The 72,089-nt window shown below is 40.0% G+C and overlaps 3 protein-coding genes across 3 annotated transcripts; 1 reads left to right on the top strand and 2 right to left on the bottom strand.

The window, feature by feature from the left end:
- Positions 1–7,648: 7,648 nt before the first annotated feature.
- On the top strand, positions 7,649–8,152 carry LOC121242208. The gene has a single exon (XM_041140101.1). The coding sequence runs from the start codon at positions 7,649–7,651 to the stop codon at positions 8,150–8,152; it is 504 nt and encodes a 167-aa protein (XP_040996035.1).
- Positions 8,153–18,816: 10,664 nt separating this feature from the next.
- LOC121242768 (cytochrome P450 CYP82D47-like) lies at positions 18,817–21,380 on the bottom strand. Its single transcript, XM_041140720.1, is given in 3 exon segments — positions 18,817–19,477; positions 19,479–19,666; positions 20,397–21,380. Coding segments are annotated over 3 exon segments (1,587 nt in total). The 5' UTR covers positions 21,360–21,380; the 3' UTR covers positions 18,817–19,041.
- Positions 21,381–33,613: 12,233 nt separating this feature from the next.
- Positions 33,614–38,159, bottom strand: LOC121242207 (cytochrome P450 CYP82D47-like). The gene is made up of 2 exons (XM_041140100.1): positions 37,200–38,159; positions 33,614–34,246 (listed from the first exon to the last, which is right to left on the bottom strand). Exons 1-2 carry the CDS (start codon positions 38,157–38,159, stop codon positions 33,614–33,616), a joined length of 1,593 nt encoding a protein of 530 aa, XP_040996034.1.
- Between the last annotated feature and the right edge of the window lie 33,930 nt (positions 38,160–72,089).

Raw genomic sequence — 72,089 nt, 5'->3', positions numbered from 1 at the left:
AATTATCTCTGTGTTGTTTTCCTTGACAAGAAATAACGAGCTACTTAATTTGTGGGATCTCCTCCATATCCATGGTAGAAAGAAGACAGAGATAAATAAGGTGAAGATGCAAGCCATAAAGGTTGTAATTAAAGGTTGAGTGAGTATTAAAGAGAATATACAATTGCTTTAATTAATTAATGGCTAGTTGCGGAAAGAGGTTTCGGGGTGTGTCACTTGCAAGTGGTCTATCTCCAAGTCCACTTCATGTACAGTCCTAGTGAAATATTGTGGATGTTGATCCTTTATCTTTTATTATGATCTATAAGCTAGCTATATTAAAAAGTCTTTATTAGTAGTCATGATAGTGGAGTTTCATTTTCATACTTGAGAAGACATTTTCGCCCTTGATCTCAATTGTGGGCAACTTCGAGACCCGTTTGGATATAGAGCCTCATCTCATCTCATCTAATTTTAACTAATAATCTCACTACTATTCACAAATCATCTTATCTCATCTCATCTCACTATCCAAATGGAGCCTTAATGGTATTGTGCTAGCTCTATCACTTGTAGTACTTTGTATGGTGAGGAATAGAAGATTTTATGGTTGTTTTTATCATTTTTTCGACCTTTTTTCTAGGATAAGTGAATTAAAGATTTCACTCATAATTCATAACTGATATTGCAAGGCCCAGTGGGTTGTGAAGCCGGTCCGTGCTTGAGGGCCTAGCCCTTTCATTTTCGGTGGGCGAACGACGTCGTTTGGAGGGGTAAGCTTTTCTTTTTCCCTCCCCCGATTTCATTTCCTTCTCTTTCGACATTGCAGTTACTCTGTTTAGTTCTTTCTTTTCTTTCTCCGCAACTCTCTCCGTCCCACGTTTCTTTCCTTTTTCCTTTCAGTTTCAACTTCATTTCTTGTTGTTGGCATTAGTTTGAGTTTCCGAATCCCATGCCCTAGACCTCCTCACGTGGATTTCTGTTGCTACGTTGCTTCTGGTTTCCCGAGTGTTGCCGTCTGCTACACTCTGTTTTCCCTCCATTTTCGACTGGTAAGGGTTTCTTTCTCATCCAAGTTTCGGTTTCTCCTTCTGTAACTGTGCAATTTCTGCTTCTTAGTTTTGGGTTTGGTTTATCTTCATTTTGATGCAGTATCTGTTTTGGCTGTGAGATTGAGTAGCTTTTTGTGAGTTTTTCTGGTTGTTGCGTGGTGAGTATTTCGGGTTGGTGTTTTGTCCTAGGTTTGGATTATTTGAAGTTTCATTGTAGTGGAATTGTTGGACTGGTGGTTGAGAAAATATTTGGAAGTATTAGTTTATACTTTATGTTATGGAGTTGGGAATGGAAAGAAGAGTGCTTTGTGTAGTGTAAACTGGTTATGTTGGCAAAATCTGCGTACTTAGCTCGAGCGGACTGTCGAACGCGATTCGAGCGAACAACCAAAGGAGCATTGGCTTGAGCGGAGTGTCGAGCGAGACTCGAGCGAACCTCTCTGACTTGCATTCGCTCGAGCGGAGTGTCGAGCGAGACTCGAGCGAACCTCTCTGTCCTGCATTAGCTCGAGCGGAGTGTCGAGCGAGACTCGAGCGAACCTCTCTGACTTGTCTTCGCTCGAGCGGTCTGTCGAGCGAACTTGGCTCGAGCCAACTGTCAAGCCAACTTTCAGCAAACATTTTTTTAGTTCCAAATCAGTCTCCACTTATAACCAACATACTGAGTTTAGTATAGAATATATTGGGTCGAAGTGTGGGCTGTCCGGATTGTTATTTGGCTAGTTAAGTTTGATTAAACTCGTTGAATTATGGTCTAGAGTTTGAGTCTTGAGTTGTTTAAGACCAATTGTGTATTGTTGGACTTTAATATTTAGTTTATATTATCTTATGAATAGGTGGCGAGACGGATAGAGACCGTATTCAAGTCATAGATAATACGCTGCAGGAGTCAGGTAAGTGGGGTTCCTATGCTAGGTTTTATACAAGTTAATAAGACTGAGGCTGATTTTATGAAAAACTTGCATATTTTGTGTTATGTTGGGAACTTGTGAAAATAAAGATCAACCTCGGTCACTCATCTGCATTATTCATGAAATCTGTGTGAAAAAGAGGAAAAAAAAATATGTTTTGGCATGCATTGTCTAGACATGAGCTAAATTCTGTCATGTGCTTTCTGAAATCTGGAAAAAGAGCGATATTGAGGATATGAAAATTTGTGCATTTATTTAGAAAGATGTTCTGGCTTTTGTGTTCAGCGTGTATAACTGTCTGATTCTGTTTTGGTACTCTGTATTATTTTGTTATAACATCTGAAAACCTTTGGCATTGTGTACTGGTTTTCGTATCTGACTCTGTCTCTGCTTTGCTCTGCTCTGCTCTGTTATGCTCAGCTCTGTTTGGGTTGGTACCAACTTCTCTGTCTCTGAGTGCACCCACTTTGGAAACAAAGTGGTTTTATTGTGGTCTTTCTTGTGTGCACACTCGGGGCTCCGAGAAGAATAAAGGAAAGATTTCACCTCTGTCTCTGCCTGGTTTGGCCACCGGGGTTAGCACAACCCTACCACGGGGGTGAAACATGGTCTCTGCTCTGTTCGATGCTCTGTTTTGATTTGATGATGATACTCAGTTTATGTTATGCCAAAGTACCATGGGTTTTACTTGTTTTAAAACCATCGCTCTGTTATTTTGAAAATATGTTCTGTTCTGCATGATAACTCTGGAAAAATATTTTATTCTGCATGCTCTCCTTGATAAATGCTCATGTTTGCACGCTAGCATATGATTTCTGCTTACTGAGTTGTTGATGACTCACCCCCTATCATTATAATATTTTTCAGATGATGTGGTGAGTCCAAATGAGGACCTGGATTAGAATGCTGGTTGTGTCTAAGCTGAGGAGATGTTGGTAGAAGAAGGACTTCTGGTGTTCTTAGTTTTAATATCTTTGAGTTTTATTTATGTCTTGAGTTTAGTAAGATTTATGAAATATTTAGTTGGTTTGTTATGATTATCGGGAAGTTATGGACCCCTTTGATTTATTATTATTGCATTAAAGATTGTGTGGAGTTTGTAATGAGATTATTGAGAAGATTTGAGATTGATTTCATTTATGAAGTTTTTGGAGTTTATGCTTTGGATGTGTTGGGAGGTATGTTTATGAGTGACAAGTAGAAATTCTCCAAGCCACCCGGGTTTGGGGCGTTACATTTGGTATCAGAGCCAAGTTAGAATTCTGCATACTATAAACCTAGGAGGTTTAGATTTCTGTGGGTGCATAGGATTGAATATTGTTGAAGTGGGAAGTCTTAGAATTCGCAGGCTTTGCGAATAACTATGAAGTGTGGTATTTCATAGGTCTATGAACTAAATTCATGTTGATTAAGGTTTAGTTTAGTGGCGGAGCCTTCTTAAATACTCAGATGGAGTAAGATGTTAAATTTTGGAGAGATTGACTATTACTACCGTTGTGCGTTCCTCTTTTGTCTCTGTTATAGACATTCTTATATTTTTGAATTCTAATATATATACGTTTTGTTTTTACAAATACCACTAATTTTCTATGTTCTAGTTATTTTGTCAGGATGCCACCTCGTCGTAGAGAACGAAGCATGTCGGATCTGAATGCGATAGAGAACGAAAGGGAAGCAAACCCGAGTGCTTCCGACGTATTACGAGCAGTTGCACATCAGTTAATTGATGACCTTGTGCAGAATCCCACAGGTCGCCAGCATAATTTCAATGAAGGGGGTTGTACTGTTGAGCAATTCAATCGTATGCACCCTCCTTTATTTGATGGGAGAGGAGATTCAACTTTGGCGGAGGATTGGATTCAAGACATTGAAGAGATTTTGCGAGTCCTAACTTGTACTGAGGAGCAAAAAATGGCGTACGCCACATTCAAGCTTACTGGGGAAGCGAAGAGGTGGTGGATCTCTGAAAGATCTATCAGGGAAGCAGAGGGGATAGAGATAGTCAGTTGGCTGCACTTCAAGCAGATCTTTCTTGAGCGCTTCTTCCCTAGTTCTTTCCGTGAGGACAAGGCTATGGAATTTGCCACCTTGGTTCAGGGAACAATGACGGTACATCAGTATGCTGCTAGGTTTACTGAGTTATCTCGTTTTGCTACTTATTTGATTCCCGATGAGGAAAAGAAGGCACGCAAATTTGAGCAAGGACTGAATGAGAAACTGTATGTGCGTGTGGTGGGTTTCCAGATTCGAAACTTCTCAGAATTGGTGGATAAAACAACAGTTTTTGAAAGAACCCTTCAAAGAAGTGCTGCAATGCATGAACAGAGGAAAAGGACTACTCCTACTGGGTACCAGTCTGGCATGGATCAGGGACCATGGAAAAAGAGGAATGAAGGTAGTAGTTCGGGAAAAAGGCTAGTTCAGAGTAATCAACAGCCCTACCAGTGTAGGACATGCAATCAAGTGCACTCCGGAGAGTGCAGAAAAGGGGCGGGATTGTGTTTTCGTTGTGGCAAAACAGGACACTACATCAGGGATTGCCCAATGCAAAATAGGAGCAACCAGACATTCATACCGCCACCTCAGAGGAATGAAGTATCGGCCCGGGGCAGCAATCAACGTCCTACTGCGCCTGCTCGAGTCTTTGCACTAACACCTGGAGAAGTTGAGGGTAGGAATGACGTGATCACTGGTATGACTCTTTGGTTTTACTTTAAGGATTTATAGTTTCTACTATTTTCTTTTCTTTGATTGATTTTGGTTAAGACTTTGAATATTCTTGGTTCATGGATGAGTTTGAATGTGATCACAGGTACTCTTTCTCTGTTTTCTAATAATGCTTTTGTGTTATTTGACTCGGGAGCGACACATTCTTTTGTTTCCACGGCGTACTCTAGATTTTGCACTTTAGATACTGAAAGGTTAAGGAACAAGTTAGTGGTTGCGACCCCAACAGGAAATTCTATAGTCTGTAGTGAGATTTTACCTGGATGCCCTCTTTCTATAGAGGGAAGACTGATGCCAGCAGATTTAATAATTTTCCACATGGTTGGGTTTGATGTAATTTTGGGTATGGATTGGCTGGCTTCCTATCACGCCAGTATTGATTGTGCTAAAAAGGAAGTGGTATTCAGACCCCCTAATGAAGGTGAATTTCGGTTCACAGGGTCAAAAGTGAGGTTGACTCTACCCATCATTTATGCCATTCAGGTTGGAAAACTGTTGCATGATGGTTGTCAGGGATTCCTAGCCTGTGTGGTAGAAGCGCCAAAGGGGGAAGTGATGTTGGAACAGATACCTGTTGTGAGAGATTATCCAGAGGTCTTCCCTAAAGATTTATCGGGACTTCCACCCGAGCGGGAGGTAGAGTTTGCTATTGAGTTAGTTCCAGGCACGGCACCCCTTTCGAAAGCACCTTATCGCATGGCGCCATCTGAATTAGCAGAACTCAAAGAGCAGTTGCAAGATTTGTTAGATAAGGGTTTCATTAGGCCCAGTGTTTCACCTTGGGGAGCTCCAATTCTTTTTGTGAAGAAGAAGGATGGATCGATGAGAATGTGTATCGATTATAGGGAACTTAATCGGGTGACCATAAAGAATAAGTACCCGCTACCCCGTATAGAGGATTTGTTTGATCAGCTTCAGGGTGCTCAAGTATTTTCGAAGATTGATCTTCGATCAGGTTACCACCAGTTGAAGATCAGAGCTGAAGACGTGGCTAAGACGGCGTTCAGAACCCGTTATGGCCATTATGAGTTTTTGGTCATGCCTTTTGGCCTAACTAACGCCCCAGCCGTATTTATGGACTTGATGAACAGGGTGTTCCATGAGTTTTTGGATAAGTTTGTGGTTGTCTTTATTGATGATGTCCTGATATACTCCAAAAGCGAGACCGAGCATGAAGAACATTTGAAGTTGGAACTTGGGACACTCAGAGACAAGCAGCTGTTTGCTAAGTTGAAGAAGTGTGAATTTTGGCTTGATTCAATCACGTTTCTGGGGCATGTAGTTTCGAAGGATGGTATTTCAGTGGACCCAGGAAAAGTGGAAGCCGTGGTTAATTGGTCGGCACCGAGGAATGTTCATGAGGTTAGAAGCTTTTTGGGATTGGCGGGGTATTACCGTCGATTCATTGATGGGTTTTCCAAGATAGCAGTTCCTCTCACTGCACTCACCAGGAAAAATAATAGGTTTGAATGGACAGCAAAGTGTGAAGAAAGATTCCAAGAGTTGAAACAGAGATTAGTGTCAGCCCCGGTGTTAAGCGTTCCCACAGCTAGAGGCGGATTTGTTGTCTATAGCGATGCTTCTAGGCTTGGTTTGGGGTGTGTACTGATGCAACATGGGAAGGTTATAGCTTATGCCTCACGCCAACTGAAAGTGTATGAGCAGAATTATCCCACTCATGATCTGGAACTCGCGGCAGTCATTTTTGCACTTAAGCTTTGGAGACATTACTTGTATGGAGAAAAGTGCGAAATTTATACGGATCACAAGAGTTTGAAGTATTTCTTTACCCAAAAAGAATTAAACATGAGACAAAGGAGGTGGCTTGAGTTGATCAAGGATTATGATTGCACCATTAATTATCACCCAGGCAAAGCTAATGTTGTAGTCGACGCTCTAAGTAGGAAGTCAGTGGGACCGACAATTGCAGCTATTACCACTCAGCATAGGTTGTTGATGGATTTAGAAAGAGCCGGTATTGAAGTCTTTTCTAGTGATACAAGTGTTGTCATGGCCAGTTTAGTGGTTCAACCTGCTTTGATAGATAGAATCAAAGATGCTCAGAAAGTGGACTCAGAGTTGGTGAAGCTAAGGGAAGAGATCGGAAACGGGGACAAACCTGATTTTTGTATTTCCAAGGATGGAGTTTTGAGGTTTAGGAGTAGAGTATGCATACCTGCTGATGATGAACTAAAAAGGTTGATTCTTGAAGAGGCACACCGTTCTTTGTACGCTGTTCACCCAGGGAGTACCAAGATGTATCGGGATTTGAGAGAGTCCTTTTGGTGGAATGGCATGGAAAGGGAAATTGCTAAATTCGTAGAACAATGCCTGACTTGCCAACAAGTGAAGGCGGAACATCAGAGACCTGCAGGATTATTACAGCCACTTCAGATTCCAGAGTGGAAATGGGAACATATCTCCATGGATTTTGTGACAGGTCTACCAAGGACCGTAAGCGGGCAAGATGCTATATGGGTGATCGTGGATCGCTTATCGAAGACCGCCCGTTTTGTGCCCATTAAAGTTTCTTATAAACTAGAGAAACTAGTTGAACTGTATGTGCGGGAAATAGTGAGGTTGCATGGAGTACCGATATCCATTGTGTCGGATAGAGATCCTCGCTTTACCTCGAAGTTCTGGCGAAGCTTACAAGAGGCAATGGGTACTCAGCTAAGTTTCAGTACTGCTTTTCATCCTCAGACGGATGGATAGTCAGAAAGAACTATTCAGATTTTATAAGACATGTTGAGGGCATGCTTGATGGATTTCAAGGGATCTTGGATGCAACATTTACCATTGGTTGAGTTTGCATATAATAATAGCTTCCAGGCTAGCATTGGGATGGCACCTTACGAGGTTTTGTGTGGCAGGAGATGTAGGTCTCCATTGTATTGGGATGAAGTAGGTGAAAGGAAACTTCTAGGGCCAGAGATTATTCAGCAGACCACCGAAAAGATAGATATCATTCGGGCTAGAATGAAAGCAGCTCAAAGCCGACAGAAGAGCTATGCAGATAAACGCCGCCGTCAGTTAGGGTTTGCGATGGGAGATAAGGTATTCTTGAGAATTTCACCAATGAAAGGAGTTATGAGATTCGGAAACAAAGGTAAGTTGAGTCCTAGATACATTGGGCCGTTTGAGATTCTTGATCGGTTTGGACCGGTGGCGTACAGGGTGGCTCTACCACCGGCGTTCTCGGGAGTGCAAAATGTGTTCCATGTGTCCATGTTGAGAAAGTATATCCATGACCCCACTCACATCATAGATCATGAACCCTTGCAGATTCAAGAGGACATGACCTACACCGAGGAACCATTGCGGATTCTGGACAGGAAAGAGCAAGTGTTGCGGAATCGAACTATTTCTTTGGTTAAAGTATTGTGGAATAATCATGCTATCAATGAAGCATCTTGGGAATTCGAGGAAGAGATGCGAGTAAAGTACCCTCATTTGTTCGAAGGAAATTATTATAGCTTATAGCAAATTCCGAGGACGGAATTTTTGTAAGGGAGGGAGGATGTAAGGCCCAGTGGGTTGTGAAGCTGGTCCGTGCTTGAGGGCCTAGCCCTTTCATTTTCGGTGGGCGAACGACGTCGTTTGGAGGGGTAAGCTTTTCTTTTTCCCTCCCCCGATTTCTTTTCCTTCTCTTTCGCATTGCAGTTACTCTGTTTAGTTCTTTCTTTTCTTTCTCCGCAACTCTCTCCGTCCCACGTTTCTTTCCTTTTTCCTTTCAGTTTCAACTTCATTTCTTGTTGTTGGCATTAGTTTGAGTTTCCGAATCCCATGCCCTAGACCTCCTCACGTGGATTTCTGTTGCTGCGTTGCTTCTGGTTTCCCGAGTGTTGCCGTCTGCTACACTCTGTTTTCCCTCCATTTTCGACTGGTAAGGGTTTCTTTCTCATCCAAGTTTCGGTTTCTCCTTCTGTAACTGTGCGATTTCTGCTTCTTAGTTTTGGGTTTGGTTTATCTTCATTTTGATGCAGTATCTGTTTTGGCTGTGAGATTGAGTAGCTTTTTGTGAGTTTTTCTGGTTGTTGCGTGGTGAGTATTTCGGGTTGGTGTTTTGTCCTAGGTTTGGATTATTTGAAGTTTCATTGTAGTGGAATTGTTGGACTGGTGGTTGAGAAAATATTTGAAAGTATTAGTTTATACTTTATGTTATGGAGTTGGGAATGGAAAGAATAGTGCTTTGTGTAGATTAAACTGGTTATGTTGGCAAAATCTGCGTACTTAGCTCGAGCGGATTGTCGAGCGCGATTCGAGCGAACAGCCAAATGAGCATTGACTTGAGCGGTGTGTCGAGCGAGACTCGAGCGAACCTCTCTGTCCTGCATTAGCTCGAGCGGAGTGTCGAGCGAGACTCGAGCGAACCTCTCTGACTTGTCTTCGCTCGAGCGGTCTGTCGAGCGAACTTGGCTCGAGCCAACTGTCAAGCCAACTTTCAGCAAACATTGTTTTAGTTCCAAATTAGTCTCCACTTATAACCAACATACTGAGTTTAGTATAGAATATATTGGGTCGAAGTGTGGGCTGTCCGGATTGTTATTTGGCTAGTTAAGTTTGATTAAACTCGTTGAATTATGGTCTAGAGTTTGAGTCTTGAGTTGTTTAAGACCAATTGTGTATTGTTGGACTTTAATATTTAGTTTATATTATCTTATGAATAGGTGGCGAGACGGATAGAGACCGTATTCAAGTCATAGATAATACGCTGCAGGAGTCAGGTAAGTGGGGTTCCTATGCTAGGTTTTATACAAGTTAATAAGACTGAGGCTAATTTTATGAAAAACTTGCATATTTTGTGTTATGTTGGGAACTTGTGAAAATAAAGATCAACCTCGGTCACTCATCTGCATTATTCATGAAATCTGTGTGAAAAAGGAAAAAAAAATATGTTTTGGCATGCATTGTGTAGACCTGAGCTAAATTCTGTCATATGTTTTCTGAAATCTGGAAAAAGAGCGATATTGAGGATTTGAAAAGTTGTGCATTTATTTAGAAAGATGTTCTGGCTTTTGTGTTCAGCGTGTATAACTGTCTGATTCTGTTTTGGTACTCTGTATTATTTTGTTATAACATCTGAAAACCTTTGGCATGGTGTACTGGTTTTCGTATCTGGCTCTGTCTCTGCTTTGCTCTGCTCTGCTCTGTTATGCTCTGCTCTGTTTGGGTTGGTACCAACTTCTCTGTCTCTGAGTGCACCCACTTTGGAAACAAAGTGGTTTTATTGTGGTCTTTTCTGTGTGCACACTCGAGGCTCCGAGGAGAATAAAGGAAAGATTTCACCTCTGTCTCTGCCTGGTTTGGCCACCGGGGTTAGCACAACCCTACCACGGGGGTGAAACATGGTCTCTGCTCTGTTCGATGCTCTGTTTTGATTTGATGATGATACTCAGTTTATGTTATGCCAAAGTACCATGGGTTTTACTTGTTTTAAAACCATCGCTCTGTTATTTTGAAAATATGTTATGTTCTGCATGATAACTCTGGAAAAATATTTTATTCTGCATACTCTCCTTGATAAATGCTCATGTTTGCACACTAGCATATGATTTCTGCTTACTGAGTTGTTGATGACTCACCCCTATCATTATAATATTTTTCAGATGATGTGGTGAGTCCAAATGAGGACCTGGATTAGAATGCTGGTTGTGTCTAAGCTGAGGAGATGTTGGTAGAAGAAGGACTTCTGGTGTTCTTAGTTTTAATATCTTTGAGTTTTATTTATGTCTTGAGTTTAGTAAGATTTATGAAATATTTAGTTGGTTTGTTATGATTATCGGGAAGTTATGGACCCCTTTGATTTATTATTATTGCATTAAAGATTGTGTGGAGTTTGTAATGAGATTATTGAGAAGATTTGAGATTGATTTCATTTATGAAGTTTTTGGAGTTTATGGTTTGGATGTGTTGGGAGATATGTTTATGAGTGACAAGTAGAAATTCTCCAAGCCACCCGGGTTAAGGGCGTTACAGATATTATATATATATATATATATATATATATAAATTGGCTGAATTGATGATCAAGCCCTCAATAATAATATTTGAGAATCTTAAGTAGAAAATATATAGACACATAATGGGTTCTATAAATTTTAACGAGCATTTAAAGTTGTTCAAAGAAACCACACAAGAAACAATAAAAATTATAGGATTCATGTCCTAAAATTATCTTTCTCACTTGTGATTATCAAATTTTAATACAATCTTAGTCTTGACCTAAAATCTCATTCTTCAATTACAACAGGGCATTTAAGTAAGAATAGATAGTAGACAAATCTTTGGATAATTGTTAGAATAAAACCATGTCAAATCGACTTTCAATATGTTGGTGTGTTTCTTTGCTTTTTCCACAACTGTGATGTAACTGGCTGCCGTTAACCAAAGATTGACAAATCCATCTTTAATATTGTAATTATATATTAGGGCTTTGATCGCAGTGGATATGCTACAGATTGTATGACAGAGATAGTTTATTATAAATTCCAAATGAATATGGCAACTTCAAGTGCTATTCATTAATGAAACAAAGATATCCATATATATATTAAGGCCAATCCAAAACTCTGTCAATCAATATTACAATGTGCGGATAAAAAACTGATCTTTGCACACGGTTTTGGCTTATATATTATTTATCCCCAAGCCCTATGATACAACCCTACGCACGATACAGAGTCACGATCTGGCTTTTCCCATCATTTTGATGAAAATATTATCCAGATGTCCACGAACTGTAAAAGTATAGAAACTAAGTTTAAAATTCAATGAATGTGACAAAAGAAACTTGTCCTCTTGTCTTTAGAAACTTTTTCCATCATCTAACTACAACAAATTTAATTTTTTTTGGACCAAACTTTTTTGTTTCAAGTTACTTTTAGGGAAAAAATTGATGGTTTGTTTCAGAATTTCCAAGCAGTGTGGAGGCCCTACCAGTGCAAAGGGACATACCACCAATGGGGTTGAGTGGAAAGAAAGATGAGGGACATGTCATTGGTTTGGTGAAGAAAGTAGTTATGGTGGTTGCTAAGTGCAACTAGTCCAACATGTGGAAGAGTAAGCAGCTTGCATAACTCCTGGGAGATACATCCCAACGCGAGGTGGAGATGAGCGTCTCGCCTTATGGTAGGCAAGCTAGAAAAGTCGCCAACCGTGAAGGTGAGAATGAGGAGCTGAAGAGATCGGTGGTGGCTTTGATGAGACAAGAGCTACTCACCAAAGGTGATCAACAATCTAAGAAAGATAGGAGCAGATATGTAAGCATTCTGGAATAACATGAAAAATACTGAGAAGCGTAGCAGAATAGTACGCAAAAGCCCACACTCCACCAGAAGGGTCACTTCCGTAGTGGGTTTACATAAGGGGTTATGGCTCGTGAAAAGGATTTATCAGTCCTAGAATTTCACCTTGGGGAGCACCGGTACCGTTCGTGAAAAAGAGAGCTGGGATCCTTAGGATGTGCATCGACTACTGAGAACTGAATAAGGTGACCATAAGGAATAGGTACCCATTGCCAATGATAGATGAGTTATTTGTTCATCTACAGAGAGCAACGGTGTTTTTCTAAGATTGACCTTAGGTCAGGATATCACAAATTGAGGATTAAGGTAGGAAACATAACAAAGACCACCTTTTGGACTAGGTGTGACCATTATGAGTTTAGCTTGTTGGGTTAGCTAACGCCCCAGCGGCTTTTATGGACATCAAAAATAGTGTTTCGACCATTTTGTGACTTATTTGTAGTGGTCTTTATTGATGACATCTTAGTGTATTCCATATGTGCCGAAGATCATGAAAACCACTTAAGATTGGTGTTGGAAACGCTCAAGGGCCATCAGCTGTTCACCAACCTCAACAAGTGCAAGTTTTGGCTAGAAGAAGTGAAATTTCTCGATCATGTGATATCCATGGAAGGAGTCACGATCAATACAAGTAAGCTTGAGGGGATAGTAGGATGGCAACAACCAATCTCTGTGCAAGAGGTGAGAAGTTTGCTAGGACTTGTTAGCTATTATCGGAGGTTTGAGGAAGGATTTTCCAGATTGTCGAGTCCATTCATAGTGTTAACCAGGAAGAATGTTAAATTCGTCTGGACTGACAAGTGTGAATTGAGTTTTGAATAGCTAAAGAGGAGGTTAACTAAGGCCCTTGCTCTAACCTTACCCTAGCCTCATAAGCCATTTGTGGTATTTAGTGACATGTCGAAGTATGGCATAGGTTGCATCCTTATGCAGGAATGTAAGGTGATAGCTTATGCATTTAGAGAGTTGAAGGACCACGAGAGGAACTACCCAAAACACAAGATGGAGTTGGCAGCAATTGTGTTTCCTTTAAAGATATGACAACACTATTTATACAGGGAGGATTGCGAGGTAGATCATAAGAGTCTTAAAGCATCTATTTACCAAAAAGAACCCTAACATGAGACAAGGAAGGTGGTTAGAGGTTATTAGCGACTATCAGTGCAAAATTAATTATTACCCAGAAAGAACCAGTTTAGTTGCTAATGCCTTAATTCGCAATTCGAAAATGAGAGACGTGAGAGAACTCTTAGAGCTAGACACACTCTTGAAAGGAATGCAACACCTAATGATAAAAGACCGACCACAAGAAGAGATTCTCACTGCCCTGCAACAGATTAGGGTAAGAGATTTTGACAAGTATAAGGACCAGCAAGAAAAGGACTCAGAATTACTGAGGATTCGACATAAAGTCTATAGAGGCAAAGGGCCTAGGCATTTAAGCTTGAGCAAGGATGAGACCTTGCAGCTTAAAGGGTAGAAGGTAGTTCTAGCTAATTCGAAAATTTTAGAATAGATGCTAGCCGAAGCTCATTCCTAGTCATACTCGATACACCCTTGAGGAACGAAGATGTATCAAGATCCTTAGAAGAGATTCTATTGGGAAGGAATGAAGCAAGAAACCACCCACTTCATCAAGAGGTGTGCTATGTGTTAGAGGGTAAAGACAAAGCACCAAAGGTTGGTGGGGAATCTACAACTGTTACCTATTCTTGAATGGAAATGAAAAGATATCGCCATAGATTTTGTGGTTTGATTGCCCAAAGACCCTAGTGGAAAGGATGCCATATGGATGATCATAAATCGTTTACCATTATGAACACAGTAGGTAAACACACCCGACTATACATAAAGGAGATAAGTTAGATTACATGAAGTCCCTAAGACCATAGTATCATACCAAGATCTGAGATTTACCTCCAACTTTGGGAAGAGTTTACAAAAGATGATGAGCACTAAACTGATGGACACTCAAAAAGGACTATCCTGATGTTGGAGGATATGTTTAGAGCCTGTCTATTAGATTTTAAGGGATCTTGAGAAAATCATCTCCCACTCGTCGAGTTTGTACACAATAATAGTTACCAGACGACTATTCAAATGGCCCTTTACGAGGCACTGTATGGGAGGAAGTTTGGATCTCCAATATGTTGGGATGTGGTGGGTGAAACTTAGGTGGTTCGACCTAAAATTAGATCAAGCTTATACGCACAAGGATGGCCACAACTTAGAGTAGGTAGAGGAGCTACGCCAATAATTGGAGAATGGAGTTGACCTTAGTAGACGATATTTGGGTTATCTCAAGGTATCACCTATGAACGGTGTTAAGAGGTTTGGGCTAAAGGGAAAACTAAGCCCAAGATATATCGGACTGTACCAAGTAATGGGAACGTTGGACCACTAGGATACCTAGTGGCATTACTTGCAGAATATGAGGGGATGCACAATCTCAAACTTGGATTTGACCTAGTTTTTCATTGTGACAGAGCATCTTGAACATCTATAGATAGTGTCGCCTTGCTTTCGAATGCAATGGATCACCGCTTCAAGTTTGGTAACGTATCCTCAAACTTTAGCTATGTAACCACTGTTTAATTTGCTAGACTCTTGTGTTGGGTGCCGAGAAGTTTGGCTTGTCCTTGTTTTTCATGTTGGAATTTGTAGTCGGGTGATTTTTTGGTTGGTTGATGTTTGGAGGGTCCTTTGTTTGTAATATTATTGTGGATGAAGGAGGGAATAGATGTAAAAAAATGTGATTTGGTGTTTTGATGAGTCGAGAGTACGGCTATAAATGGTGACGTCATTGTGGCAAAAGTTAAAAGAGATTAGGCTAATCTATTGGTGGACTATTGCGTTTGGATCTTGTACTTGGGCGATTGTAAATTTGAGGCACTATGATGGACTATTTGTTTATGGGTAGTTTTTGGGCTCATGGACTTTGTATCTTATTAAGCCATAGTTTGGTTTATAGAATATTTTTAGTTAGGTAGGTTTTGTATTGGCTGGAGTTATTAACATGCTTTTGATATTTTTGGATTAGGTTGTGATATTGCTATTGTTCGGGTTCAAAGCTCAGGTGGTATACCACAAAAGTCAGCTAAACGATACTTATATACTAGATTTTGCCTAAAATACGTCGATGTTGATTTTTGAGAAAACTTGCATATTTTTGTTGCAATACCAACTACGCTGATTTTCTGCACTTTTCTTTGTATCTGAGAAATAAAATATAATATTTTATCATGACTGGGGTAGACAAGTGCAATTGTTTTGTACTATGTTTCTTTATTGCATAAAATGTGAATATGAAGTCTGAGATTTTTATCTGATCATACGATATTACCTATTAAGTACATTTTTTTTGTTCTTGCATTATATTTGTAAACCCTGAGGCAAAAGATTCTATTTTGCTTTGGTTGCAGGCCCTGCCACAGGTATATGAAAGAATGATTGGATTTTGTTATTTGGCGGAATGATATCCTTGTGCATTCATCGTATTTAAATAGAATTACAACATATATTTAGTTTACATTTGATAAGCTTTGCTAACAAGTAACAACTCTTGGATAAGAACACATTGTTACATATAAGACTTATCAACTAAGATAGAAACCATGTAACGAAAGAAGTTTATCTAGATAAGTTCTAATTGCTGTTGTAGATAACTCTGTCTCACTGGATTGTGGTTGACTAGAACATTTAAACTCAAGGTGACTATATTTCTAAGCAGTATTGTGTTGTTTCTTTAACGGTATATAATGCGGCCTCTATTCTGACCTAGCCACGGGTGTAAAATGGTGGCTTCTATTCTAACCTTGCCACAAGTGCAAAATGATGGCCACTATTTTGACTTTGCCACATGTATGAAAATTTTCGCATTTGCTTTAAGTGCACCCACTTTGATGACAAAGTGATTTACGTTATGTTTGGCTAACCACAAATATGCACAACCCTACCATTAGGTAAACGTGACTTTGTTTTGAATGCACTCACTTTGATGATAAAGTGATTTATGCTATGCTTGACTAATCGTAGATATGCACGATCCTGCTAGGGGGTAAACAAGACATATGTTTACGTGAACTATATATGGCTTCTTGAAATGTTTCTTTTGTTTTTTGTTTTTTTGTTTTTTTTTTATCTCAACAAGTAAAGAAATAAAATATTAACATAGAAACTATTGATTAAATAGTAGCAAGTTCATTAAACCAAATGGTGTTCAAGAAAAAACATCCAATAAAAAAATTAAACAACTTCATGAAATAGTTAAAAAAAGGTTTATGAAAAACTTGGAAAGATTATTGAATGTAACATTTGTCACCTAAGACATATAATTAATGGGCTCGACGCTATATCTGCGAGAAGGTAAAATATCACGTAATCATATTAGTAACCCTCTTGCATAATAAACCTAATTTGAAGCATAAATAAAATAATGTGTATTTAAATAAAATTATACACGACTATTTATGACAACCTTCACCATGAGGATCCTAGCACACCCATCCACGAGAATGGTCTTACCTTTGCTCCAAAATCTAAGTCATTGACAGCTTTTTGCCAATCTAGGGACTCCACTCCATTATTACTCACTCCAGACTAGATAAAGGAGTTTCACTAGTATAATGCCACATCCTAGCTTGCGTTCGTCAGAAAACATATACAATGCATAACTTATTCTCTAACCTTTTGAATCTCAAGTAAAAATCATAAAACAATTAAATGTGTCCCCTTTTCTTACTTAATCAGGTTGCAAACGCATCAAGCAACCCAATAAAAATCAAATCTTTATCAATTTTAAAGCTCAAACCAATACTCAAGTTAGAGGCTCAAATGGAAGTCAAACTCATGACAAAGCTCCTATAACAACCAAACACATGATTCATAAACTACTCTCCAAAGTTTGCTAACTGAAACCATTAACCAACAAAATCATCATCAAACAACCATTTTACTACTAGAAAATACTTCCAATGACTAGCTAACATACATATGAATCAAATACAGAAAACAGGAAAGAAAGTTATACAGTCAGCAAAATTTGAAAGTTAATGCAAAGTTGGTAAACACTTACCACTCTCTCACAATTTCTAATCAAGGAAAGGATTGTGTAGTTAATTTGATGTGTGTATGAGAGAAGAGGTAGCAGAAGATAAATGGAGGGTGTGTGTGGAGAGATAAAATGAAGAAAAGAAAGGAGAATGCTCTCGATTGTGCAGACCATACATTTGAAGGGGAAATGAGTGTTACTCAGCTTAAGCTTTGTGCATACTCAAGCAGAAGCAAATCTAAATTTATTGACAGGTGTAGGCTTAAGATCAAATGGATGGTGAGGATGGAACCACGTATGCTTGGGCGTTCAAATTCAAGGGTCTACTGGCCAGTGACCTGGCACATTAGTGTGAAATGTGGCACTCTTCCAGTCGTGGCCCACTTGGCATCCAAAAATCACAAGATTTTTATTATGCTATAAATTTCTAAAAATTCTAAGTAAACTAGTAGTGTTATTCCGTTTTGTCTAGTTATAATCCTAATTATGAAGTTTCTTGGGAGCTTGAGGAAGAGATATGGGTTAAGTATTCACAATTATTTGAGGGGTAAGTATTCTTGTCTCATATCAAAAGTGAGTATATTTTGGATACAAAATGTTCATATGATCCCTCGCTCACTATGTAAGGACCCTGACCCTTGCAAATTATGGGGACAAAATTTTTATAAAGGGAAGGGATGTCAAACCCAGCCCATTTGTAGGAAAAATAGAAAAGTGGTGCAGTGCACCCTTTTGACCCAAGGGCTTTGTTTTACCACTTCTCCTTCCATAGCCCCCCCCCCCCAAAAAAGAACACGCACTCTCTCTCTCCTTTTGCAATGTCCTTCTCTCCATGGGATGCTTCATGCGACCACCCTCCGATCTTTCCCTGTCGTCGACACTGGTAAGCCACTTCGACCATCACTATTTTGACCTTGGCACAAGTGTGAAATTGTTGTATCTGTTTTGAGTGCACTCACATTGGTAACAAAGTGATTTACGTTCTGCTTGGCTAACTGCAAATATGTACAACCTTGTTGTGGGGGTAAACGTGGCCTTGTTTTCAATGCACTCACTTTGATGACAAAGTGATTTATGTTTTGCTTGGCTAGTTATAGATATGCATGACCCAACAAGGAGGTAAACATAGCCTCTATTTATGTTTTTATATTTTTATCTCTCGCTCTAAATGTTAGAATTTAATTAAAAGTTCTAGAAAACATTAATTCAATTAAGAAAGTTATCAAGTCAAAATTTATTCCTAATTTATAGTTGTTTGCTAAAATGTGTATATTATATACGGCTAGAGGTGAAGCCCAGCTTGACGCATTGAAGCCCATTTGCAGTACCGAAAGCAAAATGTAAGCTGAAATGTTAAAAGTCCATATGCAGTTCCCAGGGACGTAGAATAACTTGCAGGAGTTTAGTTTCGTCTTTCATCTAGTGTTCAATGTATGTATTGTAGGACCTTTCAGCTGGGATCATTTGCCAGGTTATAAACGTGCGTGGGTAAAGACAAATCTGGTTTCTACGTCCCCCAACGTAACAGATATAATGATGATGTCACTAGAAAGAGTCTTTTAACTTAGGAAAACAATTCCAATTTGCATACCTAGCTACTCTGGTTCCTATATGGTTACACATAGTTTAGTGCAAAGAGCTAGTATCCCTTCCTTTTTTTTTTTCTGATTTCCTATAGGATGGAGGGATCATTTTAATAGAGACCTTAACCCTAAAGATCTTTATGGAACCTTTTTCAACTTCAGGATCAGTTTGGAAAAATATCAAATTCCAAGGACATGTACAATAAATTTTCCAAAAAACAAATTACTATACTTTAATTATGAAATTGTGGTACAAGATCCCCTAATATGCATAAGATAGGTACGTACTTTTACAAGCGAACACGCCAAAATAAAAATAAAAACAAGAACAAGCGAGCATGCCAAAGCATTTCTAAATATATATCCTTGTGCATGAAGATCATTACGAAACTCCTTGACAATATTGTACCTATTTAACATATACTCAAATGATCATGCATATGCTAAGGAAGGAAGGCGTGGAGTGAGATGGACTTCTAGTTGGGTGGCTTTTAGGGATGTAAGTCTGACTTTCTCAGTCATGTCTACTGGTTCATCTGCTGGTACTGTCGAAATCTCAAAGGCATGCAAGAAGTTCGCAAGTGTGAGTTGCATAACTTGAAGTGCAAATGAGATTCCTGGACAAACTCTCCTCCTGCTACCAAATGGTATGAGCTCAAAATGCTGGCCCTTAAAGTCAACATCTTTGTGGCTTGTAAGGAATCTTTCTGGGTGAAATTCTGTTGGATCTGTCCACACTTGTGGATCTCTATGAATCTTTGATAGATTAACAAGAAGATGGGTGCCCGTTGGGATGTGGTAACCTGCCAAAGTGCAATCCTCAAGAGACTCGTGCGGCGCAGAAAGTGGCGCAGCGAGATATAAACGTTGTTTCTTTGATAACAACTTAAAGATAGACTAGGTTTTTCACATATGATTCCATCACTGACCTATCTCTACCAATTTGGAGGTCTAATTCTTGTTGGACTTTCTTAAGAACCTCTCGGTTATTAAGAAGTAGAGAGAGTGCCCACGTCATTGTCACCGTCGTTGTATCTGTACCCGCTAAGATGAGGCCCTGCAAAAGTGTCAGCATGTATGTATATGTTATTTATAATTTTACCATATTAAACTAAAATAGAACTCAACGAAACTATTCCCCTCAAAAGATTAAAAGAGAGCAATGCCTATGATAAATACTTGCAATTTCCTCTCGCTTCTGCAGTCTGTTTGTATTTTTTTTCCTTCAAATTTTTTATGAGTGCTCTCGTCTAGCTCGGGCTTATCTTGTGTTTAAAAAAGAAATAGATTTTTTTTTTTTTAAATTGAAATGATTTTTTTTGGACGAATATTAATAATATTATATACAATCTTAAATTATGCGAATTCCGTACACTTATTTTGAAAAATAATGGGCCACCATTAAAATGTAAATTTTTTTTTTATATTGGACCAAGATTTATCCATTTGGGCGGACTTTGGAAGCTAGACGGATGTTTCCAACACCCTTGCCCAAGCTGGCCGGGAAATCTACCATTTTCTTTTTACAAACAAGAACCAACAAATTCATTGAGAATTTGGAGAGGTTACCCTTTGTAGTTACCATAACAAGAGAGTTGGATTCATTTTGAAGATATGGAAAAATTCCCTGATAGTATGTTAAACTCCAATGGATAAATAGAAAAGAAAGAAAAACAAAAAAAAAAAGGTACTCGTGATCAGTCTGCTTAACAAATCAAGAATGATCTTTATATTCAATAAATATAAAAGCAAAGCAATTAGCTTAAATAGGGTTATCAAAAGCATACCAGACAAGTAGCCTTGGTGATTGTATCAGCATCATAACTTGAATTCACTTCACTATCAACGAAAATAGACAACATCACATCCATAAAGTCTTGATGTCCCTTCTTTACCTCCCCATAAATTCTTCTTTGCTTGTGTTCTTCTAGCCATCCTTCAAGCTCCTGATCTAATTTTTTTGCAGTTTTCTTCATTGCCTTCTTGTACCCACCCAAGTCGAACCATCTTAGATATGGAAGCACATATGATGCTACAAATGTCCCACTCAGCACAAAGAAATCTCTCATCGCATTTCGACATTGATCATTTCCTTCATCCTCATCCTTGGTTACAATCCAAGCAATTCGCTTCTTTATAACCATCATAAACACAACGTTTAGGGTTACATAGCCGAACCATCTTCTCATCTCCACTAATGCATTGTTGTTCTTGGCCGACAAGTACTCGTAGATCTCTTTTATAGCCGTGTTTACCTCTGACTCTTGGATGTGTTTGAACATCTCGATACGGTGATTTGAGAGGACCTCAAGAGTGGCTATTCTTCGAACATGGCGCCAATAGGAACCATATGGGCTGAATCCGAACATGACGTAGTTGTAACCCATGAGTTCTGCCGCCAAAGCTTTTGTATAGTTGGCAAAGACTTTATCGTTGGTAGTGAAACACTCTTTAGCTATCTTTGAACTGCTTACTACTATAGCTCTATGCATGCCCAAGTTGATACTGAAGATTGGTCCGTTCTTGTCAGCCATGTCACCTAGGGTTATATGAGCTGGTTGCATCCCTCCTAATAGTAATAGGTGGAGGTGGCCGATTATAGGCCATGCACCACCTGCTTTTGGTGGAAGTATCTTTTGAGGGGCAGTTTTTTGAGTTCTCCTCCATATCCAAAGTAGAAATAAGAAAAAGAGAAATAGGACAAGTATAATGGCCATAAAAGCAGTGAAAGACAAGAATTCAAAGAGCATGGTTGTTTTGGTTGTCGACAGGGGTTTATATAGAGATGAGCGTATACTTCTTTTTGAGTCATTTTGTAGGTCAAGGTTCGTCAAACATCGTTTCCATAAAGCAAAAATCCGATAAAGTTCCAGATCTTGTTTGCTTCCTAGCCAATTCTCTATGATTCCCATAAAGAAAACTGATCATATATATGACAAAATCATAATTTAATAATTTATAACGTCTATTAACGAGGAGCATCGTATGTGGCTTTATATTCGCCCGCCGGCATATCAAGTGGTCTATCTATCTCCAAGTCCGCTTCACGTACTGTCTCTAGTGCAGTCATGATAGCCAATTCTCTATGATTGACAATACACTGACGAAACGGAAAGCCATCCTGGATATGAATAAGCAATAAAAATACTCAAAAAGAAAACTGATCGCAAGACAAAATCATAATTTAATAATTTATAAAGTGCGATTAACGAGGAGCATTGTATCAGGGACGGCTAAGATCATTGGTAATAGATTAATCAAATATTATATAAGTCTAAACTTTAATTAGATATGAAAAAAGTTTTTATATTGGACTAACTAATAGTTGACTTGAGCTACAATAAATCTTAAATCCTTTTTAAATATGATTAGCTACTATTCATAATAAAAAGTAATATTTTATTATTTCATCACTTTCCTCTTTCTTTAAATGATAAAATATGCATGGCATGCACTAGTAAAATTTTTTATTTATTTTATTGATTGTGAATATTGAAAGAGTAGACACATTATTTCTACAAAATATGAAGATCTAAGAAATATATGAATTGTATTTGTAAAAAAAATAAAAAATAAAAAAGTAATATTATATTATTATTTTAACTTTAAGATAGCTAGTCTAATGTATATTCATTTAGTCAAAAATTAATACTATAGCCAAAAGTTAAAATTTTAGCTAAATTTTGAACTTGGCAATGGCCTAGGCCATTGCTCTAAACTGCGTTTGGATGTTGAACTGACTTGAATTGAGTTGAGTTGAGATGATAAAATATTGTTAAAATATTTATTTTTTAATATTATTATTATTTTAGAATTTAAAAAGATTGAATTGTTTATTATATTTATGTTAAAATTTAAAAAATTTATAATGATGAGTTGAAATGAATTAAGATGAGTTTGTTTTCTAATCGAAACCTAAATGTATTTTGTGGCCTAAGGCGACGTTAAGTACATAATGTTTTAATGTAAAAATAATAATAATATTTAAATATTAAATATTAAAATTTTATTAAAATTTTCTAAAGTATAAAACAAATATGAATATTCATATATATATTTCTTTTAATATTTCATTTGGAAAACAAATAAGCTAATCGATATGACAATAAACATCATATTTTATAAAATATTCAAGAGTAATATATCATTATATTTTTATTTCAATTTTACTATTGTCTGAAAATTTTGTATATTAATTTTGAGTTAGATTTTTTTCACTAAAACTTCTATATTTGCTGATTTTATTTTTATTTTTACCAAATTTTACGCTTTAAAAATGATTTTATTTTAGGTAAAAAAATGTTCATCATTTATGCTAATTAATATTATTTAGAATCATAATAATTTATTTTTTTCTTTTGAAGGCCTACCGTGGGGGTCTTAGGCGGTGACTTTAGTTGCTACCCCTTGAGCCGGCCCTGCATTGTATGTGGCTGTATATATAATCGACAGATGAGATAAATCGTATAAATTAAGAGTTGTAACGAGACGCAGGCCTAGCTAGCTAAGTGGTACTCGCGCGCTGGCATATATGGACTTCTTGGTTCATATATGAATATCCCATTAGACTATTTAATTATTTTCCTCTCAATTTTTTTTAAAATATGAAATTATATATCTTCAAATTAAAGGTTTAGAATTTATCACATCATGATCATTTATTATATATATATAATTGAGCGATAATGGCTGTATGACTGTATGACTGTAAATGGTGACGTGCGTTGTGGCGAAAGTTAAAAGGAGGTTGGGCTAATCTATTGTGGAGTATTACGTTTGGACCTTGTACTTAGTACTTATACACAGGTATTTTTGTCAATTTAATTGCCTGAAAACTTTCCGGCCACTAACCTCTAAGATTTCTTCCCCATCTCTGTTGTGTGTTGATCTTTTCTCCATGTTCAAATTCCATGTAAATCATGTTGTCATCCTCCTCACCTACAACTTGAGTGTCGGTTGAATTGGAATCAAAATTCATAACTATATATCTGGTTTGAGTTTAGAAAACAGGTTGCAAATTAAAGTTGTGATAGATGTCGGATTATAAATTGGATTCGGATTACATATGATTGAGTAATACTATGTACAGTCATAGATTACACAAACGTCGTACAGTTACCTTAAAAAATAGTAGAGTCTACTAAAAAAATTAATTTTTTTTGAATGTGAATCCCGTACATATTTATTTATTTTTTTAAAATTAATTACATGGCGCTTACACATCCATGATTCGACTATCATTTTTCCAAAATTTATTCCCAATTTATAGTTGTTTACTAAAATGTGAATATTATACGGTACACAGCTAGAGGAGATCAAGTCCATATATATGCAGTACCCAGGTAGATTCATTTCGGGAGTTCTGTAACTTCTGTTTCGGCTTTTATCCAGTGTTCAATGTATGTAGGACCATTCGGCGCCTAGGATTAGGGGTGTGCAAAATTCCGAGAATTCTGACTCCGTCCGACCTCCGCTCCGACGCCGACTCCGACGGAGTCGGAGTTGTCGGAATTCGGAACTACTCCGACTAGTGATTCGGAAGCGGAGTCGGAGTCGGAGCTCCAAGTAGCTCCGACTCCGACTCCGAAATTTTTTTTTAAACCCAGCTGTAAAACGACGTCGTTTTACAGCTGGGTTTAAAAAAAAAATATTGAACGACACCGTTCCACTTAATATGGAACGGCGTCGTTTCATATGGCTTCCTAAGGAAGCCTTCTCCCCTTCTTCTTCCTTCTCCAATTCTTCTTCTTCTTCCTTCTCCCTTCTCTCTCGCGTCTCCCGTCCCAAACTCCCAGTGACTGAACCATCCATTCTCTCTCGCGTCTTCCGTCCTAGTGCCAGCGTGCCGCCGTTCCTCGTTGCTCCTCTACTCAGCTTCCACCTACGGTGAGCCCTAAATTTAATTCAAGCACGTCTCTTATGAATTGGAGCCTGCAGTTGTGATTCTTGTGAATTGGTTGTATTGAATATTCAATATAGTCCCAACACGGCGCTCAAAACCCTAAATTTTACATTGTATTGCAGACTTGCGCTCGAGCGAGGTGTCGAGCGCAAGTCGAGCGCATTTTGTATTGAACATTGGCTCGAGCGCCATGTCGAGCGCGAGTCGAGCGAACCTCTCTGGATGGGTTTTGCTCGAGCGTTACGTCGAGCGCACGTCGAGCGAACCTCTCTGGATGGATTCTGCTCGAGCGCCATGTCGAGCGCACGTCGAGCGAACCTCTCTGGAGTCTGGAATCCAGACTCTGGATGGATTCTGCTCGAGCGCCATGTCGAGCGCACGTCGAGCGAACCTCTCTGGATGGATTCTGCTCGAGCGCCATGTCGAGCGCACGTCGAGCGAACCTCTCTGGATGGATTTTGCTCGAGTGTCACGTCGAGCCCACGTCGAGCGAACCTCTCTTGATGGATTCTGCTCGAGCGCTATGTCGAGTGCACGTCGAGCGAACCTCTCTGTATGGATTCTGCTCGAGCGCCATGTCGAGCGCACGTCGAGCGAACCTCTCTGGATGGATTCTGCTCAAGCGCCATGTCGAGCGCACGTCGAGCGAACCTCTCTGGATGGGTTTTGCTCGAGTGTCATGTCGAGCGCACGTCGAGCGAACCTCTCTGGATGGATTCTGCTCGAGCGCTATGTCGAGTGCACGTCGAGCGAACCTCTCTGTATGGATTCTGCTCGAGCGCCATGTCGAGCGCACGTCGAGCGAACCTCTCTGGAGTCTGGAATCCAGACTCTGGAATCTGGATGGATTCTGCTCGAGCGCCATGTCGAGCGCACGTCGAGCGAACCTCTCTGGATGGATTCTGCTCGAGCGCCATGTCGAGCGCACGTCGAGCGAACCTCTCTGGATGGGTTTTGCTCGAGTGTCACGTCGAGCGCACGTCGAGCAAACCTCTCTGGATGGATTCTGCTGGAGTGCTATGTCGAGCGCACGTCGAGCGAACCTCTCTGTATGGATTCTGCTCGAGCGCCATGTCGAGCGCATTTCGAGCGAACCTCTCTGGATGGGTTCCGCTCGAGCGCACGTCGAGCGCACGTCGAGCGAACCTCTCTGGATGGTTTCCGTTCGAGCGCACGTCGAGCGCACGTCGAGCGAATATCTCTGGATGGGTTCCGCTGAGTCGAGCGCAAGTCAACCGAACCTCGATGTAATAATACATCGATACAATAATATATTATGATACAATAGTACATGTCCTATTGTATAATACAATAGCCTAGTTTATTTTTAAACTAATTTTTTGCTTCTAATTTAATTTTTTTAGCTTCATTGATTGTGATATGGATCCTAGACATAGTGGAGATGATCGTCCACAAAGGAATGTGGCGGATGCCAATGCTACAACTCCTACACCGGTGGGTACTTCCACCCCTAGAGCCACATCTAGGGCAGCTACATCTAGAGCAGCTACATCTTGTGCGAGTAGTCGACTCCCACTCCCAGTTGATATAGAGGATGAGGATATGTTCAACGAATAGGAGGAGATGCCCATTGAGCAAGATCAACCACCACGACCTTCTAAAAAGAGGTTCGTGGACATGGGAGCATTTCACCAAAATTCTTGGTGAAATTGCGAACCCAGTAGCAAGATGCCATTACTGTGGATCACTTTGTGGATGCCATTCGAAGAAGCAAGGTACCAGTGTGTTAATAGCACATCTAAATGGTTGTCAACGATATAAGATAGCGAAGGGATTGCAAGCCACTGATCAGACCAACCTCAGTTACCAAACTTCTACAGCCACTGATGGTACACAGACTAAGAAATTGGTCATCCCTCAATACAGTGAGAAGATGTTGAGGGACATGCTTGCAGAGATGATAATTACTGATGAGATGCCATTTACCACAGTCGAGAAAAGAGGCTTTCGAAAGTTTCTAAATTTTGTTGAGCCACGATTTCCCATTCCATCACGGTATACAGTGATGCGAGATTGTATGAAGAGGCATGCGAAGGACAAGGAGGAGATGAGGAAGATGTTTATTACCACTGGCCAGAGAGTGTCTTTTACGACTGACACATGGACTTCCATACAGAACGTCTGCTACATGTGTATCACAACACACTACATTGACAGTGAGTGGATTTTGCATAAAAAAATTATTGGTTTTAAAGAAATTGTGGATCATAAAGGTGCATCCATTGGGGCGAAGATGGATGATTGTTTAAAGGACTGGGGAATTTGAAAAGTGCTGTGTATTACAGTTGACAATGCCAGTGCGAATGAAACAGCAATTGATTGGTTTAAGCGGAACACGACGGTGAGAGATGATGTCATTCGGGCCCATGAGTTTATTCACGTTCGATGTTGTGCTCATATCATTAACCTCATAGTTGTTGAGGGATTAAAAGAGGTTCATGATTCCATAACCCGAGTTCGCAACATTGTACGATATGTGAGGGGTTCCCCTCAAAGGCTTGCCAAGTTTAAGGCAATAGCAGAAGATCTGAAGATTGAATGTTCTAGTATGTTGTGCTTGGACGTTCCGACTCGATGGAATTCTACATACATGATGTTGGATGTGGCACAGAAGTACCAAAAAGCATTCGAGCGGATGGAGGTCGAGGATGGGGGTCTGAGGTATGCTTTGTTGGAGCCAGCAGGACAGGGGCTCGGTGCGCCGGACGCACATGATTGGACCAGTGTGAGTTATTTTGTTGAATTTTTAAGAACTTTTTATGAGATAACCATGCGGCTATTTGGATCCAAATATACGACTGCGAACTCATTTTTCAACGAGCTCTCGGAGCTTCACTTCCAGTTGGAAAATAGTTGTACTGACTCTGCTGGATTGTTATCTGCTATGGCTACGAGGATGAAGATCAAATATGATAAATATTGGGGGAATATTGAGAAGATAAATAGATTGCTATTTGTGGCTGTGATCCTTGACCCCCGAGTTAAGTTGGCCGTTCTAGAATTTTGGGTAAATTCCGTCCTCGGGGCAGTGAAGGCTGCAGAGTTTATTAAATTGTTAAAAAGTGATGTTGATGACTTATATCATCACTACAGTACTAGTGCTCAGCCTTCATCCGCAGTTGGTAGCTCCTCACATTCGAGGCCGACAGGATTGACAGTTTCCTCAGGTGATACTGACCCATCTGTAGGGGTTAGAGGCAATCGTATTATACAGCAGTATCATCAACTCATGTCAACAAGGAATATTATGCATTGTATATCTGAGGTTGAACGATATTTTATGGAAGCTGTCGAGGCACCTAGTGATGTATTTCAGTTATTAACTTGGTGGAAAGTTAATTCCACCAAGTATCCAGTCCTTTCTCGTGTGGCCCGAGATGTGCTAGCCATTCCTGTCACTACAGTTGCCTCAGAGTCGGCATTTAGCACTGGAGGTCGCGTGTTGGATGCTTATCGGAGTTCATTGTCACCGTCAACCGTGGAGGCCCTGTTTGCACACAGAATTGGATAAGTGAAACGCCTATTGGACTAGATACCGTTGGCGTTGATGCCGAGAGCTATAGGCTTGAATTGGGTAAGTTTATATGCTTTTAAATGATGATTTAATTATTTTTAATGTTTCTAACTTCTAATTTTTATGATTTTATAGATCTAATTGTGAACCCTAACATAATTACCGATGATTGAGAGTCTGGAACGGACGCTACTTGAGAGTTGGGATGGAGTTGGGAGAACCTCTTTTCTTGGTAAGAATAAAATTATTCTTTTACCGTATTCAATTTTTTATTATCAATTTTTTTTCATCTATTGATTGCTACTTTCTATCTTCATTTCAGGCATGACCAATGGAACAAAAAGTATTTGACTGAAATCCGTGTTTAATCGAATTGTAGTTATATTTCAAATTATAGTCATATTGTTATTACGTTATAAATGAGACTGTTATAACTTATGGCTACATCATACATGTTATTTACTTTTTAAACTATTTATATAGTTATATTTATGTAGTTATATCCAGAGCAAAGACGTGAGATAAGTACTCTTTATTCTATAATTTCTATTAGTACTTATTCATCCTCTCTCAAACGTTTAGAATTTATTATCCAACTGAAATTAATCGAATTATAGAAATTCGTACCATCATTCTTTTTTATAAAATTTTAAATTTATGTAATTTTCAACTCATGAGTCATGAGCACTTTTAATGCTAAATTTCAGGCGGACATAAAACAATTAAAGATATAATCAAAATTCAGTAACAAAATCAGAACGAATATTTAAATTATTGAGAACTCTTGAATAAACCAAATATTTGTAGATCGTTTCACTTTTAAAAAAAATATATATGTTGCTCACTATCTGAAACGAAATTGAACAATAAAATTTAAATAATAATAAAAAAAAGAACAAAATTTTGTTCGGAGTTCGGAAATTTTATTCGGAGTCGGAGCTCCGAACTCCGATCGGAGTTCCGATCGGAGTTCGGGGCTCCGACCTCCGATCGGAGTTCCGATCGGAGTTCGGGGCTCCGACCTCCGATCGGAATCGGACTCCGACTACGTTCGGAGTCGGAGTCGGAGTCGGAGTCGGAGGGAAAATTCGACTCCGACTTTTGTCGGAGTCGGAGGTCGGAAATGCCAACTCCGACTCCGTCGGAGTCGGAGCCCACCCCTACCTAGGATCATTTGTCAGCTTATAGACGTGTGTGAAAACGAATTTGGTTTCTATGTCACTCGACGTAACAGATATGATAATGGTGTCACTAAATAGACTCTTCACATATATTGATATAGATAAGACAACAGGCCGTCTAAATTGGAAACTGCAAATTGGAAAAGCCCCACGTCAGGTGCATATAAATTAAGCATAGCGCTATTCTCCTCAAATTTTTGTCAATGATCAATTTCATTTTGATCTCTTAAGAGTTTCAAGCTTAAGATAAGAAAGTTAGTTATATAAAATAGACCTTACAATATTTATAATCGTTCAAATTAAATTTTTGGATAGCATTAACTGTTCACTAAATATTGTAAGGTCCACTTTATATGTCTATATATATATATCACTAAAAAAAACATTTATGAGAAATTATTAACGATAAAAATAACTATTTATAATGATAATCGACTTATTTTGACATGAATAGTCACTTTCATAAGAGAGTAAAATCCAATTTGCATACATACTCTGATTTCCTATGGGATGGAGGGATTATTTTAATATCGGGATCTTAACCCTAAAGATCATTTTGAAACCTTTTAACTTCCGGATCAGTACGAAAAATATCAAACTCGAAGGACATGTATAATAAGTTTTCCAAAAACAAATTACTAAACTTTAATTATGAAATTACTAAGCTTCATTGATCCCATTTTTCATAGCTCAGGTAAGTTGTGTATGATTTGGGTGAACTCCATTAATGGTTGCCTTGATCGATTCTCAGGAGGGCTCATTGCTCAACCGAAACTCTCAATATGTGGATCTGACTGACTGCCTTGCCTTGCTTGCCTTCGCCTGTGAGACCCAGCCACTAACACTCATGCACGTGGTTTATGGCTCCATAAACTGTCGCACGGGGTCACGCCTTACGTCGTTTAAGCTCACGTTCTCATTCCCATTTCCATGCAAGTCCGTTCCTCACTTTTCCTCTAGGTTTTATTTCCTTACTTCTTATAGCATATATATATTGGTGTTGAGCATCCTTGACCTAACTTCAGTGCCGCAACTACCTCTTCATGTTCTTCAGCCACTCTGAAAATCACCACCGTGTCCACTGCCCAGCCACCGAAGCTGCTGCCCAACGTGCCGTAACCTCCATTGCAGATTTCGGTTTCCCCTGTTTTAGATATAAAAAACAGAGCATTTCAGCCACCATCCAAGCCGCTGCAGTCACGCTCCATCGGAAGCTACACCGTGCCGTGCCCCCACAGAAACCGCCGGTGAGGACATTCCTTCACCCCGGTCTGCCGCACACTGCCTCATCCCACGGTGAGCTCGCACCACTTCCAATGGTGGTCCTTGCCTTTCGTCCTCTCCCTCGTCCTCTCACCGTGTGTCTTTCTCTCTTTTCTTTCTCTTGCCCTCGCAGCTAGTGATCAGGCGCCACCCTCGTCCGCCGTAGCCAGCCTCAGCTCCACGCCGTCGTGCTCCCCCATCTCTCCGTAAGTGCTTCCGCCGCACTGTGTGAAGTAATCAATTTTTTTGTGTACTTACATATATATATATATAGGTAGATGTATACGTAAATTCATTTTTCTGGTGTAAATAGATATATATATGTGTGTATATATATGCGGATGTAATCAATTTTTCTGGTGTAAATATATATATATATATATGTATATATATATACGAATGTATACGTAAATTATGTTAACTTAATAGTAGGAAATAATATTGTTTTGTTTTTATTTTCTGTCCTCGTATAGTACGCCTCCAAGGTTAGTGTTAGGGTGTTAGCTTAATTAAGTTTATGTTATGTACTTCAGATTTGAAATCATGAGTATATTGCGTGGGTTGTAAAGTATGTTTTATTTAGGCGTAGACGCATGAATTTATTTTGTAAATGGGTATTTTTTTTATAGGGCTTATATTCTATTGGAATAGTTAATGAGTAGATTGATAAGTAACACTTAAAAAGAATATTTTAACATATCCTTTTAAAAGAATATCTTTGATTTATTATTATTTAAACAAAAGTATGAATTTCTAATTATAATGAATTTATTATAGTTATGTTACTTTGTATTATAAATTATAGTAAGATCTCTTTCGTAAATAAGTTAGAATTAAATGTTTAGTTGAAGCCGGATATTGATAAGTTTAGAAAGTGATGTTGGTATTGTGAGAATAATGAGAATTTCGAGTTTGAGGAGTTAAAAATAGGCTATTTTAGAAGTTGTAGGCTTGAATATCGAAATACGAGATTTATTAGAGACTTATGGAAATTTACGTGATTATCTTATAGGTGACGATTAATTTTTGTTCGGCATTGTTGAGGAAATTTTCGAAAAGCTAAGAAGTCCAGGTAAGCGGGGTTCCTATGCTAGATTTGCATAAAAAGAAATGAACAGAGGTTGATTTGTAAAAATGTGCATGTTGTTTTAAAAAGAAAAAGTGAAAACAACCTCAGTATATGTTTTGCATTCCCTTATGAGATACGTATGAAAGAGAAAAGAAATGTTTTTGACATGAAATGTGTAGACATGAGCAATATTTGACATGTTTCTGAAATATGCAAAAGAGCGAATATGATATCATTGAAAATTTTATGCATGTGATATGAAATGATTTGGATCTGTTTTTGATCAAATAGAAATGATATGAATATGCTTCGCACGTGTTTGGATATGATATGGATATGATAAAACTTTGGCATACTTATCTATTCTGAATATGGTTCTGATATGAGGATACTGTTCACGTGATATGGTTGGTACCACCATGATATGATATGAGTGCACCCACTTTGGAAACAAAGTGGTCTTTTTACGTGTTCTTTCCTGTGTGCACACTCGGGGCTCCGAGATTGAAAAAGGAGAAGTTTCACCACATGATACTGCCTGGTTTGGCCACCGGGGATAGCACAACCCTACCACGGGGGTTAAACATGGTATATGATATGATATGATAAGATGAAAATGTTCAGTTATGTTATGCCAAAGTGTTTTTGAATATGAAATTGAATTGTTGATTTTGAGTATGAAAAGATTGAAAAGTCGATCTGAGTTTCTGATAACATGTTTTTATGAGATCTGCATATAAAAATAAAATGTCTTTGTTTCTGCATACTGAACTTTCTGAAAAGGCTCATGTTTACATACTAGTATATGTTCTCTGCTTACTGAGTTGTTGATAACTCACCCCTGTCTTCATAATATGTTTCAGATAATTTTGATGCTACAGCTGAGAATCAGGAATAGGGAGTATTTGCAAGTTTTGTGGATCATAGAAGACTAAGTGCCTTAGGGTGCAATGACTTTTGGAGAATGACTTTTTGGTAGTATTGATATTTTATGTGACTTTGGTATGTTGAGCAATGAATATTTCTAGTTTTGTGAAAAAGTTATGTATAACGACGAGACACCATTGATGTGCCCTTACGTAGGAACATGGATATTTGTGTTGAACAAATAGCTTAATATGTTATGGAGACTCTGGTTTATTTTAAACGCATAATTGGAGTTGATTTTAGGTGACATGAGTTAACTCTCCGGACCCTCGGGAACGGGGCGTTACATCGCCAGCCCTTGTTTGAGCGGGCTAGGTGTTTAGAGCCCAGGCCGTGAGCTTCACGGTTATCCGCCTTCAGCATTGCTCTGACAGGCTCATTGCTCGCAGGAGACTTTCTATCTGCAAGCGGGTTTAGTTCCTTGCTTGTCTTTTGGGTGAGCTACATTGCCCTCCTAGGACTTTCCGAGTGCTAGCGGGTTAGTGATAGTTTCTTGGGCGAGCCGCATTGCTCATCCAGGTGTTCTGAGCGACAGGGGGTTAAGAACACGCTAGGCTGGCTACCCGGGCGAGCAATGGAGCTGGCCCGGGTTATCTCGAGTGCTCGATTGGGATTTTTGAAAACTAATGTGATCGGTGCTTGTCAAGCTTTTTTCCCGGGTGAGCTGCATTGCTCGGCTGGGATTTGCCAAGCTGTCACTCTAGTGTTCTAAGTGATGGTACTCCTAGATTCCATGGGATTGGCATTTAACGAATAAATAGGAACACAATGAAAGATAAAGAGAAAGAACAATGAAACTTATCTGTTTTTTTCGTATTAAACAAGGGTTGCGGTGCGACTAGTTTTGAGGTGTTGAAAGGCATTGCACTTCCTGGAGGGAGATACTTGGTGTGGTTTGGGATACGTCCACGGCGGAGGACGTGCGGGCCTACGAACAGTAACTTCATTATTTGCACTAGTTTTCCACCCGAGACAGACAATAATCTGGCAAAGTTTAACAATTTATATTTGTAGCGTATGAAATTACATGATCAAGCGCGTGTTTGTGTGTGTATATTCTAGTTTGCGCAGAGTCATATTTTCTGAATGTGTGGATCGCAGACCGCTTCAAAGACTGATGCTTCAGACTAGTTATGCAATATGTATCCCGGAGCAAGAAGGCGTGGAATGAGATGGACTTCGAGTGGTGTTGCTTTCATGGAGGTAATTCCGGCTTTCTCAACCATATCTACTGGTTCAGCTGAAGGAGTTGAAAGGTCAAAAGCATGCAAGAAGGTAGCAAGTGTGAGCTGAATCAGTTGCATCCCAAGCGAGATTCCGGGGCAAATTCTTCTACCACTGCCAAATGGTATCAATTCAAAATTCTGTCCCCTAACGTTGATATCTTTGTGGGTAGTAAGGAACCTTTCTGGATGAAATTCGGTTGGATCGGGCCACACATGTGAGTCTCGTTGGATCTTTGCTAGATTAACAAGAAGACGTGTGCCGGCTGGGACATGGTAACCAGCCAAAGTACAATCTTCAGTGGACTCATGCGGCAAAGAAAGTGGGGCTGCAGGGTATAAACGCATTGTTTCTTTGATGACTGCTTGAAGATAGATTAGATTTTTCATGTCCGAATCTTTAACTTGCCTTTCCTTGCCAACCTGGAGGTCTAGTTCTTGTTGGACTTTCTTTAGAGCCTCTCGGTTGTTAAGAAGTAGAGAGAGAGCCCATGTCAAAGTCACAGCTGTTGTATCTATGCCCCCTAAGATAAGGGACTGCAAAAGCGGCAAAGTTAAGAGATATTAGAATAACCCTTTAAGGTCATAGTCCAGTGGGCGAGTATTGACTATTAGGAAGAACATATGTACTGTAAGGCCCAGTTTCTTTGTCAAAGTGGCTTGGAACCGTGCGTGGAAATGGCCCAGCCATTTCAGTGCTTAGTGAGACCACCAAGCGGCGTCGTTTTAGGGAGGTTAGTAGTTCTCTTCCTCCATCTCCGTCACTTTCTCCCTTTCTCTTCGCATTTTCAGTTATTATTTAAGTTTCTCCAGCAACTCTCTCTCGTCTCCCACGTCTCCCATATCTCCCACGTCTCCCTCTTCTCTTTTCGATTTCATCTTTGTTTCTGGTTACTGGCATTAGTTTGAGTTTCCGAATCCCATGCCCTAGACCTCCTCACGTGGATTTCTGTTGCTGCATTGCTTCTGGTTTCCCGAGTGTTGCCGTCTGCTATACTCTGTTTTTCCTCCATTTCTGCATTTTGGTTTCCGTCTGCAACTCACGGGCATCAATTCGCATCCCCTCCATTTTCGATTGGTAAGGGTTTCTTTCTCATCCAAGTATCGGTTTCTCCTTCTGTAACCGTGCGATTTCTGCTTCTTAGTTTTGGGTTTGGTTTATCTTCTTTTTGATGCAATATCTGTTTTGGGCTGTGAGTTTGAGTAGTTTTTGTGAGTTTTTCTGGTTGTTGCGTGGTGAGTATTTCGGGTTGGTGTTTTGTCCTAGGTTTGGATTATTTGAAGTTTCATTGTAGTGGAATTGTTGGACTGGTGGTGGAGAAAATATTTGGAAGTGTTAGTTTATACTTTATGTTATGGAGTTGGGAATGGAAAGAAGAGTGCTTTGTGTAGTGTAAACTGGTTTTGTTGGCAAAATCTGCGTACTTCGCTCGAGCAGACTGTCGAGCGCGATTCGAGCGAACAGCCAAATGAGCACTGGCTTGAGCGGAGTGTCGAGCGAGACTCGAGCGAACCTCTCTGTCTTCCTTTAGCTCGAGCGGAGTGTCGAGCAAGACTCGAGCGAACCTCTCTGACTTGCCTTCGCTCGAGCAGACTGTCGAGCGAACTTGGCTCGAGCCAACTGTCAAGCCAACTTTCAGCAAACACTTTTTCAGTTCCGAATCAGTCTCCACTTAAAGCCAACGTACTGAGTTTAGTATAGAATATTTTGGGTCGAAGTGTGGGCTGTCCGGATTGTTATTTGGCTAGTTAAGTTTGATTAAACTCGTTGAATTATGGTCTAGAGTTTGAGTTCTTGAGTTGTTTAAGACCAATTGTGTATTGTTGGACTTTAATATTTAGTTTCTATTATCTTATGAATAGGTGGCGAGACGGATAGAGATCGTATTCAAGTCATAGATAATACGCTGCAGGAGTCAGGTAAGCGGGGTTCCTATGCTAGGTTTTATACAAGTTAATAAGACTGAGGTTGATTTTCTGAAAACTTTGCATATTTTGTGTTGTGTTGGGAACTTGTGAAAATAAAGATCAACCTCGGTCACTCATCTGCATACTCATGAAATCTGTACGAAAAAGGAAAAATATGTTCTGGCATGCATTGTGTAGACATGAGCTAAATTCTGTCATGTGGTTTCTGAAATCTGAAAAATGAGCGATATTGAGAATATGAAAAGTTGTACATTTATTTAGAAAGATGTTCTGACTTTTGTGTTCAGTGTCGGTAAACTGTCTGATTCTGTTTCGGTACTCTGTATTATTTTGATATAACATTTGAAAACCTTTGGCATGGTGTACTGGTTTTCGTATCTGACTCTGTCTCTGCTTTGCTCTGCTCTGCTCTGCTTGGGTTGGTACCAACTTCTCCGTCTCTGAGTGCACCCACTTTGGAAACAAAGTGGTTTTATTGTGGTCTTTCCTGTGTGCACACTCGGGGCTCCGAGAAGAATAAAGGAAAGATTTCACCTCTGTCTCTGCCTGGTTTGGCCACCGGGGTTAGCACAACCCTACCACGGGGGTGAAACATGGTCTCTGCTCTGTTTGATGCTCTGTTTTGATTTGATGATGATACTCAGTTTATGTTATGCCAAAGTACCATGGGTTTTACTTGTTTTAAAACCATCGCTCTGTTATTTTGAAAATATGTTCTGTTCTGCATGATAACTCTAGAAAAATATTTTGTTTCTGCATACTCTCCTTGATAAATGCTCATGTTTGCACGCTAGCATATGATTTCTGCTTACTGAGTTATTGATAACTCACCCCCTATCATTATAATATTTTTCAGATGATGTGGTGAGTCCAAATGAGGACCTGGATTAGAATGCTCTTTGTGTCTAAAGCTGAGGAGATGTTGGTAGAAGAAGGACTTCTGGTGTTCTTAGTTTTAATATCTTTGGGTTTTATTTATGTCTTGAGTTTAGTAAGATTTATGAAATATTTAGTTGGTTTGTTATGACTATCGGGAAGTTATGGACCCCTTTGATTCATTATTATTGCATTAAAGATTGTGTGGAGTCTGTAATGAGATTATTGAGAAGATTTGAGATTGATTTTCATTTATGAAGTTGTTGGAGATTATCCTTTGGATGTGTTGGGAGACATGTTTATGAGTGACAGGTACTAATTCTCCAAGCCACCCGGGTTTGGGGCGTTACATGTACAGATATGCAGCTTCAGATCTTAGACTACATCGTGTTGTAGCAATGTGTTGAAACTTGAATCGCTACACATTGCTACTTATAATATACAAACTAGCAATGTGTTGAAACACTGTGGAGAGAGAAGAAACCACACTTTCAAGTGTTATAGCAATTCCTAAACCTGTTTTTGTTTTCTTCTTATGGGGTCTTTTTTAAATATGATCTTGCCAAAATATGAGCTAACAATAACCTTTGAACTAATCCTAGGAATGCCAATGCATATGATAGTAGACACTAGTGGATAATTGATTAATTATTTTGATTAATGAAAGTATAATTAACGATCGTACCAGACAAGTAGCTTTGGTGATTGTATCAACATCAAAACTAGAAATCTCTTCGTTCTCTTCGAAGATTTCTTCGTTATCTATGACAACGGATAGCATCACATCCATAAAGTCATGGTGTCCGTTCTTCACCTCACTCAAGACCCTTCTTTGTTTGTGTACTTCTAGTAAACCTTGAAGCACATGATCCATTTCTCTTGCGGCTTTCTTCATGGCCCTCTCGTCCCCACCCAAGTCCAACCATCTCATATATGGAAGTGCATCTGACACCACAAACTTTCCGGCCAACGTGAAGAAATCTATAAATGCCTTTCGGCTCCGGAGATCATTTCCTTCATCCTCATCCTCGGTGGTAGCCCAAGCAAATCGCTTCCCTACAACCATTCTAAATACAGTGTTTAGCGTGATGTTGCCGAACCATCTCTTCATCTCCACTAACATGAGCTTGTTGTTATTGACCAAGAGTTGATCATATGTTTCTTTTATAGATGTGTTTACCTCCGACTCTCCGATGTGTTTGAACATCTCAAGGCGGTGATTTGAAAGGAACTCATGTGTGGTTATTCTTCGAGCTTGGCGCCAATAGGGACCATAAGGGCTCAAACCGAATGTGGCATAGTTATAGCCCATAAGTTCTGTTGCCACAGCTTTGGGACGGTTGGCAAAGGCTTTATCATTGGTGGTGAAACATTCTTTGGCTAACTCTGAATTGCTGACCACTATAGCTTTATGCATGCCCAACCTGATAGTGAAGATTGGTCCATACTTGTCAGCCATATTACCCAAGGTTATATGGGCAGGGTTTGACCTTGCTAATAGGTGGAGGTGGCCGACAATAGGCCATGCACCACCTGCTTCGGGTGGAAGTGTTCTTTGAGGTGTAGTTTTTTTAGTTCTCCTCTTAGAAAATAGAAAGAAGATAAAGAGAAGCAAGGCAAAGACGCTGGCCGTGATATAAGTCATATAACAGGTTGGGTGATTTTGGAAGAGCATATATAATTTCCTTTCTGGTTGTGGATAGAGGTTTCGTAGAGAAGGGGAAAGGGATATATATAGGTACGTGCGCGCGCTTGTGCCAAAGTCACGCCCTAGTCCACTTCACCACAGTCTCTTTTCAGTTTTTGTCATTTAATTGATCTGGCTCTTGGAAATGGCGGAAAGTCAAGAATACACGACAAGCAGCTAGCAATTGCCAACCACTCCATCCGAATCTCTCCCCCCCCCCCCCCCCCCCCCCCCCCCCCCCCCTCTCTCTCTCTCTCTCTCTCTCTCTCTCTCTCTCTCTCTCTCTCTCTCTGTGAGCATAATTTTAAACTAATGCAATCATTCAACCTCGTCGGTCCGATTTAGTGATGTGTATGAATTGAGATAATAACATTTAAGATGAAGAAAGAGTATTAATATTAAAATTTGTACAGCAAAATGGCCCATCTTATGGTTGATCAGATTGCAGAGGAGGCCTTCCGATCTCACCATTTTCCACTGATGTGGAAAAGGTTGTCCACTTGTTCTCGAGATATGAATTGTAGCTCTAGAAGTCTATGAATGTGACAAGAGACTCTGGCCCCTAGTCCTCTTAGAAAAAGTATCATTGGCACGAGGCATTGAATAGAGGCCACGGAAAACAAATTCAATTGGTACACGGTATTGAAGAGCAGTTCAGAGAGGCCATCGCCACAAGACTTTTTGCCCTCAATTTTCTTCCCATCCGGCCCCCCAAAAATAAAACAAATGAAATGCCTCCAAATGACGTACGTGATCAGTATGTATGGAATTCGTGTGAAGATTCTCAGCATTAATGATAAACCACGACTTCAGCCAGAAGATTCAAACCAAATTCTAAATATTTGGGAGGAGGTTAGAAGGGCGATCCAAGTGGGACGTAAGGACGTAGTGCATGAAAAAGGCGTGCATACGTGTATGGACTGGGTCATAGCTGTTATAGACATTTCAGCTTGATGTTATCTTCTATTTTATGTTATCTTCTGCTGCATTTCTATTTCAGTTAGTTCGTAGAGTCAATTTCCATTATTTCAATTGTTACAATTTCCATTATTTCAATTGTTAGGCATCGACTACTGGTAGTGGCCTTAGGATGTTCCTCTGTTTTGGCAAATTCTGTTTTTCAGTTTCTGTTTCAGTTTAGTGAACATGGACTACTGTTTAAGCAGCCGTGGGTTATCAATGAGAAAGGAGCAAAACTTATTCCAGTAAAAACTGAGGTACATCCTCATCCGAAGAGGACATTTTCTTGAGTATTGTCACATACGTTAACAAGGGACCTATCATTGGCCTCAGAGCCAGGTTACTATGGGAACCAACAAGGAGCGTATTGAACACTTGGAGTATGAACTCGGTGCTGTACAAGAAGGACTACAGTGAATGGAGGAAACTCTCAATCGACTTTCCAATGTATTGCTAACTAACCTGGAATCCTCAAATCAAGGCAATCACCACCGGGAAAACCAAGATGGAGGGCGGATGGTCGTCTTGTCCAAATCAGTTAAGCTAGAGTTTCCACGCTTCTCTGGAGACGATCCAACAGAGTGGTTCAATTGGGTGGAACAATTCTTTGAATACCAAGGTACTGTAGAGAACCAAAAAGTTTCCATGGCGGCGTACCACCTTGAAGGGGAAGCCAAACAATGGTGGCAGTGGCTTCGCAGGACGTTACATGAAGAAGGACATATGATTTCTTGGGAAAAATTCGAAGAGGAATTATGGGCTCGCTTCGGACCATCAGGATGCGAAGACTTTGATGAAGCTCTCTCACTGATTAGGCAAATGGGAACATTGAGAGACTATCAACGTGAGTTTGAGAAGCTAGGCAATAAGGTACGTGGATGGACACAAAAGGCGTTAGTAGGGACATTCATGGGTGGCTTGAAGGTTGAGATTTCTGATGGGATGAGGATGTTTAAACCGCAATCTCTCATGGAGGCCATTAATCTGGCACGAATGCGGGACGAACAACTTGCACGCCAGCAATGGTTTGCGCGATCACCACCCACAAGAGCTCCTCTAGTCTTTCCATCAACCACGCGTGCAACTCTTGCTAGTTCTGCTATTCCAATCAGGCGTTTAACATGGGAAGAAATGCGAAAGAGAAGGGCTCAAGGTCTCTGTTTCAATTGCAACCAACGCTTCACCGCTGGGCATAAATGTCAAAAGCCACAGTTACTACTCTTGGAGGGGCATACGGCTAATGTAATATGCGAAGACATTACTGATCAACAAACATTGGAGGAAGACCAAGGTGGAGATACAGGGGAAGTACAAGAACCTGAACAAGAACCCGACATCACGTTGCATGCATTAACGGGGTGGTCGAGTCCCAAAACCAAGCGCATAACAGCAAAAATGGGTCCTCACGAAGTAGTGGTTCTGTCCGGGTGGCCAATGGAGAAAAACTAAAGTGCCAAGGGCATTACGATAAAGTACAAGTAGAGCTGCAGGGTACCGAGTTTTACCTCACCCTTTTTTCTCTGCCATTAACAGGTTTGGACCTTGTACTTGGTGTGCAATGGCTTGAAATGCTCGGATTTGTGGTCTGTGACTGGAAGAAATTGACCATGGACTTTACTTGGAAAAGCCAAGACCGAAGATTGCAAGGTGTAGACGTGCGAGCAATTCAGGAGACAACACCGAATGAAATATCGAAGGAGCTCCGCCAAGGCCATGCTTTATTTGCGATATACATTCAACCAACCTTGGGAACAGCCTCACATGCTACGCCATTTGATTTTAAACAACAAGAGATGCAAAGGATACTTAAAGATTATGAGGACGTATTCCATGAGCCCACAAGTCTGCCACCAGTGCGTGAGGTTGGGCATTGCATTACGCTCAAGGAGGGGACCGAGCCAATCAATGTATGGCCATATCGATATGCACATTTTCAAAAGGAAGAAATCGAAAAACAAGTTCAGGAGATGCTGAATTCCGGCCTCATTCATCCAAGCACTAGTCCGTTCTCATCGCCAGTATTATTGATAAAGAAAAAAGATGGAAGTTGGCGATTTTGCACAGACTACTGCGCACTCAATACCGCCACCATCAAGGATCGATTTCCCATTCCGATGGTAGACGACATGTTTGATGAATTACATGGTGCTTCATACTTTACCAAGCTCGATCTAAGGGCCGGATACCACCAAGTAAGAGTAAATCCTTCCGACATTCTCAAAACAGCTTTTCGTACTCAGAATGGTCATTACGAATATTTAGTGATGCCGTTTGGCCTATGTAATGCACCCTCTACATTCCAAGCCATTATGAACTCTATATTTCGACCTTATCTTCAAAAGTTTATTTTGGTCTTCTTCGATGATATTCTCATATATAGTTCTACTTGGGAAAGGCATGTGGTGCATGTTAAACAAACCTTGGAGATTTTGAGGCAACAACAATTTTTTGCTAAGACCAGCAAGTGTGCATTCGGCCAACAGGAGCTAGAATATTTGGGATACATTGTTACGCCTCAAGGAGTGAAGGTTGATAATCATAAAATTGCCGCCATGGTGGCATGGCCTCAACCAACTAATATTTTTGAATTACGTGGGTTTTTAGGCTTGACAGGATATTACAGGAAATTTGTTCAGAACTATGGCATCATTGCTCGACCTCTCACCAACCTCCTCAAGAAAGGGCAGTTCAGATGGAACAAGGAAGCCGAAGGAGCCTTCATGACTCTCAATCGAGCGATGACCACTACCCTTGTTTTGGCCATGCCCAATTTTAATGAGCCCTTCACCATAGAAACGGACGCTGCAGGGGAAGGAGTAGGCGCAATCTTAACTCAACAAGGCAAACCCATTGCCTTTATGAGCCGTGCACTAGGATTTACAAAAAATTCATGGTCCACCTACACCAAAGAAATGCTTGCAATTGTGAAGGCTATACGCGCATGGCGACCATATTTATTGGGGAGGAAGTTCTTCATCCAAACCAACCAACGCAACTTAAAGTATTTTCTGGAACAACGTTTGGCAACACCAGTGCAGTAGAAATGGGTAGCCAAATTACTAGGCTACGAGTATGAGATCACCTATCGCCCAGGTCGTGAAAATTCTGCTGCGGATGCCCTCTCACGCAAGCCTAACAGTCCAGTCCTCAATCACCTCCATTTACCCACCATAACCATATGGGATGAAGTTTGGAACGCATATGAAGGAGACCCATACATTCAGTCAATCACGCTAATGGCCAAGAGTCAAACCAAAGGGCCCTATACACAACGATAGGGGTTAATTTTCTTCAAAGGCAGAGTACTCATTCCTTCCCAAGGAGAGTTACGAAAACAGTTGCTACATGAGGCTCACGACACAAAGATCGGGGGGCATTTAGGAGTGTTGCGGACATTCAAACATTGGCTTAACAATTTTATTGGCCAAAAATGTATTGAGAAGTTCACGAATACGTTAAGCACTGTGCAATATGCCAGAGGATGAAATTCGAGACACTCTCACCTGCGGGACTTCTCCAACCATTGCCCATTCCTTGCCAAGTATGGGATGATATCACTCTTGACTTCATTGAAGGACTACCCATGCCCCACGACAAGGACACAATATTGGTGGTAGTGGATAGGTTGAGTAAAGCTGCACATTTTCTAACTCTAACTCATCCTTTTACTGCAAAAGGTGTGGCTGAAAAATTTGTGGAATGGGTTATCAAGTTGCATGGCTTGCCAAAGTCTATCATTAGTGATCGTGATCCGGTCTTCATTAGCAGGTTTTGGCAAGAAGTTTTTCAAATGTCAGGCACAAAATTACAACTTAGCTCCGCTTATCATCCGTAAACCGACAGGCAAACGGAAGTAGTTAACCGCTGTGTAGAGCAGTATCTTCGGTGTTTTGTGCATCAATGGCCAAGCAAGTGGAGTGCCTATCTTCCTTGGGCTAAGTTATGGTATAATACAACGTATCATGCCTCAACAGGAATGACTCCGTTTCAAGCTTTATACAGACGTCCACCTCCCTCAATTCCACTTTATCATAATGGTCTTTCTTCCATAAACGAAGTGGATGAGCATCTGAATAATAGAGACGAGTTATTACGGCAGCTCAAAGTTAATCTGGAAGCTTCCATCAATCGTATGAAACAAACAACTGATCAAAAGAGGAGGGATGTCACGTTCGAAGTAGGTGAAATGGTCTTTCTCAAGTTGCATCCCTATCGACAACAGTCAGTTTTTAAACGTGCCCACCAAAAGCTTGCCAGTCAATTTTATGGGCCGTATTCGGTGCTACAAAAAATCAGAGCAGTTGCTTACAAACTTCAGTTGCCAGCGGGAGCCCGCATTCATCCAATTTTTCACATTTCCCTCTTAAAGAAATTTATTGGCTAAAGTACACGACCTTCTACTGAGTTGCCGCCTATAAATGATGAAGGAACGATCATACTTGAGCCTCAGCACATCCTAGATATCCGCTAGGTCAAACAAGGTAAGAAGTTTGAAGAAGAGCACTTGGTTCAATGGAAACATTTGCCAGCTGAAGAGGCCACGTGGGAGAGGCATCAATCATTGCTGGAGCAATTTTCGAATGTGGACCTTGAGGACAAGAGTCCACCCGATGGGGGGAGTATTGATAAACCACGACGTTCAGCCAGGAGATTCAAACCAAATCCTAAATATTTGGGAGGAGGTTAGACGGGCGACGCAAGCGGGACGTAAGGACGTAGTGCATGGGAAAGGCATGCATACGTGCATGGACTAGGTCATAGCTGTTAGAGACATTTCGGCTTGATGTTATCTTCCGTTAGGCATCGGCTACTGGTAGTGGCCTTAGGATGTTCCTCTGTTTTTGGCAAATTCTATTTTTCAGTTTCTGTTTCAGTTTTGTGAACATGGACTGCTATTTAAGCAGTCGTAGGTTATCAATGAGAAAGGAGCAAAACTTATTCCAATAAAAATTGTGGTACACCCTCACCCGAAGAGGACATTTTCTTGAGTATTGTCACGTACATTAACAAGGGACCTATCAATTAACAGACCGTGCATCAGGAAAAAAATTAGTTTCTAGGGTCATTGAGGAGACTATCAACGGTGTACGTTCATGCAACCATGTCTACGCCAATACTCATGCATGGAATTCTTTTCATTTCATTGCAATCACCAAATTTTTCGTGGTGCAAAGTAACATTTTATTGGATAACTAAATTAAGAAAAGTTGCGGGAATCTTGAACAAACCACCATTAAGACCTATACATGAACTTTACTTAATGGGTTTTGATCAAAGCCCATAAAGCTTGGCAGGTCGGCGAGGTGTGATGAGAACCTCGAGTGGAGTGGTTTTCATGTTTGTCAGTCCAAAGCTCTAATCAGTCATATCTACTTGTTGTGCATTCGAGGGAGTTGATGTAGAGTTTTGTAGAATTGAAATGGACAAAGTTTCGACAATTTGGTGAAGGGTATTTGTTCTACAAGTTGGAGATGAACAAAGGAGATTTCAAGTATGTTAATTTTGTACAAATGGTCGTCCCTATTTATAGACCATGAGACATTAGTTAGCAAGGGGCACAACCATTAATATGTGACACAACCTTTTGATTTAATAAAAAAGTTGTGTCACTTGATACTTCTTCAACTATCACCCCTCGAGAACCATTACCATAGAGAGTGTGTCATGCCAAGGGATACACCGTTTGATAATCACATCCCTTAGAATTACATCTCTCACTTGATCAAACAAAATTACAATGATCCAATCAGTATTTTTACCTTGGTATCAATATAAGCTTTCCATTCATCATCTCTCATATGCAAACCCTTGTAGATCGACATCAGAGCATGACAAGTTTCTACGAACGCATGCTTTTTTCATTACCTTATTTGATCGCACCCTCCAGTAGATGTGCTCCCATTGACCACATATAAAGGGTGACTACATTTCACCCAAAAAAAAAAAAAATAGTGAACAACATCGATTCTCTGTGACTGAATTAATAATAAATATCCATGTCACAGTTGACGACTTGAGCCTAATACATAACACATGTATCGATCTATGCTGAATTTTCCTTAAGCTTCATCTAGAGACTATTTCTGAGGCTTTCCCTAATTAGTTTTTCAGCAATTTTACAAATGATCAATGAATTATTTGGTTAATCAACTTGTGCTGAAAATCTTTCAAGTACTAACCCTAAGGCCATTCCTGAGATTTTCCTTAATCACTATGATGCCCCCAACCTCTGCTTTGGATGTAACGGAGACTTAGAACGTTGGGACATGCAACACAAAGTTACAAACCCCCGTTCATGACAATTAATATGCAATGCATCCTAGAAATGCAGCTAATGCAGCTAGTAGTATGTAATAATCACAACGGAAAGTAAGGGTGAAAATGAACTTATGCCAAAATAACTAAAATCATCCCAAACATATTAATTAAACCATAACGTCCAAATCATCAGGTAGTTTAATTTTAGTACAAAATACCAAGTTTCCAAAAAAAAATATAAACCAACTGCTTCATGCTCTCTATGGCACGAAGGGTCAGGCCTAGAAATATCAAAATAAGATCAAGTCTGTTGTCGATGTCTTGTTCCTCCTCAATCCTCCCGATCCATTGGTCCATTGGGTCCATCTACATCTACAACTTCTATCATTTCGTGGGTCCACAAAATGTGAGATTTACTTGAAATCTCAGTACGTTAGTCATCTAACATGCATAAAGATAGACTATGCATGAAGAATGATGAACATGAAATGAATGTAATGTAGAAAAATTTTATTTGTCTCCCATTCAGATTTCTCAAGAAAATAAACTTTTGATGCATATTTTCTTATAGAAAACATAATTTCACTTATATCGTTAAAAACTTAGTCTTTTATCACATAAAATTATGGAATTAACGTAACGTGTGGTATTATCACAGTTTTCCATATGTGCTGTGAGTACGTACCAATGGCCATAGTACAACTCGTGTTAAAACTTTGTTATCTATAGACTCGTTCTCAATGCATTGATAATATAACATAGCGTAACATCGTAAAAATCATAACATGTACACCCACCAACATTAGGTGTCGTAACGTATGATTTCACTCCGTCATTCTTTAAAAAGAACCCATTCGAAGTTTGTTGACTGTTCTTCATTAACTCAGGGGTTACCATTCCATATTTAATCACTCTAGAGTGGATAGAGGAGTTCCTCCAAGATACTTCCCATCCTAGTCTTTGAAGTCGTGATAAAAATAATTTTTCATGCAAAAAATGATAGTTGTATGCAAAATTATAGTTGTATGCCAAATGACAAAATGGAACATAAGATATGACATTTCATGCTTAAAATGACTGTTATAAATTAAATGCGATCAATAAATCATAGATAATAATCAAAGTATAAGTTAGAGGCCAACTTACAGATTGTTGAAGTTGGATGTGAGGCAGTGGTTGTGATAAAAATTGCACTAAGTTAGAATCTATACTATCTTAAAGAAAAATAAAATCTTCTAGATAAAGGGAAATTAAAAAAGTACCCATAACTTCCAAATACTGCAATTGCTCTCTAAACTTAACCAGAATCCATCGTCCTCATATCTTGCACGTTCTAAGATTGTCTATGCCTTAAAAATCAAAAGAATCTTAGCCTATTCGTCCTCAATCATGGCATGCTCTCTAGTTGATATTTGTATCAAATCTTGACTATTGATCCTTATGAATGCATACATGACAAATTCTTCCAATCAAAAGATGATCACTAGAAATCCTCAATGATAAAATAAAAGCTTAACCTTGAACAAGTTCATCCCAACACTTAGTCATGCCTAATAGAATCCTAAAATTCTAACTAAACCTCAAGTGATGCATTATATGACATTTCTATCAATAATATGCTATCATTAAATCATGCATTCTTCTTATCCCAATCAGAAGGTTTTCTAAATTCTCATATTCAAGCCTAAGTAAAATAAGTAAATTTACTCAAATGAAGCATAATTAAAAGTCAAACCATACATGCTTTGATGATCAACACAAGATAGAAATTAAAACCTATTATGGCATGTTTCTAAACTCAAACTAAACCTATTATTCTAAGACATACTCAAATCATATCATGAATTATCAAGGCATGCCATAACTCCACCAAAAATAATTTAAACACTAAACCTATCCACCAATATTTCGGCTTCTAGCTAAAATGGTAACTCATGCTATATTCACTCTAGATTAATGTTAACACTCAAAGACACAACTTAACACATAAATTAAGATCTAGAGAGAAAAACTTACAATGCTTTCGAGGCCCTCCTAAGCTTCCCACTTAGAACTCACAAACTCAAGGACTCATTTAGAACAAGAACACTCAAAGAACAAGGGAAGAGAGCTCCTAAGAACACTCACGGAAGGCTTGAGGAAATGAAGTGTGGAAGAAGTGGAGGGGAGATGAGTTTATATAGGGTTCAAAGGGATGGAAGGGTGCAACAATGGTGGTTTCCCATTGGGGGGTTGGGGCGGTTGATAAGTGTGACTTTTATTACTCTTTTATTTATGAAAGTGTCATTTTTCTTTCTATACTATTGATTTTATTCTATTTCTATATATTTTTCTTTATTTTCTTGGATTTAAAGGAATAAGAATATTTAGTGCGAAATGAAAACATTTTGGTACAAAAGAAGAGATTACGGATCCAAACCGATGAGAGGCAGCGAGATTTGAAGAGTGTCGAGGAGATTTAGGCAATGAAACTCACGTGCACATAAAAATGCTTAAGATTCGTAGTCTCTTCTTCTGTACCAAAATGCTTTTCTTTCGTACTAAATCTTCTCATTCCTTCAAATCTAAGAAAATAAAGAAAAATGTATAGAAATAAAATAAAATCAATAGTATTGAAAGAAAAATAATAATTTTCATAAATAAAAAGTAATAAAAATCACATAAAATTCACACTTATCAGCGGTTAGTGATAATGCACCTAGATCCTCCATGCCGTGGGGTGTGGTTGGTTGTTCTTCATCATGATGACATCTAAGTAGGTTGATTCGGCTAGGGAAGAGAGAGAGAGTTGCCGTGTGGGAGAGAAAGGGTGGTGGAATAATTGCATGGGATGAAGGCATGCCGCCGGGTAAGGTGTTTTTCCAAGGCCAACTTTTTTTGTCTTATTCACTTGGACTCTTCTCTATGGTTGTAGCTTAAAGACACTCTTAAGTGCCCTACAAAGGTGATACACGGTGGGCGATTGGTTGCCAAGTGATAATGAAATGGCAGCCCAATGAATAAGGTGATTTAATGGTGGTTACCAAGATACTCAATGGTGCATCGGATTAGTTGAAATTTCTTCATGATAATTGGAGGGGCTTTTGATGAATGGAAGTAGAAGTGGGTGGCGTGGGGTGGTGCTTCTTCCATGGCAAAAATTTTGATAAAAAAAAAATTCCATTCGGTTCCCTAATACTTGGCGCACTTGGTTTGGGGTTTCAACTAGGATTCTTGAAATCAATGTGACTGAAGCTTGGTTGTATTTCAAGAAATGAAATGAGGTGTTTAAAAGACAGAAATTCCTTGAGAAAATGGCACAAAAAGGTTTGAGCTAGGGGCACATCAATCCATTGCACACACGAGTACATATGAGTGCTCGATTGGTTTGAATTATTTGACATGCCCTTACCCTTAATGACATGTATAAAGGTTTATCTAAAGTCCTAATATGATCTAAGAAAAGTGGATACCCAAACAAGGAAATTTTAGAACAAAAGGATAAGAAATGATAAGAATAAAAAAAAAAAGTTTAAAACATGGTTTCAAGATCACTAATCGTGTGGTGATCGAATCAATCCTTTTAACCAAGATTCTAAGGGTCGTGGACTATTCTAATGAACCAGTCTTCTAAATTCTAGTATTGATCTAAGAGTTAATCTATTAGGGTAAATAGGCAGGGTGTTACATCCTCTCCCCCCCTAAACAAGATTTCGTCCTTGAAATCGGAGTCCTAGCAAACAAGACATGCAATAAACACAAAGTCAAGTAAGACTCACCAACTGTATTATGATGCAGGACTCGATGGGGGTCTATCAGGATGCTCATCAGAAACCTCGTGTTGTGAATGATAGTAATACTCATCATCATCAGAGTCATAAAAAGCATTAACATGCTCCTCATGAAATCTCCACTGCCTAATCTCATCACTCTCCAGCCAAGGAGCTCCCTCCTCATGAAATCTTAAGCGACTCACTAAGGAGTCAAAAAGGTCTAATGAGTCGAGAGGTGGGGAGTCAGGAATAGGCAACTCCTGCTCAGCCTGGTGCTGCTTAGTAGCTCGGCTCGACTCTAGCTAATCAAGTATAGCTGGAGGGGTAATCCTAATATGTCGTCTAAACCAAGACAATGTAGACTCATCCATCCACCTAAAGGAATCAAGGGGCTAACACTTCTCGTGCGGCAGGGCTCTCCTCGAACGGATGTTACCCTTTCCATCGTAGTGAAGGATCGATGTGAGTCCTATGGTACTCCAATCTCTCTAGAGTCTCCCTCATATGCTGAAGCCGTCTACATCTCCTCTCAGCCATAAGTCTCCTATGTCGACTAGGGGTCGAATATCCTCATCGTGCAACCCTATCAGTTTTGACCATGACATAACTACAAATGACGAGAGAAGTTGTAGGTCATAGGATAGAAATGGGATGTATGCCATGTGTGCATGAGTGGATGCAGATGCCTTGATGATGCCATGCAAATTCACAAGCCAAACAAATTGGGGTAGTTGTTTTTCATATCGACTTCCTATTCCTAAGTAGCTTCTTCGACATCGTGATTCCAGCACAGAACCTTAACTAAAGGAATTTTACGATTCCGAAGTTCCTTATCCTTCCAATCTATGATTTGAACAAGAATTTCCTCATAAGTTAGGTTAGGTTTAAGCAAAATATCCCTAGATCTACAATTGTTGGTATCTGATTCATAAAGCTCTTCTTGAGGAAAGATACGTGAAAGAAGTTGTGAATTCCTTGGAGTTTAGCAGGAAGATTCAGTCTATAAGCGACTGCTCCTACTTTTCCAGTATCTCATAGGGTCCTACGTATCTTAGACTTAACTTCCTTTTATTCCCAAACGGAAATACTCCTTTCTTGGGCAATACCTTAAGACAAACCCAATTGCCAACTTTGAACTCGAGGTTCCTCCTTCGACGTTCAGTATAGCCCTTTTGTCTATCTTGAGTAGCCTTCATCCTTTCCTTTATTAATTGGATTTGATCCTTCATTTCCTGAAGAATTTCAATACCAAGAATTTCTCCTTCTCCTACTTCATCCCAGTATAAAGGAGATCTACATTTCCTTCGCGATAAAGCTTTGTAGGGTGCCATCTAAATGGTAGCCTGAAAGCTGTTATTATATGCAAACTCAATCATTGGCAAGAGTTTTTCCCAATTGCACTTTTCTTGTAACACACATGCATTTAGCATGTCTTCCAACGTCTGAATTGTCCGCTCTATTTGCCCATCAGTCTGAGGGTGATTGGCACTACTAAATTTCAAGTTAGTGCCTAGAGCATCTTGAAGGCCTTGCTAGAAATGAGAGGTGAGATGCGTATCCCTATCAGATACAATCGTTTTTGGAACTCATGTAGTCACACTATTTATGATAAAAATAACGGAGTTAGTCTCTCTAACGTGTCGATATTCTTTATTGGCAAAAAATGAGCACTCTTAGTTAGGCGATTGACTACAAGCCAAATAGAATTATTTCTTGTCGAGGTCCTAGGAAATCTGACTACGAAGTCCATAGATATATCCTCTCATTTCCATTATGGGATTGAGAGTGGCTGTAATTCTCCAATGGGTTGTTGATGCTCAGCTTTAACTATTCTACAAATAAAGCATTTACTAACATACTTTGCTATATCTTTCTTTAAGCCTTCCCACCAAAAGTGTTGCTTTAAATCCCGATATATCCTTGTGCTTCCTGGATGAGCCGTGTATGGGGCTTGATGTGCTTCTCTTAGTATTTTATAATTGATCTTTGGATCTGCTGGAATTACCTTTCGGTTTTGGTAATATAACAACCCATCCTTCTTGAGGGTAAATCCTTCTGGCCCTTCCTCCCTTTCTACTATTTGCCTAAATTCTGCCTATTTGAGATCTTCCATCCGCCGCTTCATTACTTCCTCCCACATAACAAGTACAATCTCTGGTACTGCAACGAGTGATGGACACCAAGGTGGACCAAGTCTTAAAGATCATTTGCAAGTTTCAGATGGAGAATCACAAGATCAAGAGCTAAGAAGTGCAATGATTGGTTCAATCCACTTGGGACAAGTTTAGCAAGAGCTGAATATTCAAGATGGGCTTGAGAGAAGGAGATCCAATGATCATCCACGTGATACAAGCTATGGAAGAGGGCAACATAAATTAGGGCCTATTATTATGTTTATGTGGTTGAAGGCTTTAAAATTGTTTATTTTATTGAATGGGCTTATTTGATTAGTTATAGGAATTAGTCTAGAATAATTGAGTTTGAGGATGCTTGATCCACATATGTTTAATTTTATTTAACTAGGGTTTCAAGAAATTATTGTACTATTCATTCATGGGTATTTTTGGAAGAAAGGGTTCTATTTTGGCTAGAGTTTTAATTAGGTTTTGGTTTAAATACTCTTTGTAGCCTCATTTTAATTAGTTTATGAAATTTGATGAATTTATTCATTATGAGTTGAGTTTATCTCATCTTGTTCTTGAATGAACTTTTGAACTTATCAAAGGCAAATCATAACTTTTGTGGCGTTCTTCCATATAATTTAGTATCTTGAGACAGATTCTTCAACGGGTCTAGATTTTTATATAATCTAAGTTCTTGAAACGAGTTCCTCAATGGGTCTAAATTTTCCATTGGCATAATTTTGACTTTCTTGGGTGAGTTTTCAAATTGATTGTGGGTTGAAAGGATTCCATTCCCAACGGGTTTATATCATTCGGTATTCAAAACTTGGTTTCCAATCAAGTCTGATTCTATCTTTTAATTCTTACATCTTTAAATTTAATTTAAGGGCTTCATTGTTCTAGGCTTGAAAAAAAAAAAAAAAAAACAAAATGTAGTTTGCCGAAATTCTTAGGGCTTTTGGTTTGGCTAAAATTTGCATCACCTAGGGTTTTAAAATTCTAGGGTTTCTTACATCTCTAAGTTTATCAATTGCTTGGAGTACCGTTCCATTGATTCTCTTGCACTTCATTGTCAATTCATGTGAGTTTGAACTCAATTGCTTGATTTTCACAATTGAATATTGTTGTTTGTGATTGAATTAGAGAAAAGAAGAGAAGAAAAAAAGAAAAGAAAAGAAAATGTAGCATATTCAAATGTTACTACATAGTTACAACAAAGAGAAAGAAAGATATTTGTTCATTGAGTTTTATCATCAAAGGAGCATAATTCATCTTCCTAGTTGGTATCTCGTTTTATAATTACTCTTTCCCTTATATAAATTCATTGAGTCTCGTGTCATTTTATTCCTTCTTTATTTCTTGTTCTTGTTTCTTGAACCCACTGCTGGTTGGAATAATACAACGTTGTGTTGTCTTAATTTAGTTCAACTAGTTCTTAAAGAACTTGAATGGAAAAATTATTGAGGTAAAATGCAAGAAAGTGTGAGACTATTATCAGGAAAAAGTCAATTAAAAGTGAAACATGAGTGAAGTGCCACTATTCGAGTGTAAACACGTAAAGGAGTGTGTGAGATTTTTCACTAACATTCTTTTTGTGCAGCACATTCTCATAGGAGTGACTCATCACCAAAGGGGATGGCAGATAACTCATCCTTTGTGTTGCAAGATATGCAACAATAGTTTGAGCGGTTGAACTTTGTGTTAGGTGAAGTGAGGGATATGATGGATCATCAAGAAACAGTTATTAGAAATCTGCAAGGTGGGAGAGATAGGAAGCAACATGAGCCTAGTATTGAGAATGGAGAGTATGGTGAGGATGAGAAAGACCTAACATCTGAAGTTGGATTGGATAGATATAGAGGAGTTATGCAGGAAAGTGGACTTAGGGGAAACATAGGAGGTTGAGATGGAGTAGATAGGAACCTTGGGAGTATCAAAATGAAAATACCATCATTCCAAGGTAGAACTAACCCTGAAGTTTATTTAGAGTGGGAAAAAAAAGAATGATTTGGTATTTGATTGTCATAATTACTCTGAGGAAAAGAAGGTGAAGTTGGTGATAATTGAGTTCACTGATTATGTTATTATTTGGTAGGATCAATTAGTGACCAGTAGGAGGAGGAATCTTGAGAGGCCTGTAGAAACATAGAGAGAGATGAAAGCTATCATGAGGTAGAGATTTGTACCTAGCCACTACTATAGAGACCTCTACCAAAAATTACAAAATCTTACACAGGGGTTTAGGAGTGTAGAGGATTACCATAAGGAGATGGAGGTGGCTATAATTTGGGCTAATGTATTGGAGGATCGGGAGGCCAAGATGGCTAGATTTTTTAGTGGGTTGAATAGGGAGACAACCAATGTAGTTGAGTTGCAACATTATGTGGAGGTAGAGGACATGGTGCACATGGCTACAAAGGTGGGGAGGCAGTTAACATCAAGGTATACTTCGGTTTCTAGAACTCCTTGGAAACCAAAGTGGGACAAAAATGATCAAGTTGTAACAAAATGGAAGATTGAACCACCTAAGGGGAAAGATGAGGAAACTAGCAACAAACCCAAGGTAGAATCCCAACCTTCATGAAATAGAGATATTAAATGTTTTAAGTGTTTGGGTTTAAGGCACATCACATCTCAATGTCCAAATATGCGGGTGATAATTTTGTGTGACAATGGAAAGGTGATGACTGAGAGTGCGGGTGATAGTGAGGATTAATGCGCCGTTCCTGAAGGTCTAGAGAGTTAGCTCTTAATACTTAACATCAAACATCAATAACACAACTATAAAATTGAGAAAACTCCATAAAATGTTAACCCATTTAATCAACCCAAATATCTATGTTTCTTCATGGGAACGACCAAGAAATTCTCAATAACATAAATTAAAACCCTCCAAAACTTGAAAATATCCTTAACTTATCAAATCATAATAACAAAAAATAAAACAGTTTTCTAACCTCGACTCTCAAGTAAGCACTTCTACCCTCGTACACTTATTCCATTACGGACATTACACCTTGCTAAAACTTCCTACTCCTATTCTCTAGCTAAACCATCAAAATTATCTGAAAAATAATTGAAGATAAGGAGTGAGTTATCGAAAACTCAGTAAGCAGATGACATATACTAGTGTGTAAACATGAGCATTTACAGAGTTCTGAATACAGAACAAAAATATTTTCTTTCTGAATGCAGAATCAGAATAATGTTTTCAAAATGCAGCGTTAGAAAATGTTATTAAAATTATCAGAGCGAAAGTTTGAAAATATTTATAATCAAAATCTATTTGGCATAGCATAAACTGAAACATCACATCTTATCTTATCATACAAGAACAAATACCTTGTTTAACCCTCGTGGTAGGATTGTGCAAACCCTGGTAGCTAACCGAGCTGAAACAGAATGTGAATCTTCCCCTTATTCATAACTATTTTCCAAATAGACTAAACCATATCTAAAGTATAAAAAAATAACATTACACCAATATTGTTTACTCTAAAAATAAAACTTTACTTAATAACATGTTAAAATACTTAAGTGATTTTCTGTGATCATAATTAAAAATGTTCAAAATAAAATTTTACACTTACTATAAAAAAAATAATATGCTACCATTAGTACAATTTGGAGATCCTATTTATTTTCTACAAAATTTCTTATACCACCCGCATAAACCACATAAAAACAGATTTAATATAAACAAAAATTTCAAATTAAACCCATCCAATAATAAGGGTAAAACTGTAATTCCATATCCAAATACTATGCAAAATCTAAGTTTACATAGGCTTTAAAGGAAATGCTTCATGTAGTCTCGCTGCAACTATCGGCAAGGATAGGGCGCGAGGTACTCACCACGAAGGGAGGAGCTGCGCGCGATGCAGCGAAGAAAGTCACGGTGGTGAGGCACTGAGAGAGAGAGAGAGATAAGTGAGAGAGAGAAACATGATGCGAGAGTATGGCATGCGGAAGGGGAGAGAGCTCACTGTGGGATAGTGAGAAGGCGTGCGACTGGTCGGGCGCTATGTGCGGTGGTTTCTGTCGTGTAATGTGGCTGAAAAACCGAGGGGCACAGGGAGAGGGAGGGGCCAGTGGAGGAGCTCAGTGGAACGGCTTGAGCAAAGACTGCTCTGTTTCGGGAGTGGAAAAATAGAGAATGCCATGAGTTCCTCCGTCAACGGCTAGGCGACGGTGGTTGGCTTTCCGTGGCGGCGAGGACGGCCTGGAGGGTGGTGCACTGCTTGCAAGGAGGAGTTACTATCTGTGAGTTTGTGTGGCAGGGCAGCAGCGTCACGGAGAATCAACCCGTGTTGCGCTACGGACTTGGCCAGTGCTTGGGTGTTGCACGGCTGCGCTGAGGGGAAGGTCTCACAGTGAGGAAAAGAAGTGGCTATGGTAAGGCTTTGGGCCCTGGGCGATGGTCGTTTACTGTGGAAAAGGGTTGTGCTGCGGAGAAGCCGTGGTTACTGTTTGTGTGGGGAGGAGTTGCTAGCGGTGGTAGCGAACGTAACAAAGGCTTCTCTACGCATGGTTATTGTGTGCATATAAATATAATGCGAAAACCCTAGAGATAAACCAAAAAGGACGGGGATGTGCAAGAGATACGTGCATGCGGATGGGAAGAGAGTTGTGCGGGTGAGGAAACTGCTAGCTCATAAACCGAATGGGTTTTTCTTTTCAAGATTTAAACAAACGGCTGAGATCTCCAGATAAAAAAATACTACTAGATCCATAACATAAAAACCAAAAAAAATAACCTTAATTATCAAGCTCAAAAAATTAAAAAATAAAAAAATTCATAGTCCAACAATAAAATTTCTGGGTCCTGGTGTTATAGAGGAGATGCCCGGGTTGGTTGATACTAGTGATGATGATGGAGTGGAGTACACTATGACATGTCAATCTCTTGTTGCCATACGTGCTCTCAATATATAAATCAAGATGGATGATATGGAGCAGCAAAGAGAGAACATTTTTCATAATAGATGCTGCATCAATAATAAGGTATGTAGTATGATCATTGACAGGGGGAGTTGTACAAATGTTGCTAGCATGACTTTAATTGAGAAATTGAATTTTCCTACCTTGAAACACTCTAGACCATACAAGTTGTAATGGTTCAATGATTGTGGGGAGGTTAGGGTAAATAGGCAAGTGTTAGTTTCTTGTTCAATTGGGAAATACATGGATGAAGTGCTTTGTGATGTAGTGCCTATGCATGCTGGCAATATTTTGTTGAGAAGATTGTGGCAGTATGATAGAAAAGTGATTCATGGCTGTTCAAGAATATGTATACTTTGGTAAAAGACAATAAGACCCTTACTCTTGTACCATTGACTCGAATACAAGTGTATAAAGATCAAGTGAAATTAAAAAGAGACAATGAGTTGAAAAACACTTATGAGGCCGAGAGCCAAAAACAGAAGATAAAAAAGAGAGTGAATAGAAAAAAGAGAGTAAAAGAAAAAAAAAAGGTGAAAAGAAAAAAAGAGAGTGAAAAGAAAAGAGAGTGAGGAAAATGAGAGAAAAACAAAGAGAAAATTGAGTTTTTATGCTATGGTAAATTTTACTACTAACGAACTTGAAAAACCATTGCCTAATGTTGTTGTCTCTTTGTTGCAAGGATATGAGGTTATGATTTCTAGTGGTGTGTTAGTGGATTGCCACCTATTAGAGAGATAGAGCATTACATTGATTTTGTGCCGGGTGCGACAATTCCTACCTGACCTTTATTTGACGAACATGAGTCTTTGAAGTACTTGAAGGGACAAGGTTAGTTGAATAGAATGCATGCCAAGTGGGAGGAATTCATTGATACATTTCTTCCTGTAATCAAACACACACAAGCTAAGGAAAATTTTGTGGTTGATACTTTAGCAAGAAGGTATGTCCTTGTCTACATTTTAGATGTAAAATTATTGAGATTTGAATATAATAAGGAATTGCACGCTAATGATGATGAATTTGTTAGTGTGTATGAAGCGTGTGAGAAGGCATCGTTTAGTAAGTGTTATATACTAGATTGGTATTTGTTTAGACAGAATAAACTTTGTGAGCCTACTAGTCTTATACGTGAGATGCTAATGCATGGATGTGGTTTGTTGGGTCATTATGGTGTAAAAAAGATTTTAAACGTGTTGAGTGACCATGGGTGGGAGTATTACTTGCGATTCATTGAGTTCACATATAATTAGAGTGGTCATTTTGGTGCAAGGAAGACCTTAAATGTGTTCCATAAATATTTGTGCGAGTATCATTTGTCATTCATTGACTTGTTGCATGAACATTTGTGAGAATATCATTTGCCCTTATTAGAGTTTGCATATAATAGGACCATGCATACTACTATTTCTTATTCTTCTTTTGAAGTTGTTTATGGTTTTAATCCACTTATTTCTTAAGCTTTGATACTTTTGCTTGTTAATGACAGGAGTAACTTGGATGGACTTTTCTAAGTTTTTGAAATAATTAATTAAAATTCATATCAAGTGAACATTCTAGGTAAGTATCATATTTCTACTACTTTCAATGTTTCTGATCTTTTTCCCTTTGATGCAGGTGGAGATTCGAGGTTGAATTCTTGTGAGAAGAGGGGAAACGTGCGCACCAAGGTGGACTAAGTCTTAAAGATCTTTTGCAAGTTTCAGATATGACAATCACAAAGGCGAGAGCTAAGAAGTGCAAGGAAGTAATGAAAGGATTGGTGCAATCCACTTAGGACGAGTCTAGCAAGAGCCGAATATTCAAGATGGGCTTGAGAAAAGGAGATCCAGTGATCATCCATGTGATACAAGCTATAGAAGAGTGCAACAAAAATTAGGACCTATTATTATGTTTATGTGATTGAAGGCCTTGGACTTGTTTATTTCATTAAATGGGCTTATTTTATTAGTTATGAGAATTATTCTAGAATAATTGGGCTTGAAGATGCTTGACCCACATATGTTATATTTTGTTGAACTAGAGTTTCAAGAAGTTACTGTAGCCGAGTAACTGTAGCCACGACACTATCCATTCACGAGTATTTTTGGAAGAAAGGGTTTTATTTTGGCTAGGGTTCATATTTGGTTTTGGTTTAAATACTCTTTGTATCCTCATTTTAATTAGTTTATGGAATTTGATGAATTTATTCATTGTGAGTTGAGTTTATTTTCTCTTATTCTTGAATGAACTTTTGAACATATCAAAGGCAAATCGCAACCTTTGTGGCATTCTTCCTTATAATTTAAGCTCTTGTGACAGGTTCTTCAATGGGTCTAAATTTTCATATCATCTAAGCTCTTGAAATGAGTTCTTCAATGGGTCTAAAGTTTTCATTAACTTGATTTTGACTTTCATGGGTGAGTTTTCAAATGGATTTTGGGTTCAAGGGATTTTATTTGCCTAGGTTCATATCAGCAAGAGTTATCTCTAGATGAAGATCCTTATGCTATTGCGTTACCCTTACCAGGGTGATATTTGATTTCACACTGGTAGTCGCTAATTGTTTGCTAATTGTTTCAAACCACAATCTCTGCCTTATATTTAAATTCTGCGTGTATTTTGACTAAATAAATTATTGCATTTATTAAAATTATGGGTTTTTTTTGTTTTAAATTTTAGATGATTTATGTTATATTATTATAAGATTTTTAATTCCTAATTCAATGTGTTTTCTTGTTATTAATTATTATTTAGTATATAAATTGCTCTTTATTTTAAATTAGTTTATTGTTGGGTTTAATTATTTTATTTTCATTTAATCACTACGTTTAAATTATTTTATTTAACATGCTGTTTTGAAATTATTTTCTTTTGATCATTTTTGTGACCCAAGATGTGAGGATTGGATCTTATTTCTTTTCCTCACTTTTTCTTTTTCATTTTTTCATTTTTCATTTTTTTCTTTTCTTCTTCTTTCCTTTTTCTCCTCTCTCTCTCTTCTCTCGCATGCGATTTCCTTTTCTCTCTCTCTCTCTCTCTCTCTCTCTCTCTCCCTCCGTGCGTCATCCTCCACCCAGTGCCGCCATGTTAAAACCCTTAGAAAAGTGGACCCGGGACAAGCCTAGACACCGCCCTTGGAAAGCAAGGGTAGCACCATGGCCAGCCTACACGCATGCCTTGGCCAGCGCCATGACACACATGGGGTGCCTAGCATGTATGCATGCCTTGGCCTGCGTGTTGACACACACGGGGGGCCCAGCAATGCGGCCAGCGAGGCTAGTAGCTGCGCGCCGCACAGGGTGCGGCCTGGAATGCTCATGCCCAGGCACACGGCCCTGCACCGAGCGGCACTGCATGCGCCTTTGCGCTCACCAATGTGCGCGCACCAACACTTAACCCAGCGCGCGCCCCTGCTTGCATGCCTGCCCGCGCACTTGCACACAGCCACGTGCAAGCCCTTGCGGGCAGGGGGCTACGCGCGCCCCTGCAGGTGCCCCACGCCGCACGCCAGCGAGGTTAGTGGTTTGCCTTTGCAGGCATGCCATCCAGCGTGCAGCTCCAGCCCGTGCCTTGCAGGCTAGGCCAGTGGCATGCCCATCAGGCATGCCATCAAACGCATGGCTCCAGCCCATGCCTTGCAGCCCAACACCCAGGCCACCAGCCTAGGCCATGCAGCATGCACATGTGGTTCACCATTAGCAGGCCTTGCATGGCACTAAGCCATGCCCATCAGCAGGCCTGTGCATGGCACCATGCCATGCCCATTAGCAAGCCATATGGTGCCATCGAGCCATGGAGGAACCCGAAGACCACCATGCACCATCCTAGACCATCATGGGCTCATGCATGCCACGGTTAACTTGGTCCATGCCACTATGTTATTTTCATTTATGTATTTAGTCCAATGGACCTATGGGGGATTTCCAAATTGTAACTCTTATAAATAGGATCCTTAGTCTTTTCTTTTACATTTTTTGACAATTTCCATTTGGACGGTTTTGTTCTTGAGATCAATAATTTCGGTGCTTAGCACTTAGGCTCTTTGGGGTGCAGTTCATGAATCCCCGAGGAGAGGATCACACTTTGTAATTTGTGAATAAGTGTGATCTGGTTTATCAATCTTATGAGTATTTTTCAGCCATTTTCTTGTCTTCCATTTTCTATCCCTTGATCTTATTAATTTGTGAGCATTGTTATTGAAGTGTTCTTGGATTGTTCTTGAGATTGTTTGTGTTCATCTTATGTGCATTGCCGTGGCCCCCAAATATCCTCATTTGATCCCTCCAAACACTTAGTGTCGCCCACTATAGTGTTTGCCCTAATCCACATTCCATCAATAGCCTTGCCGCCACTTACATCAAACCCCAGCCCACAACTTACTTCCTATTTGGCTACCACTTACCTTATTTGGATTTACCCTAGCCACCCACTCCACTTGCCATACTAGTGTTCCTGTAACTTAGGAACCCTAGTTGACCTAATCAAATCCCCATAGCCGACCATACACATCCCTTTTGACTTCCTAAGATTTTAGGAAACTTTTCTAAAATCTTTCACTAGCCCAACTCGTCCAACCCTAGCCGCCCATACCAAAACCCTAATTCCAAAATCCTAGCCTCCATCTTCCATCTTCCAAACCCTAAACCTAAACCCTAATTCCCCACCATTGTCGAGCGCCTCCTTCATCCATTGTAGTCCATACACTTCATCATCTTTACCATCATTCCACACACCAATTCAAGCCTAAACACATAACCTCATCTTACCAAAGTTGTCATCTTTGTGACCATTATTCGAGAACCAAGCAAGAGAGAAACGAGCATTCGATCATCTCAAGGAGATCCTAGGCGTGGAGATCATAGTGTTTAGGGACTTAACCAGGATCCCTAACATTAATTGGTGCTTTCATTGAGAGGATTCTTGTTCGGTGAATTTTGAGAAGTTCTCACTTCTCCAAGAGGTAAACGACACGTTAACTCAAACTTTATGAATTGGTTGGAGGAGTCCCTCGTTGGATCCCATTGATTGTATTTGTAATTGTGAAATACGAAGTTAAGGGGTTGAGGTAGAGGACAGAGTAGTGTTCTTAAAGAGATCGACCACCCTTAAAGGTGGAGGATCCGAGGTTGGACCTTGTGCAAGAGGGTCGACCACCCATGAAGGTGAGGGACCCAAGGTTGGACCTTCAGCCATGATCAAGCTCCACCAAACTAATTGTTGTCCAAGCCGTGTACAAGCACAATTGCAAGCTCAGTTTGCATGACTCAGTTGCAAGCAGTTGCAAGTTGTAGAGCCATGAACCGTGAAGTGCAAGAGGCCTTGGATCAAGGCGGTTCCAATCGGGAACGCATTGAGGCCGTGGAGCAGAATTCCATGAGAATCACCAACATCCTTAGTGAGGTTAACTCCACTCTAGCCGAACTAAGGATGGCATTGAATGCTACCACCCGTGAGACCGAAGAGAATAGAAGGGCGATGGTGGCCATGAGGGGTGATAACAATGCAGGCCTTGAAAGGCTTGAGAGGAGATTGGCCGAAACTAATGGACAAGGGGTACCACCAATTCCGAATGGGCAAAGGCAAGAGGCCTTTGTTGATGGAGTCGAAACGAGTGTCACAGGGTCTATACATGAGCAATCAAGACCCAAGTATAAAAGAGGTGGAAGGATTGAGAATGATCAAGTAACCGTGGAAAGGTTGATCCAGGATGATGTCCATCATTCTAGGAGTCCAAGCGTTTTGAGAGAACCTCAAGATGTGAGGTTTGAAGTTACAGGGTTTGAAGAACATCATGAGGTCGAGTATGACTTTGGCCATGGAGAACCAAATGGTTATGATGACCATACCCATAGAAGACACTTTAACCATGAAAAGGAAAGGGGCCATAGAAATCGAAGGCATGAGAAGACCACTATGATGATAGAATTGGAAACTGGGCACATGACCAGGGACCAAGGAGGCCAAAGGTGGATTTCTCTAAGTTCAATGGGGGGGATCCATATGAGTGGTTGGACAAGGTTGATCATTACTTTCGAGTATATGAGGTTCCAAAAGAAGAGAGAGTTTCTACGGCTTGCTTTTATCTTGAGGGAAGAGCAAGTGAATGGTGGCGTTGGCTTCGTGATCAATATGATAAAGAGAGGAAACGTCTTGGGTGGACCGCTTTTGAAAAAGAATTCTTGATGCAATTTGGGCCTTCACCAATTATCAGCCGTCATGGCAATTGGCCAAGTTGAAACAAGAGGGAAAAGTGCACCATTTTATTGATGAATTTCGGCAACTCCAAACCTTGGTGAGGGGTTGGTCCGAAGACGCATTGATTGGCCCCTTTGTGGATGGGTTCAGGCCTTGGCTTGCCAAGGAGATAAAATTGAAACAACCCACAAGATTGCAAGAAGTTATGAGGATGGCCGAGATATTGGAGGAGAGCACCCACATTGAGAAGCGTCATTCCAAGGACATGGGGAGCAAATTTTTCAAACCATTGCAAACCAAAGTTCCTTGGAAAGGCAAGGAGGGAGAAGGAAGTGCATCAAAACCAAAGCCATATGAAGTGAAAAACTTATCTAGAGAAGAGGTACAAGAAAGAATCAAGAAAGGGCTTTGCTTCAAATGTCGTGACAAGTGGAGCAAAGAGCACAAGTCTAAGGCCAGTCAAACCTATGTGTTACTTGAAAAGGAAACAAGTGAAGTTGAAGAAGATGGTCATGTTGAGACAATAAGTGAAGAGTCAGAACAAGAGGAGGCCAAATCTAATGAGCCATTAGAGAAAGTCGAATTGTCTTTGAATGCCATCTCGAGTGTACCTAGACCCACGTCCATGAGAGTGATGGCATGGGTGGGAAAATTTGAGGTGACTCTTTTGGTAGATAGTGGATCCACGCATAATTTTATTAATGCCAGTTTTGTGACCAAGATTGTGTTGAAGCCGTGTGCCATTGAACCGTTTGAAGTGAAAGTCACCAATGGGAACAAGCTTAGATGTGAAGCACTTGTCAAAGAAGTGAAGATGAATGTGCAAGGTGTGAGGATAGTGGCCGACCTTCATGTGTTGGCACTAGTGGGTCTTGATGTGGTGATTTGCAATGCTTGGCTCAAGGGCCTTGGGAGAGTCATTCATGACTACCACAATATGACTATGGAATTTAAACTTGGCTCAAAGAAAAGAATGTGGAAGGCCTTGACATCGAAAGAAGTGAAATCTTGTGAGGCCATCATGCTTGAAAAGTTGTGCAAAGGAAGGGCCTATTGTTTTGCCATTGTGGTGGCCAATGAAGACTACTTATGTACTGTGGAGAAGAGTGAAAAGGAAGGTAACAAAGATGAAATGGAGAGGCTGCCTATGGAGGTAAAAGAGGTCTTAGAAGACCATAGAGGAGTTCTAGAGGTGCCTTCTACTTTGCCACCATCTAGACTCTTTAATCATCAGATTGTGCTTGTTGATGAGAAGAAACTGGTGAATGTTCCACCTTACTATTATGCCCATTTTAAAAAAGGGGAGATAGAGAGGCACGTGGATGACATGTTGAAAAATGGCTTGATATGGCCAAGTACTAGTCCATTTTCTTCCCCTGTGCTGCTAGTAAGGAAGAAAGATGGGACATGGAGATTTTGTATCGATTATAGAGCTCTAAATGAGGCCACGATGAAGGATAGGTTCCTTATCCCAACCGTAGATGAGATGCTTGATGAACTCCATGGTGCAAGAATTTTTTCCATGTTAGATTTGAGGGCGGGTTACCATAAAATAAGAATGAAGAGTGAAGGCATACACAAGACTGCTTTTAGAACACATTCCGGGCACTTTGAGTATCTTGTGATGCCATTTGGATTGTGTAATGCTCTATCCACTTTCCAAGCCGCCATGAACACCATTTTCAAGCCATTTTTCAGGAAGTTTGTCTTGTTGTTCTTTGATGACATCTTAGTCTATTCGAAGACTATAGAAGAGCACAAGAGCTACTTGAGAATTGTGATGAAGATTTTGGAAGCGCACCACTTCTTTATTAAGGCTTCCAAATGTGCCTTAATGGAGAAGGAACTTGAGTACCTTGGTCACTTCATCTCGGGTGAGGGGGTGAAAGTGGATCAAAGAAAGATTGAGGCCATGGTTGATTGGCCATTACCTAGTTACATTTCAACATTGAGGGGCTTCTTGGGATTGACTAGATACTATAGGCGGTTTGTGAAGAATTACGGGCTTATTGCTAAGCCACTTATATCCTTGTTGAAGAAGGACAATTTTGCATGGACCCAAGAGGCACGAGAGGCCTTTGATGAGTTGAAGAGGGCTATGACTACCACTCCCATGCTGGTATTGCTAAACTTTGAGAAGCCTTTTGAGGTATACACCGATGCTAGTGGTGAGGGAATAAGGGCTGTTTTGGTTCAAGAAAAAAGACCAATAGCATTTATTTCCAAAACACTTGGACCAATGAAAAAGGCTTGGAGTACTTATGCTAGAGAGATGCTTGTGATTGTGCATGCCGTGAAGGTGTGGAGACCTTATTTGTTGGGAAGAAAGTTTATCATTGTCACGGATCAACAAGTATTGAGGCATTTACTTGAACAAAAAATTGTGATACCCGAGCAGCAAAATTTCTTGGTAAAATTGCTTGGATTTGAATATGACATCATCTACCAACCGGGCAAAGAGAACAAGGTGGCGGATGCTTTGAGTAGAAAAGAAGGAAGTTCTATTATGTGGTTAGTACATGAGGAAGATGAATCTTCTATATTGGCCTTGAGTGGGGCCGAATGGAGGATTTGGGACAAAATCCATGAAGCTACAAAGATTGATGCTAGAGCCATTGAGATAATGGAACTCCTAGAAGCCGAAGGTGACGGTGTTGTTGGTTTCAAGGTGACATATGGTTTGATTTACTACAAGGATCATGAGTATGTGCCGAATGTACCTAATTTGAGGAAGGAATCCTTGACCATTTTCACAATAGCAAGGAAGGTGGCCATTCAGGTTGGCTACGAACCTACATAAGAGTTAAGCATTTCTTTTATTGGAAAGGAATAAAGAAGGCCATGAAGACCTTGGTTACCGAGTGTGATACATGCCAAAAAATCAAGTATGATACTAGATCTCTATCCGGGCTTTTACAAACTTTACCTATTCCAAATTTGATTTGAGAAGACTTGACGATGGATTTTGTGGAAGGCTTACCAATTAGTGGAGGATATGAGGTTATCTTTGTGGTGGTGGACCGCCCAAGTATGCTCACTTCATACCTCTAAAGCATCCTTACACGGCCAAGAGTGTGGCCAAAGCTTTTGTAGATAATGTTGTAAAGCTTCATGGTTTTCCAAAAAGTATTGTGTCCGATCGTGATAGAGTGTTTATGAGTGTTTTTTAGAAGGAACTATTTGAATTACAAGGAAGTAAGTTGAAGGCAAGCTCATCCTATCATCCTCAAAGTGATGGACAAACAGAAGTTGTGAATTGAACCTTAAACAATACTTGAGATGTTTTGCCACGAAGAGCAAAAAAGCTGGGGAGATTTTTTGACATGGGTCGAGTATTGGTACAACACCTCTTTTCATGCTTCAATACAAAGAAGTTCGTTTGAAATGGTATATGGAAGATCACCACCCATTTTGGTGAACCATGAGAAAGGCACGGCTAGAAATGGTGAGGTTGAGAAAGAATTGCTTATAAGGGATGAGATATTGGCAACGGTGAAAAGGGAGCTTAAAAGAGCTCAAGAGAGAATGAGGAAGCACTATGATGAAGGGAGACGTGTGGTGAACTTTGATGTAGGGGATTATGTATGATTGAAGCTTCAACCTTTTGGGCAAACCACCTTAAGGAAGAAGCTTAGTTTGAAGCTCTCAAAGAGATATTATGGCCATTTAAAGTGTCAGGAAAAGTGGGAGAGGTAGCCTATAGGTTGGAACTTCCACCAACCCCCAAGCTACATCTGGTTTTTCATGTAACGGTGTTAAAAAAAAAAGAATTGGTGATCCAAAGCTTATTGTGGAGGAATTACCAAAATTTGATGAAGAGGGTCGAATGCTTCTACAACCAAGAGAAGTGATTGATTATAGAGTTGTGCCAAGGGGAAGAAAAAGAAAAAAAGTGTGGCAAGTGTTGATTAAATGGGGAACTTTGCCAAGAGATGAGGCCACGTGGGAAGGCTATGATGATATAATGGGGGGATTTCCTTAATTCATCCTTGAGGGCAAGGATGTACTTGAACGGAGGGGAAAAGTGGCCCCCGGACAAGCCGCGACACCATCCTTGGAAGGCAAGGGCAGTACTATGGCCAGCCTATACGCATGCCTTGGCCCGTGCCGTGACATGTATGGGGTGCCCAGCATGCATGCATGCCTTGGCCAGCGTATTGACACACACGGGGCGCCTAGCATGGGGGCCAGCGAGGATAGCGGTTGGGCGCCCATGAGCGCGGCACTGCGCGTGGCCTGCCATTCGCATGCCTAGGCATACAGCCCAGCACCGCGCGCCCAGGTGTGCGCACCTGCGCACGGCCTTGTGCGCGCACCCACACTCAGCCTAGAGCGCGCCCCTGTGTGCATGCCTGCACACGCCCATGCGCAAGCACCTGCGCACAGCCATGTGCAAGCCCTTGCGCGCGTAGCCCTCTGTGCGCGTCCTGCAGGTGCTCCACGCCACATGCGAGTGAGGTTAGTGGCATGCCTTTGCAGGCATGCCATCCAACGTATAGCTCTAGCCCATCCCTTGTAGGCTAGGCCAGTGGCATGCCCATCAGGCATGCCATCTAGTGCATGGCTCCATCCCATGCCTTGCAACCCAATGCCTAGGCCACCAGCCTAGGCCATGCAGTACGCACACATAGTCACCATCAGTAGGCCTTGCATGGCACCAGGCCATGCCCATCAGCAGGCTCGTGCATGGCACCTTGTTATGCCCATCAGCAAGCCATGTGGTGCCATCGAGCAATGGACCAACCCGAAGACCACCATGCACCATCCTAGCCCATCATGGGCTCGAGCATGCCCTGGCCAACTTGGTCCATGCCACTATGTTATTTTTATTTATTTATTTCCATCATAGCCTCCATCTTCCATCTTCCAAACCATAAACCAAAACCCTAAGTGGCACCAACCCTAATTCCCCACCATTGCCATGCGCCTCCTTCATCCATTGTTGTCCATACACTTCATCATCTTTACCATCATTCCACACACAAATTCAGGCCTAAACACATAACCTCATCTTACCAAAGTTGTCATCTTTTTTACCATTGTTCGAGAACCAAGCAAGAGAGGAACGAGCATTCGGTCATCTCAAGGAGATCCTAGGTGTCGTCGTGGTCCTCACTGCCCCTCCCAATCTCTTCTCCACTAGCTGGCGACCACCCCTCTCCATTTCCAGCCCCTCTCGGGCCACCGTGAGCTCCCACGCACAACTTCAAGCCACTGCACTCCTTGTGTTCACGCACCGCCTTTGGCCACCATCTCTTCACCACATCACCGACTACTCCCCAACTACCTAACTCACCCATCCTTAGTTCCTATCCTCCACCGGTAAAGTCCATTTAACTCCATTTTCGTTTTGAGCTTTTTAGGCTTCAATCGCTCTCTATGTCCAACCACCACTACCATTTGATTCACCGACATCCCTAAGTCATTCCCTAATAATCTCAAGTCTTCGTTTGTCCCCGTTCAAAATCTAGCATTTTTTGACCCACAGTCATAGTGCATTTTGTAGTGTTACGTTATTGTGCCGCCACTTCTAGCACCTCCATGATCCTTAAAAAATTATATTATAGCATTGTAATTATTTTTTCAAAGAACTTATGAGATTTAAATGTATTTTTGCACTAACTAATATTTACTACAAATTGGTTAGTTGTGCCGGACTGAGTTCGAGAAGTATGGGGGTTGGTTGGATTAGAGGATGGAGTTGTTTGTGTGACTGGATTATGTTGTGATTTGTTGGTTGTTGGATATTGTGTCGTTTCATGTACATTACATATATGCACACATGTTCATGTTTGTAAATGAAAATTGGATTTTCGCATAGTTGTATATATGTTCATGTGTATATTTGAAAACTGGGTTTTCATGTGAGAAATAGTTTTTGGGTGCGTGTGTATCACGACCCCAAGCCGAGATGGGGCATTATCTCGGTGGAGCTCCTTTGGTCACTCGGGAGTGGAATATACTGAGTGATGTTCTTGGGGTGCATGTGTATCACAACGGGATCGGACGGGATGATAACGATCTCGTGCCAACTCCGTGGCCCCTCTGCTGGCAAAACAAAATACTTACCAAGGACAAACCTACGATATACACATGCGAGGAAGACCCATCTTGTCTAAACGAAGAAGACCTCTTAACTGACTAGGCATAGAAATATAGCTAACCAAATCCATATTTAAACCCCTAGCACCCCACTTAGCAAGGAAGTCAGCCATTGTATTACCTTCATGAAATATGTGACGAACACAATACTCCATGTAATTAAGATAACCACCATTGTCGCACCCTTCCAAAACTCACAAACTCAAGAACTCACATAGAACACCTAAGAACACTCAAAGAACGAGGGAAGAGAGCTCTCAAGAACACTTAAGGAAGGCTTGAGGAAATGAAGTGAGGAAGAAGGGAAGGGGAGATGAGTTTATATAGGGTTCAAAAGGGTGGAAGGGTGTGGCACTGATGGCTTCACATTGGGGGGTTTGGGCAGTGAGTGATGATGCGCCTGGATCCTCCTTGCCATGGGGTGTGGTTGGTTGTTCTCAATCATGATGACATCTATGTAGGCTGATTTGGCTAGGGAAGAGGGAGAGTTTCCATATGGGAGTGGAGAAAGGGTGGTGGAATAAATGCTTGGTATGAAGGCATGCTGCCGGGTAGGGTGTTTTCCTAAGGCCAACTATTTTTGTCGTATCCACTTTTACTCTTCTCTATGGCTGTTTTGCCTAGCTTAAAGGCACTCTTAAGCATCCTACAAAGGTGATAGAAGGTGGGAGATTGGTTGCCAAGTGATGATGAAATGGCAACCAAATGAATAAGGTGATTTAATGGTGGTTGTCGAGATACTAGAAGGTGCAATCGGATTGGTTCAAATTTATTCAATGTACTTGGAGGGGCTTTTGAAGAATGAATTAGAAGAGGGTGGCGTGGGGTGGTGCTTCTTCCATGGAAAAAATTTTAATTAAAAAAAATGACATTCAGTTGCCTAATACTTGGTGCAATTGGTTTGGGGTTTCGGCTAGGGTTCTTGAAATCAATGTGACCTAAGCTTAGTTGTATTTCAAGAAATGAAATGAGGTGTTTAAAAGACAGAAATTCCTTTGAGAAAATGGTACAAAAGGTTTGAGCTAGGGGCACATCAGTCCATTGCACACAAGAGTACACATGGGTGCCGATTGGTGTGAATTCAAGTTTTGACATGTCCATAATTTTAATGACATGTATAAAGGTTTATCTAAAGTCTTAATATGATCTAAGAATAAAGGAAATGGATACCCAAACAAGAAAATTTTAGAACAAAATGATGAGAAATGATAAGAATAAAAAATCAAGTTTAAAACATTATTTCAAGATCACTAATTATGTTGTGATCGATGAATGCTCTTAACCAATATTCTAAGCTTAATTTAATTCTTTCTAAAGATCTTAGGGTCGTAGACTACTCTAATGAGCTATTCTTATCAATTTTAGTGTTGATCTAGGAGTTAATCTATAAGTGTAAATAGGTGGGTGTTACATCCCCTAAGCTTTTTACTGCACGGGCTGGCTAAATGCCGCAATCCTTTATTGTTTTTAGGGTGATCATTCTTGCTCACACGTCCTTGTTGCCCGAGGCAAGTACTGTTGCTCTCTTGGGCCAACCTACATGCTTCGGGGCTAACTTCCATACTTTCTTGTTCTTGAGGCCTAGCTCCATTTGCCTGTTTGTGATGTGGGCGCTTGCTAATTACACCCATGCGAGTTGCTCAAAGCAAGCATTGTTCGAGCTTTATTGTGGGAGCATGCTGATTAAGCCGTAGAAAGCCTAAAGTATACACATACAAATGAAGATGCAAAGAGAATAATCTCAGTTTGTCAAAAAAAAAAAAAAAAAAAGATCATTTACACGTATTTTACCCTTAAAAATATGTTTACAAATTTCTTCTCTTACACACATATTACACAGACCAGGGAGAGAGAGATGATTACCTTCTCTTGGACGCTTGAAATGCTGCGGAGGATGAACGAATCGTCAGTGCAGGAGAAAAATATTTATTCATTTTCGACGTTTCATAGACTGGGCAGAGAATGAACGAATCGTCAGTGCAGGAGAAAAATATTTATTCATTTTCGACGTTTCATAGACTGGGCAGAGAATGAACGAATCGTCAGTGCAAGAGAAAAATATTTATTCATTTTTGACATTTCATAGACTGGGCGGAGGATGAACGAACCGTCAGTGAAGGAGAAAAATATTTATTCATTTTCGATGTTTCATAGACTGGGTGGAGGATGAAAGACGATGCATATGAGGGAGAAAAAATAAAAAGTAAAAAGAAGATTCTGATTTGACTTTTTATTATTTTGTTATATTTTTTATTTTATTTTTTCTTTACTTATCCACTTGGCAAATTCGTGCATTTCGTGTAGCAAGATGAGCTTCCCTGTCTAGCCACCATAGATATGGACGAGCATCCGACACCACAAACATCCCACTCAACACACAGAGATCTCTCAACACTTTTTGACAACGATTATTTCCTTCATTCTCATCATCCTTGGTTGCAAAACAAGCAAATCCCTCCCTTACAACCATCCTAAATATAACATTTAGCGCTATGTTGTTGAACCATTCCTTCTTCTCCACCATTAGTTTTGTTAAGAGGTGGCTTGAATTCAGATTGAACAGTGCATGTGTCGTAGATTCGCTCAGGCGAAGGTTCACTTGGCTCGAGCAAAGTTAGACAGAGAGCTTCGCTCGACATTCGCTCGACACACAGCTCGAGCGAATTCAGGCAGAGAGTTTCGCTCAAGCCTCGCTCGACATGCAGCTCGAGCAATATCCAAGTCAGAGAGCTTCGCTCAACCCTCGCTCGACACCCAGCTCGAGCGAGTTCAGGCAGAGAGCTTCGCTCGACTCTCGCTCAACTATTGGCTTGAGCGAAGTGTGCAAAACCTACGCTCGCTCGACACTCGCTCGACGTTCGCTCGAGCCAATGTTCACAGAAGTGAATTTTACTGTTCCTATAAATACCAAACGGCGCCCACTTCTTCCACAGACTTCAGAAATCATTTTTTCTCTTGTTTTAAGTGCTTTCTTGAGAGAGAAGTCTAGAGTGAGTTTGAGAGATAACTTCCTTATGAAGTTTTGTTGTATTCATCTGTACTCCATCTCTGTTGATAGTGAAATCTTCGATACCGACCCCACCAGTGGACGTAGGCTCATTTTGAGTCGAACCACTTAATTCTTGGTGTTCATTCTGTGTGATTGTCATCAATTTCTTTCGTTTTCTGCACAGCTGTAATGAGGGCTAATAATTCATTCTCATATGTGGAGAGGAGTAAAACCCTTCCCTTCAACACTTTACTAAAAAATGCTATAGGATGTCCTGATTGCATTGGAGCAGCATCAATACCCTCCCCACTTGCATCACATTCAATAATAAAGGGTTGAAATCTGGGAGTTTAAGAATTGGGGGTCTGGTCACACATTTTTCAGAACATTTAAGGCATGTTCAGCTTCTGAATTCCATTGAAAAGAATTCTTTTGGAGGAGTATAGTGAGGGGGGCAGCAAGCAGCCCATAACATAATTCCTTATGAATTTTCTATGATACCCTATTAAACCCAAGAACCCTCGTAGAGCCTTCAGATTCTTAGGAGTAGGCCAATCAAGCTGGACTTTATCTTGGTTGGATCTGC

The sequence above is a fragment of the Juglans microcarpa x Juglans regia genome, chromosome 8D (assembly GCF_004785595.1).
Source record: "Juglans microcarpa x Juglans regia isolate MS1-56 chromosome 8D, Jm3101_v1.0, whole genome shotgun sequence".
In the NCBI taxonomy this organism is placed as follows: Eukaryota; Viridiplantae; Streptophyta; class Magnoliopsida; order Fagales; family Juglandaceae; genus Juglans; species Juglans microcarpa x Juglans regia.
Note: the sequence above shows the minus strand (reverse complement) of the source record. Positions and strands in the feature narration are given on the sequence as shown.

Bases quoted from the DNA above. Each gene is read 5' to 3' on its own strand.
- LOC121242208 (XM_041140101.1), top strand. From the start codon at position 7,649: ATGAAAGCAGCTCAAAGCCGACAGAAGAGCTATGCAGATAAACGCCGC.
- LOC121242207 (XM_041140100.1), bottom strand. From the start codon at position 38,159: ATGACTTATATCACGGCCAGCGTCTTTGCCTTGCTTCTCTTTATCTTC. The intron at 34,247-37,199 runs GTACGATCGTTA...CCGCTTTTGCAG, and splicing joins TCACCAAAGCTACTTGTCTG to TCCCTTATCTTAGGGGGCAT.